We start from the raw sequence: 70,693 nt of genomic DNA on the forward strand, positions 1-70,693 counted from the left end.
GAAGATGAAATGATCTCTAAAAGGCCTAAAGTTAAAGATGGCACATTTCCTTGTATTTTAGGCAAAAAAATACATACACTGCTCAAAAAAATAAAGGGAAAACTAAAATCCCACATCCTAGATATCACTGAATGAAATATTCCAGTTGTAAATCTTTATTCATTACATAGTGGAATGTGTTGAGAACAATAAAACATAAAAATTATCAATGTAAATCACAACTAATATCCCACGGAGGTCTGGATTTGGAATGATGCTCAAAATCGAAGTGGAAAATGAAGTTACAGGCAGATCCAACTTCAGTGGAAATGCCTCTAGACAAGGAAATGATGTTCAGTTGCGTGTGTTGCCTCCATGTGCCTGTATGACCTCCCTACAATGCCTGGGCATGCTCCTGATGAGGCGGTGGATGTTCTCCTGATGTGTTCAATCGGATTCAGGTCTGGGGAATGAGCCGGCCTGTCCATAGCTTCTATGCCTTTATCTTGCAGGAACTGCTGACACACTCCAGCCACATGAGGTCTGGCATTGTCCTGCATTAGGAGGAACCCAGGGCCAACCGCACCAGCATATGGTCTCACAAGGGGTCTGAGGATCTCATCTTGGTACCTAATGGCAGTCAGGCTACCTCTGGTGAGCACATGGAGGGCTGTGCGGCCCTCAAAAGAAATGCCACCCCACCCCACCATGTTGCAGGCAGAAGATTGCTATCCACGGCGTCTCCAGACTCTGTCACGTCTGTCACATGTGCTCAGTGTGAACCTGCTTTCATCTGTGAAGAGTACAGGGCACCAGTGGCGAATTTGCCAATCCTGGTGTTCTGTGGCAAATGCCAAGCATCCTGCACGGTGTTGGGCTGTGAGCACAATCCCCAGCTGTGGACATCAGGCACTCAGACCATCCTAATGGAGTCAGTTTCTAACCGTTTGTGCAGACACATGCACATTTGTGGCCTGGTGCAGGTCATTTATCAGGGCTCTGGCAGTGCTCCTCCTGTTTCTGCTTGCACAAAGGCTGAAGTAGCGGTCCTGCTGCTGGGTTGTTGCCCTCCTACGGCCCCCTCCATGTCTCCTGGTAGCGCCTCCAGGGTCTGGACACTACTCTGACAGACACAGCAAATCTTCTTGCCACAGCCCGCAATGATGTGCCATCCTGGATGAGCTGCACTACCTGAGCCACTTGTGTGGGTTGTAGAGTCCGTCTCATACTACCACAAGTGTGAAAGCACAACCAACATTCAAAAGTGACCAACACATCAGCCAGAAAGCATTGATACTGAGAAGTGGTCTGTGGTCCCCACCTGCAGAACCACTCCTTTATTGAGGGTGTCTTGATAATTGCCAATAATTTCCATCTGTTGTCTATTCCATTTGCACAACAGCATGTGAAATTGTCAAACAGTGTTGCTTCCTAAGTGGACAATTTAATTTCACAGAAGTTTGTTTACTTGGAGTTAGATTCTGTTGTTTAAGTGTTCCCTTTATTTTTTTGAGCAGTGTATTTTTATCTTTTACATTTTAAAAATTACAAAAAGAAAAATAGGCCGATGCAAACGTTTAGACACCCTGAATGGATAGTACCTAGAAGCACCCCTTTTTTAAAGTATCTCAGCCTGTAAACACTTTTTGTAAGCAGCTAAGAGTCATTCAATTCTTGTTTGATGAATTTTCACCCATTCTTCCTTGGAAAACTTTACCAGTTCTAGGAGATTCCTGGGACGTCCTGCATGCACTGCTATTTTGAGGTCTAGCCACAGATTTTCAATGATGTTCAGATCAGGGGACTGTGAGGGCCATTGTAAAACCTTCAGCGTGCTCCTTTTTGAAGTAGTCTATTGTAGATTTTGACATGTGTTTAGGCTCATTTGTAGAAGCCATCTTCTTTTCAACTTCAGCTTTTTTACAGATGGTGTTTGCATCAAGAATGTTGGAATTTCATTTAATCCATTCTTCTCACTACCCGTGAAATGTTCCCAGTGCCATTGGCTGCAATACAACCCCAGATAGATCCACCCCCATGTTTAATGGTTGACAAGATGTTCTTTTCCTGAAATTCTGTGCCCTTTTCTCCACACCTATCTTTGATCATAATGGCCAAAGAGTTCTATTTTAACCTCATTGATCCTTAGGACTTTTTTGTTCTTTTGCAAACTTCTGAAGCTGAATTTTATGTTGGAAGATGTGGGAGAGGTTTTCTTCTGATGACTTTTCCATAAAAGCCATGTGTGCAGCTGTCTCTGAACAGTAGAGCAATGTACCACAATGCCAGAGACAGCTAAATCTTTCATTTCTTTTGTAGTCAACTGTGGGTTCTGATTTGCCTCTTGAGCAATCTTATGAGTAACTCTCACTGAAAACTTTGCTTGGTCTTCCAGGCCTGATCTTGAACTTTTCTGTTCTTGTTAACTGCCATTTCTTAATTATATTTAGAACTGGGGAAAGTGAAACTTGAAAACACTTTGCTATCTTCTTATAGCCGCCTTTTGCTTTGGGGGCCTCCACCATTTTCAGAGAGCTAAGCAGCTGCTTAGCAGCACCCCTGGCTGGGTTTTTTTGGTACAAGGTAAGAGTTTACTGGGTTCTTATAAAGCTGGAAAATTTCCATCACCTCACCTTTCCTAACTATGATAGTGAACAAGCCACAACCCTAACAGGCTAATTAAGGTGTGAAACCATGGTCAAAAGGTGCCTGAGCACACAAATCTCCAAGGGTGCCCAAGGTTTTGCATTGGCCCTTTTCTTTTTTTGTAATTTTAAAATATAAAAGATTTTTTTTCGTGCCTAAAAAATACAATCTAGAAAATGTGTCATCTTTAAATGTAGGCCTTTCAGAAATCATTTAATCTTCAACTTGCTTAACTGTTCACAAAATCAGTAATTTTGACAGGGAAGCCCAAACTATTACATGCCACTGTAATGATTTTTAATAATATATTCTTAAATCTTGCAACTGCTCTGACCATATTATTATCTAACTCACATGAGCAGAGGATTAGATAGGGAAATGATCAGGATAAAGTTTAATATATGCTTTACAATACATTAATCATTCACATGGTAGGTTGTAGTTATGAAATAGAACCGCCTCTGACAACTGCAGATAATCGAAATGAAATCATGGAATTTCCAGATCTCAAACATTGGTCTTATAATTGATTCATCCAATCCCAAATCGATCATACTTTGTGGTGCTAGAGGTGTTGTAAAAGGTTGAAAAAAAAATTCAATAACTTAAAGGGACTGTCAACACAGAATGACTGTTCAAGCTATAGTTCAAAGTACAGGCACTTGGCAGGGCCAAACATTCCAGCGTACCTTCCTGCCTTCTTGGTTTTCATCTATCTCTGCCCTTCCCTGGCTCTAAGAAGCCAGAGCCATCACTCAAAGAAGAAAAGGATGGAGATGGAGTGAAAACAAGTAGGTGAGAAATTGTAGTTAAAGTTGTCTGTCAGTGTTTTTTTTTTTGCAAAGCTGCTCAGTTTTTTTTTCTAAATCAAGTTGGAAAGTTGGTCAAGCCGCCATACACATTAGATAACGGTCAGCCATCTCCCCCCCCCCCCCCCAAGTTAGCCAAACACTTCTGTGCACTCTATCGGAGCCACTTCCAGACTTCTCTGGTATCGGATTATCTGGGGAGAAACAAAGTATCGGCCTTTGAAATCCCAACAGGCCGAATCCTTCTCTCGACCAACATCTATTGCGGAAGAGTCGAAAGGCCTCCATACATATTAGACTTTTCGCCAATCCCACCGATATTAGGAGACTTTAGTCAAATGTGTATAGGGCCCTTAACTGTACCCAGAAGATCCTTGTTTTACAGCATAATCCGTTCGCATAAGTGATCCAAGGCAACACATTCTCTTAATTTATGAGCGTGATCTCCAACCTGTGGCTTTTGGTCAGAGTATGAAGGGAGTTGTAGATTTTCAAGAACTGGGGAGCAACGGGTTGAAGACCGCAAATGGTTTGAGATAATGGATCCCTGGAAATGGCAATCACCAACAGGTCTTAAATGGGTTGTCCAGGGTTAGGAGTATCATCTCTAGGATAGGTAATCAATATCAAGTAGGTGAGGGTCCAACGCCCAGTACTCCCATGGTTCATCCGTTTTCAGCTTTAGCGGCGGTTGGTAGTAAGTAATGAATGGAGCCGGAACAGCACAGCTCCGAATACTGTGTATAGGAAGCTCAGCTCCTAAGTGTCAACCAGAAAGAAAAGTGGGCCTACATTTTAATCTTCGGTATGTACACCACTGAACTGAGCTTCGCAGAAAATATGTGACCGACTACAAAAAAAATATTTTTCTACAATTGTTTTTACGAATGCAGCCACATGGCTTTTTCAGCGATAAATACTTAAATAGTGATGAGCAAATGTGCTCGGATAAGGTGTTATCCATGCTCGTGTGCTAACCGAGTGACTTCGGCGTGCTCGAATAATATGCTGGAGTCCCCGCACTTGCATGTCTCACGGATATCCGACAGCCACAACACATGCATGGATTGCCTGTTAGCAACTTTTTTGCCAATGGATTACTGCATGATTCATTCTATGGAAGATTACTGGACATGTGAACATAGATGTAGGAGTCTAGTATTGTGCTCACTGTTCAGTGACTTTATAGCATTCACAATTATTATATACAGTGGGTTAAATAAGTATGTAATACACTACCGATTTTGCAAGAATAAAGGTCAGTAATTTTCATCATAGTCACACTTCAACTGAGACAGAATCTAAAAAAAAAAAGAAAATCCAGAAAAATCACATTGTATGATTTTTATATAGTTTGCATTTTATTGCATGAACTATTTGATACAACAGAAAAATAGAACTTAATATTGGGTACAGAAACCTTTGTTTGCAACCAGACGCTTCCTGTAGTTCTCAACCAAATTTGCACACTGCAGTAGGAATTTTGGCCCACTCCTCCACACAGATCTTTCAGGTTTCAGAGCTATCGCTGGGCAACATTTCAGTTCAGTGTCAGGTCCCTCCAAAGATTTTCTATTGGGTTCAGGTCTAGAGACTAGCTACGACACTCCAGGACCTTGAAATGCTTCTTATGGACCCACATCTGGCTGTGTGTTTTGGCTCATTGTCATGCTGGAAGACCCAGCCACGACCCATCTTCCATTCTCTTACTGAGGGAAGGCGGTTGATGGCTAATATCTCACGATACAGGACCCCATCCATCCTCCCTTTAAAACAGTGCAGTCGTCCGGTCTCCTTTGCAGAAAAGCACCCCAAAAGTATGATGTTTCTCCCACCATGCTTCACAGGTGGGACAGTGTTCTTGGGGTTGTACTCGTCCTTCAAACACGGCAAGTGGAATTGATACCAAAAAGTTCTATTTTGATCTCATCTGCCCACGTGACCTTCTCCCATGCCTCTTCTGGATCATCCAAATGGTCATCATTGGTGAAATTCAAACGGGCCTGAATATCTGCTGGGGTGAGCAGGGGGACCTTGTGTGCTCTGCAGGATTTTAATCCATGACAGCATAGTGTGTTACTATTGGAATGTTTGAGACTGTGGTCCCAGCATTGACCAGATCATTCTGTGCAGTTCTGGGAGGATTCCGGACCTTCCTCAGAATCATCCTTACCCCACGAGGCAAGATCTTGCATGGAGCCCCAGACTGCGGAAAACTGACAGTCATCTTGTGTTTCTTCTATCTTTAATAATTGTGCCAACAGATGTTGACTTCTCACCAAGCTGCTTGCTTATTGTCCTGTTTTCCAGCCCTGTGCAGGTCTACAATTTTGTCCCTGGTATCCTTAGGCAGCTCTTTGGTCTTGGCCATGGTAGAGAGGTTGGAGCATGACTGATTATGTGGACAAGTAACCAGTTAAAACAGATGCAAAACAGGTAATGAGTGTTGCGTAGGAGGGCTTCTTGAAGAAAAACTAACAGGTCTGTGAGACAATTCGTGCTGGTTGGTAGGTGATCACATAATTAAATTGCATTTTATTGCATGAAATATGTAAGTGTATATACAATGTGATTTCCTATATTATTTTAGGTTGTCTCAGGTGAAATGACGATAAAAATGACAGACCTTTATTCTTCGTAGGTGGAAAAACTTGCAAAATCAGCAGTGTATCAAATACTAATTTTGCCCACTAATAAATAAAATGGAAAATTAAGTAACAAATATTTTTTCTTTTTAGAAAATTTAATGATCTGATGTAGGTAGGTCACCTTCTGAGAACACATTATCTTCAAGCTGGCCATACATTTTAGATTAACCTTTGCTGAACCTGCCTGCAGGCTCGGGGGACCATCTAATGTTTATGGGAGCCTCCAGATTTGCCTCCATTGGCAGATGTCAGAAGAAAAGGATTGAGCAGTTGGTTTCAGACATGACCAATCTTTTTGCACCTGTGGGAAATATGGTAACCTATTTAGTGGCTTATACATGTATAAGTATAGGAAGGAGGGGGTGGAATTTTCACACTGACCGCTAGGCCTTAACATAGACTCCTACATCCTGTTGGGCACATGGACACTCGCAGGGAGGAAGATCGTAGGTCCACCAACCCAGTTACTCAACGTGTATGGGTTCTCTTATTAGAGCAGTTCCTAGGAGTCAGCATGCTTAAACACTAAGAAAACTGGACGCTTAAAAGTAGAATGTCAAGTTTCACATAATTCATTTAATATGCAAAGATACTTAAGGTTTCTCAGTAACTGCCCCATAGATATTTTCGATGTAGGTTTCATACACAGTATGCTCGTCTGCACAAAGGGCACCAATTATGGCTTAGCTCTAAAACAGAGTTCTTGTAGAAGGAATGCTTTATAAATGAGTGAAATAAAAATGCTCCACCTAATACAGAAGATATTCCGGATATCTCTTTAAGTGTGGATACACATTCACCAATGTACAGGCTGCAGGTGTAAACTGGAAACAAAAGGCATACTAATAATGCTGACCAGAAATTGCATAATTTAACATTCATATCCAAATATGTCGCCACGGCCGCCACAAAAAGCAAGAGAAAAATGACTTCATAGACAACTACAATCACAATCTTTTTTATGCAGTAAGTTAATGCATAGTAAGACATTTTTATCTTTTTTTCTTTTTTTAAATAAAGTTTTTGTAAAATCATGGATGGTTCCCATTGACCCGTTCCAACCCCAATGCCCATAAAAACTTGCTTATAACTTCTGCTAGTAAAAGCCGGATCTCCTTGTCAAAGAAAATAAATTATGCTGTAAATGAAATAAAACTCAATCTTACAGTATGGACTCTTTACACACACACACATATATTTATATATATAAAATAATTGAAAGTTATTTACATTTGTGAATACAAAGTAGCTCTCGGGTGCGGTAGAAAGCTTAAAGTGTATTTCAGAACAGAGATGCCAACCGTTTTTTTTTCTTGCAATATGCAAAAGAAAGGCTTCCCATAGATACCGTATTGGCTTTAAGAAGACCTATCGGTAGATGAACGGCAACCAGTTTTTGCTCTTATTTTATTCCAATCACTCGGAGTATTTTCTTTTTTTTAATCTGCCATATGGTTCCAGAGATATAGGCCTGTTTACTGAGAAATTTCATGGTCTTTAGAAGAGGATGGTGCTTGTAGGGTAATAATGCAGAGCAGCCTAAAAACACGCCCCAGAAGATCTGCGAGCCACGCCCCAGAAGATCTGCGAGCCACGCCCCAGAAGATCTGCGAGCCACGCCCCAGAAGATCTGCGAGCCACGCCCTCTTGTAAAGACCATAAAAATTAGCGCTACATAAAAAGGTCATATCTGGAACCGTATGGTGGATTTTAAGGAAACAAACAATGAATGCTCATGGGAACAGTGTGAATAAAAATAAGAACAAAACTGGTCACTTTCGACATGGTAACAGATCCGCTTTAAAGTCAGCTTCCACCTTTTAAAACAGCTATTCGCGGTGCAAAATTCTGTGCTAATTTCTTAAGACCATTAATTATACAGAGTAATTTGAGCCTTTAATGGGTAGTCCAATTAAAAAAAGGTTCTCCCTGTGTTCATACATATATAAAACAATACATGTTTCTATGTCCACCCAACTTCTGGGCCTCCTGGCCCAAGCTAACTGCATCATGTAAGCCAAAGAGGCAGTTAGTTCAGGTCAGTATTGAAGGTGGTCAGGCAGGGTCTTGTGATCAGCGCATGCAAAGGGTTTCATGGACATTGACAGCTCAATTTATAATGCAGGCATGTGACCATTTCTGAATGTGAAGGGAGCTGGCTAACCGCTCATATTAATTAAGGCATTAACCATACGCCTATTTTCGATTTTGTACCTGCAAACAGATCTGTGAAAAACATAAAATTGACCACAGCGAGAATGTGCTAATTTTTACCTCAATCTCTTTCAAGTTATAACGTTTTTATTTTTGTGTCTACATAGCAATGAGTTTGTTTTTTTTTTTAAATCGCTTTGTAGAGTATAATGTTTTAATGATATAATATACACATATAATGTTTTGGTTGATTTTTATAAAAAATTTTGGAGGAATTGCAGTGTCGGGAAAAATGACAATTCTGGCGTTTTAATTTTTACTTTACGATGTATGCTGTATTAGATTAAATAATTTTAGATTTTGTTATAAGGAAGATTTATTGACTTGGCATTACCAAGTGTTTATTTTACATTTTTATGGCTTTATCTTTAATAGGAGAAAAAGGGAAAGTTCAATTGAAAAAAAAATAATTTTTTAGTCCTCATAAGGGGCTTGAACCAGCAAGTTTGATAGCTTGTTCTATACATTACATACCTAAACACTAGTGATGAGCGAATATACTCGTTACTCGAGATTTCTCGAGCACGCTCGGGGGTCCTCCGAGTATTTTTTAGTGCTCGGAGGTTTCGTTTTTCTTGCCGCAGCTGAATTATTTACATCTGTTAACCAGCATAAGTACATGTGGGGGTTGCCTGGTTGCTAGGGAATCCCCACATGTAGTTATGCTGGCTAACAGATGTAAATCATTCAGCTGCGGCAAGAAAAACTAAATCTCCGAGCACTAAAATAAAATACTTGGAGGACCCCCGAGCATGCTCGAGAAACCTCGAGTAATGAGTATATTCGCTCATCACTACTAAACATGCGTTTGACTTTTTTTTTTCTTCTTGATATCACTGTGGGCAGGGTTATGGGGTTTACCTAAGTTTTTGTCCGATTCGTAATGTGTGACATTTTGAAAAGTTGTAAAAATATTTACACAATTGTAACTCCAAGTCCCACCGTGGAATAATTTTATGTAGACCAGCAATTTTTTATATGACTTTTTGAGTTAAAATGCCGCATAAACTAGCCACTACTTTTTTTTTTGGGCAAGAGTCACCCGTGAAAGTCATTTTGAAAAATTTGGTGCGAAAAAGAGCAACAAGTACCATCAGCCAGGTAACTGAAACCCTAACAAATGATTCAATCAGGGCCAAAGTTGCTGAATAATGCCACTATGTGGCGGAGATCCACAGGAATTTCAACCCATCCACATCCCGCCGTGATCGGAATAGTGCTCCTCCGAGAGCGCACCCCTTAAATGTTACCATCAGACATTTAAGGGATTAATGACCGCGATCTCCGATCACTGCCAGCTGTGTAACACATCTGGCATCCGTCAGGTATGATGCCGGCTCGGCTCAGCCCGAGTGTTCCATACACCCACACCTGGCGTGTGAAGTAAATGTATGGCGGGAAGGGGGTGAAAACCATATGTATGACCAGCCCTAATTACTAAAGCCAGACCCTTTTTCCATGTATAGGCAGAGACAAAAATGCTGGAAGTAAAGCTGCCGGGACCAAGATTGTCATCAGAGCAATGGGAGACATGAAAAAAAGTTTTATATATCATTTTTTTTTTTCCTTAAGAGCCCTTGTAAGGCACAGGCTTTTTTGTTTTTTTATCTCCTCTTTTTGATAAGCTATAACGTTTTCTATTTTTCCATTGACAGCCATACAAGGGCTGTTCTTTTACAAAGTTGTTTTTGTAGTCAAAAGGTTCGGTCTTCAATCTAGGATTATAAGGAATATTTAGAGCTTTGTTAAAGGGGTATTCCCATCTCCAAGATTCTGTCCCACTATTTAGTAGGTGTAATAACAACAACCAACAATAATAATAGCAAATACCTCCAATTAGAAATGTAGTATAGTTCCTCCAATTCACTATGTTGCTTACCCCATGTTCAGGGCATTGCACTAGCTTCGATAAGCACGTTTACGTCAGCTAAGTGTCACCGAGTGGTTGTAACCGTGGATAGGCAAGCTACTGCAATGCCTGCACATGGTGTAAGTAACAAAGCAAATCAGAAGAACTATACTACATTTCTAAAATTGGAGGTATTTGGGAATATTATTACTACTACATATTGGGATAAGATTTTGGAGATGGCAATACACTTTTAAGCTGCAATTATCATAATGATATATTAAAAGGTTTGTCCTAAGAAAAAAATCACGTATCCCACCAAGTAATTTGATTTAACAGTGATCCAGTGTTCAGAATCCTCATCTCTTGGCCAGATGCCCTTACTGCCAGGGATCCCCAGATTACCACCGATTGTTGGGGTTCTTAGCACAAGAACGTCTTTAAGAAGTGAATCAGCACAGAATATTGAACCAATTGAAATCACAAAAAAGGTACTTGAGGGTGTTCATTTACTTTAAGATCGGCTATGCTCATCACACACACCCAAGCGCCTCCTAGTGGATCGATAGGCTACATTTCCAAAAAGAAACAAAATGGCTGTTGTCCCATCCTGTAAATGTTGGGCATAAGGAGTCCATAATCAGAGGAGAACAATCAGCTATGGAATTCTATAACCAACATGCACGTTCGGCTCAGCCAAACATGTCCGCCTATTCATATGGAGAAAGTTTGGGACAACCCAGTCATTCTATCGAGAGAGGACCCCAGTAAGGATCGGGTAGCCCCCCACATATTGCCTGATCTGCCTATACTCATCAGTATGGTCAGTTTAAGACAAGATTTCAGGTTCTGGCTTCTCAAAACCGTCAGACACCAAACTAAAACTGAACACCCACTTGCTCCTTACTAGATTATGAAAATATTGTAGCTACCGATGTAGTTTTTTTCCTGAGCGTGTGCAAAAAAAAAAACCAAACAAATCCAAGAAACAAAATAATAAAAAAAAAAAGACAAAAACCTACGTCAGCGAATTAAAAAACAATTTGCTTCTGTCTATTTTCCCCCCAAGATCACAAATTCTTCACCAATAATTTTTTTTTTCACCTCTCCAGCCGAGAACAGTTAATGCTATGCCACAATCATCGAACCAAGCGGAAAATAAAAATAAATTCTACTCTACGATCTGCTGCAGCAACACAGAAATCATGGGATTTAAACCGCAAGAGGAAGTAGGCCCTGGCAAAAAAAAAAAAAAAAAAAAAAAGAATTAAAGTCCCTCCATGAAGATCTGAGCGTACAATGGTACAAAGGTTCTCACTTGCTCAAAACTAATAATCCCAAAATGGCTCAAAAAAGAACAAACACGTAATGTCACAAGTACTTCAGGAATCAAAATCTGGATAAAAGTTACTAACGATAAATAAAACCCTGAAATGTTGCAAACAGACTAGCATCTGATCAGACTAAACGCAGAGGACATCAATGAGCTGCGTATTTACAGATCCCTCAGACTCCGACGTTACGTGATTCAATGGTAACATGTGCCCGTCCCATCCCGAGAAACAAACTAAATAACCAAACTGTCCGGTTGTGATGACTTGTCCTTGGGCCACTTTACGCATTGGACTTGTCCCTGGGCTACGGTACTTTACGCATTGGACTTGTCCCTGGGCTACGGTACTTTACGCATTGGACTTGTCCCTGGGTTACTTCACACATCCAAAGTACACAGGTCAAAAATGTAGGACGATTCGATCGAGTCGCTGGGAATTTTTCCGTACTAAAGTTAGGTACAAAAGTTGTCCTATGCTATATCTTACACTGTGTGTTGAACTGTAAACTAATGTAGTTTGAGCTGACTGTATTCTCCCCAGTTTCCACAAAATAATTTAATACTGAGGTGGGTCATTCAGAAAGAGTAATGAAGGCAATTAAATCAGATCTGCATAATCCCGTTTTTTGAAATGTCTGGTTTCACAGAGACAAGTTTTTCTATTTCCTCTCATGGTCCTCCATGATTTAGTAGTTTCCTTCCTTTCCGATAAAAACTTGCTTAAAGGTCCTAGTAACTCGGAACAGTCCACCGGAAAGCAAACTAAACCCATCTTAGCTTGTGTGTTCAGTGCAAGTCCTGACAAAAAGGAAAGAAAAGCCACTTAGTCTAGAGGTCCTTGGAAAATAAGTCTGATGTAACCTTGTTCCCCTGAAAGCTGGTGTGCGCAGAATGGACACGCCGCGTGGAAAGTGTGAGTACCATGAGGAAGAGGAATCTGGGACCAGTAGGAAGTTGTTTTTTCTGAGCATACGTGTCCACAGGGGCTAAAGGCATGAGTCGGAGGGCCAGCATCCACATAAAATCCAGCTTCACATCCCAGCCATAGAGGAACGTATGGTCCCACAGAACGACACATTGGACATTCTCGGTCTTTCCCATCCCGTTCCTCTTTATTACCCCAGTTGTGATAGCCATGCACATGTCCACAGGTTAGATAAACCCAAGGCTGTTTCTCATCAACAACATCCTTTCTCTTCATGCTGGGGAAAGCTAGGGTGTTAAAGCCGACAGGACACTGAGGCCTCGCTGCGTTGATTTCCTGTCTCAGGGCTTCCAAGTGTTTCACAGTTGGAGTTCTGGAAAGGCCTTCAGCCGTGCGCCATAACAAAGTGGCTCCACATAAATCGATGAGGGACCCGTCCTGAAGTTCGTTGCTTTCATTTTCCACCTGCAAAATTTTAAGGATTATGGTTATTATTGTTATTTAGGAGGAAATATAAATATATTTTATACAACCCTTTATGATGTACAATAACAAATTGTATTGTGGGACTTCAAACAACTGCGTCTAAACTATGTTGATAAAGGTTTAACTAGTGGGTGCCAAGAGCTCCTTAAAGAAGCACAATCATTAACATTCTTATTGTTTAGCTGCATGTATATGTGCATGTAATGTAGTGTGAGTGTATAACATACTCGCCTACTGCCGCTCTCTCCAGTGTCCGGCACCATTCTGCTCCTCTTCTAAGTGACGTCACCATAGGGGACACCTGCCGGCTCATTCTACACTATGCGTGAGACGGACGTCGCTGTTACAATGAAAGCCTTTGTTTCCTCGTCCTGACGCTTTATAGACTTACATTGTAATAGTCACTTACGGGTCACGCAGAACAAGGAAGAGTCTGCAAAGCAGTGACGTCATTCAGAAGAGGAGTAGAACGGCGCTGAGCAACGGTAGGAGAGTATATTAATACATACACAACATTGCATACACTTATTTAAACAATAAAAATGCTTCTTTAACAAAGTTGAAAAGAACATCATTGTTCTGTGTGCGGCCCTGTGCCAGTCTTCCATTCATGCACAATGGATGGGTTGGCTGAGAGCAGCATGCAGTTTGTAATGCCATTTTACAAGTGTCCTTTCCAGCTAGATGCCAGACACCATTTACAGTCCCCATCCCAAGCTCTAATTCTGCAGACGTACAGTCTGATCTATCAACAGATTTAACCCACTATGGTCATTGTAGAAAAAGGTCTTCTAATTCATGGTAGAAATCAACTGTAAGTGAACTCTGGGCTGAGATTACACAATGTTAGATTGCAATAATTGCCCTGTGTTACTGGTTATATAGGAGTTTCTTGAATAAAATCAGCAGGATTACAGCTACTGTAGTTTGGCTGGCAGGGAATTCCCAGTCCGAACTTTGCAGAGCATCACCATATAAATACCTAGCTCTCCTCAACATAGGGGTCATTAATTATCTGGACGTGTGCCTGATAAACAGGGTGATTTCAAGTTGGCCTTTGTAAACCTCGCCTTTCCCAAAGACCATGAATCATCCAAATCTAAGGCTACGTTCACATTAGCGGCGCCCGCCGCAGCGGCGGGCGCCGCAGCGGCGCCGCATGCATCATGCGCCCCTATATTTAACATGGGGGCGCATGGACATGCGGTGCACTTGCTTTTTGCGCCGCATGCGTCCCTGCGGCGCCCGCGTCGGGTCGCGGAGGACGCAGCAAGTTGCATTTTTGCTGCGTCCAAAATCAATGAAAAAAAGGACGCATGCGGCGCAAAAAGCTGCGTTGTGCATGTGTTCACATTTGCGCTGTGCGTTGCGGCGGCGACGCTGCGGCGCACACCGCAAATGTGAACGTAGCCTTAGTCATATGTCAGGTGTACCACGCGGCATACCAGAAATGATCCTGTCTGGAACAATTAGAGGCGGAGTACATAAAGCGCTCACCTATATGTGAAACGTAACAACTACTATATAGGCATATGATGCCAGGAGTCCCTCATACACAACAGATGGCTGCACAGGCCCATCAGAGTTAGTAGTTTCGGATGGCATGAGCATGCTCGGGTTTTACCGGGGTATCTTCAGCGTGCTTGGATAATATTTTCGAGTCCCTGCTGCTGTATGTTTTGCGGCTGAAGATAGCTGCAACACATGCAGAGATTGTCTATTTGTTAGGCAATGCCCGCATGTTTTGCGGTTGTCTATATTATCCGAGCACCCCGAAGATACTGGGATAGCCCCCAAGCATGATCAGATAACACGTTATCCAAGCACGTTCACTCATGACTAATGACTACGTACAGGAACTTTAAAGGGCTATTCAAAAAAATAAATAAAATAACCCCCCATGAATGTGATAGGGATTAAAAGGCTGATTGCTGGGAGTCCGATCGCTGGGAACACCCACAATCCCAACAACAGGAATGTTTAACCTTATCCTGAGCAGAGGTGCACATGCACGGGATGAGCGGACCCGTGGAAGTTCGGGTTCTGGTACACGACCTGAACTTTAGTCCAAAGTTTGATTAGGGTACCAGAACCGCATCGAAAACAACTTTGGCTTTGGAAAATCTCTCAAAGAACTCCATACAGTAAAACCGACTTTAGGGAGAAGTCAGCGTTCGGAGTTTAGCAGGGGACATTATCCGGTACGAATCCCCAACTCTTCAGCTCGGGTTCGCTCGTCTCTATGCACGGCCCTGTACTTTATGGATCATCTATGGGGCTGCAGAGCACTGTACTTCGTCCCATAGACTAGTAGCACATGCCATGCATGCACATGTCAACTGCATTCTGTAAGTGGGGTGCAGAGCCCCGTTTTCAAGATCGCGATGGGTCCTAGTTTTCAGACCTTCAGTGATTAGAAAATTAGCTCCTATTCTACGTTTATGGGATAACTTCATTTTTTTGGGGAAAAAAACCTTTAAGTCACTTTTACAGCATATGACACCACTTAGATAAATGGAAGCCATGGAGATCTAGTACAGATTATTCATTGGGCCAAGAAGCGAGGAGTTACGCCGATGAAGGCAAAAAGAAGAGACGCATACAACTTTTGGAATGGGAGCTATGTCTACAGTGGGCTATAATCCCACACTTTCAGTACAAGCGCCACATCAGAGCAGTGCCATGCTCGCCTAAGAGCCGTGGATGTTAAAAGCAGCAGCCTAGTGGTTAATAGAAATGACTTGAAATGCCAGGCCTTTGCAACTCAATCTGTCAAAGAACAGCCCAGTTATATAAAAGAAAACATGTTACGATGAATCATCATCCAGTATTCCCATTTTTTTTTTTTCAAAGAGGAACAGCGTGTTCTGAGCTTGACAAGATGAAATTCGCCTGAAAAGTGCTATAAATATATTCATGGCGTGAGAAAATAGACCCTTTTTGTTCCCCTGCAAGAAATCCCATCAAGTAAACATTTGTGTATTTTACAGTAGTATATGCCGGCCTACCGGGAGACCGCTCAAGTGCCTACCGGGCCGCACGTACCATTTTTCCTCTCTGTTGGGCAGAGCGGGTTTCTCTCAAACTGAACACATTGCCGCACACAGATATCTCTCTCCAGACACCCGGCTTCGAGTCCTCGGTGAAACCATTGCGTGGATGCATAACAAGGACACCATTTGTCGTTAGCCCATCCATCTGTCCATCTACAGTCTTCCACTTGGCAGCTTTTTCCTATTAAAAGGGGAGAAAAGCCAAAAGCAATCAAGCATTATTCAACATGTAAAGGGGAAAAAAAAAAAAATAGATTAACATGCTTTGATTTTTTTTTTTATCTGTACCCCAAGAAAAATATTCTTTGAGGAATCGAAGCCCGCAGCGTATATTCTTGCAGTGAAGGGGGGATTTCTTTCGCATATTATTCTGCACGCAAATCTGGAGATGGTGCTTTGAACGGACTGCGTATCTGTGTTGCTCTGACTTCCAGGAACGGTGTCTGTTACCACGAAATCAATAGGGCCTTCTGTCGACCTTCCAATCTAGAAATACATTACGACAGAAGAATCAGGAGAAGCTGCAGATATGAGCGCAATGCCATTCATCAGGATAGATAGGGGATTATTAGCAATTCCGATCAAGAAATATCTGTAGAGAATAAACTTCACCCCAGCATGAAGCTTTTGTTTACTGATGTACTTAATTAAAGAGGGAAATCTAAATCTAAATATCTATCTACAGTACAGACCAAAAGTTTGGACACACCTCATTTAAAGATTTTTCTTTATTTTCATGACTATGAAAATTGTGCATTTACACTGAAGGCATCAAAACTATGAATTAACACATGTGGAATTATATACTTAACAAAAAAGTGTGAAACAACTGAAAATATGTCTTATATTCTAGGTTCTTCAAAGTAGCCACCTTTTGCTTTGATGACTACTTTGCACACTCTTGGCATTCTCTTGATGAGCTTCAAAGAGGTAGTCACCAGAAATGGTCTTCCAACAACCTTGAAGGAGTTCCCAGAGATGCTTAGCACTTGTTGGCCCTTTTGCCTTCACTCTGCGGTCCAGCTCACCCCAAACCATCTTGATTGGGTTCAGGTTTGGTGACTGGGGAGGCCAGGTCATCTGGCGTAGCACCCTATCACTCTCCTTCTTGGTCAAATAGCCCTTACACAGCCTGGAGGTGTGTTTGGGGTCATTGTCCTGTTGAAAAATAAATGATGGTCCAACTAAACGCAAACCGGATGGAATAGCATGCCGCTGCAAGATGCTGTGGTAGGCATACTGGTTCAGTATGCCTTCAATTTTGAATAAATCCCCAACAGTGTCACCAGCAAAGCACCCCCACACCATCACACCTCCTCCTCCATGCTTCACGGTGGGAACCAGGCATGTAGAGTCCATCCGTTCACCTTTTCTGCGTCGCACAAAGACACGGTGGTTGGAACCAAAGATCTCAAATTTGGACTCATCAGACCAAAGCACAGATTTCCACTGGTCTAATGTCCATTCCTTGTGTTCTTTAGCCGAAACAAGTCTCTTCTGCTTGTTGCCTGTCCTTAACAGTGGTTTCCTAGCAGCTATTTTACTATGAAGGCCTGCTGCACAAAGTCTCCTCTTAACAGTTGTTGTAGAGATGTGTCTGCTGCTAGAACTCTGTGTGGCATTGACCTGGTCTCTAATCTGAGCTGCTGTTAACCTGCGATTTCTGAAGCTGGTGACTCGGATAAACTTATCCTCAGAAGCAGAGGTGACTCTTTGTCTTCCTTTCCTGGGGCGGTCTTTCATGCGAGCCTGTTTCTTTGTAGCGCTTGATGGTTTTTGCCACTGCACTTAGGGACAGTTTCAAAGTTTTCCTAATTTTTCGGACTGACTGACCTTCATTTCTTAAAGTAATGACGGCCACTCGTTTCTCTTTACTTATCTGCTTTTTTCTTGCCATAATACAAATTCTAACAGTCTATTCAGTAGGACTATCAGCTGTGTATCCACCAGACTTCTGCACAACACAACTGATGGTCCCAACACCATTTATAAGGCAAGAAATCCCACTTATTAAACCTGACAGGGCACACCTGTGAAGTGAAAACCATTCCCGGTGACTACCTCTTGAAGCTCATCAAGAGAATGCCAAGAGTGTGCAGAGCAGTCATCAAACAAAAGGTGGCTACTTTGAAGAACCTAGAATATAAGACATTTTCAATTGTTTCACACTTTTTTGTTAAGTATATAATTCCACATGTGCTAATTCATAGTTTTGATGCCTTCAGTGTGAATGTACAATTTTCATAGTCATGAAAATACAGAACAATCTTTAAAATGAGAAGGTATGTCCAAACTTTTGGTCTGTACTGTATCTATCTATCTATCTAGTTTTGACATCTTGTTAAGAATAAAGTTATACTTGGGCTGTTATATAAAATGTGCTGGAATCGGGACCTTCTATACAGCTGTAAACAGAAAACGGATGATGGGTGACTACTAACAGCAACCAGCGCATTCACCGGACACTTCACTTACCTGGAACATGTCTGTGTTGATGTCATGTGTGTACTCTACCACCACAGTTTGTGCCCGTGACAAAGTATAAGATATGCTGTGCTGGTCCTTGTTACTTATTGCCTAAAAGAAAGGAGTATCACATATTAGAAATCCATATATTTTACCTAGCGAAAAAACCACCCAGCATCAGGGGCACAACCCCTACCACCCCAGCGGCAGGGCCCCAACCCCCCTACCACCCCAGCAGCAGGCGCCCAACTCCCCTACCACCCCAGCAGCAGGGGCCCAACTCCCCTACCACCCCAGCAGCAGGGGCCCAACTCCCCTACCACCCCAGCAGCAGGGGCCCAACTCCCCTACCACCCCAGCAGCAGGGGCCCAACTCCCCTACCACCCCAGCAGCAGGGGCCCAACTCCCCTACCACCCCAGCAGCAGGAGTCCAACTCCCCTACCACCCCAGCAGAAGGGGCACAGCCCCTACCACCCCAGCAGAAGGGGCACAGCCCCTACCACCCCAGCAGCAGGGGCACATCCCCTCCACCACCCCAGCAGCAGGGGCACATCCCCTCCACCACCCCAGCAGCAGGGGCACATCCCCTCCACCACCCCAGCAGCAGTACCCGGTCACCACAAGCTATGCACCTGATGTACTCCATTGCCAATACTGTAGTTACCAGTGAAGAAACTACAGCCAGTAACTTTGTCTGGATCAGAGTATTCGGACTTCCAATATATAATACTGTAAAGGACAAATATGTGAAGACTCTAGTAATATGACTGGGGTAAAAGTGTATTTTCTTAAGAAAGGGTTTACCAAGGTTTAGAAGTTATGCCCTATATATAGGATATGAGGAGAAGTTCCCGACCACTAAGGGTTTGACCGCTGTGACCCCCATGGATTTTGACAACCGGGGCTCTTCTGATGGTCGACCATGCGCACCTCATGTGACTACCAGAGACAGCCAAGCGCAGCATTTTGGTCTTCGGCACTCCTATTAAGAATGATTGGAATTCATGTGAACATAATAGACTACTGCTCCGGTCAGACATTCTCGAGATCGGCTGGGGTCACAGTGACCAGATCCTAGCCATCATATACCATTGATAGGAGATAACTTCCAAACTTGGTACGACTCTTCTAAGTTTGCAGTAACCACGAGTTTGATGTCGGCCACACAAGATCAATTGATCCAACCAAACACTCATGAATTTACAACAGGGAGAGAGGAAAAACCTCTTACCAGACTCCTTTATCATTGGCTAGTTTTCCCTAAAAACAAAAGGATTAGGCGATAAAATCCAAACAGCCGGATCCTTCCCTCCTGACTGAAGGCCCTCGAATACTTCAGATGGCCAGAGCTGTCAAAACTGGAGGGTTTGGCTGACTCATTTTAGGTGTGTGGGAGGCTGTAAATGCTTAGGAGGAAGCACATGACAGGTAGATATCTAGTCGTGCTTAAAACCAGTTCGCCGGGCACGTGTACCTGTGATGTCTACAGACAGTGGAGGATCAGGTGCCGACAGACCTCTCCATTGCTCCTTCTCCAAGGGATGAACAATACAGATTAGTCTGCGTAAATCCAACATCACTAATTGTTGCTACCTGACCAGTGCTGTAGAGCCAGCACCAGTACATGTCATTGGGAACATGCATGCAGAAACATAATATACAGTATATACCCTGGCATTGAGAGGAAGGTGCATATATAACTGCATTACCGGACACCGCTGCTTGTACCGGGTAAGTAAGAGTAGTCACCTTTGCTGCCTGCGGCGTACAGGCAATGTGAACAGTACTTGGCTTCACACCATTCGCTTTCAGTCTTTTCAGTAAAGCAAACCTGCTTTTCCGTCTCCCCCTGTCTCCATTTGGTAGAGAGCCATTGTACCTACAGAATATCAAGAAGAAACCCACCGCAAGATAAAGTTACACAAAAAGGCACATTCCTACTTTATACAGTGCGGACTTCCTTCATCGATTCAAGACGTGTTGTGCATTATTAAGCCAATATCCCAAACGTTGTCCGGAAACCTGACTGCGTTGTCTGGACCATGTCTAACTAACGAGCAATACCGGTTAGAGGCATTCTGGTGTAAAGGGGTCAGCTCTCCTCATCAGACTGAGCCACTTATGCCCCATTTAGAGGGAGTCTTTTGCCCCCAAAATAGGATGTTAATTGGTCATTGCACCCACCCGCCGGCTGACTTCAGGCAGTGATCATTCGGGGGGGGGGGGGGGGGGGAAGTGGGGAAAGCTCACAACATGCAAAATGAGGGGGTGTAACGGTGCACTGAAGCCCCCTAATTTGCACACAAAATTATATTGTCAGGCACTGTAACAGTAACATGTACAGCACTTGCATGATTTTTTTTTTTACAGGTATATAAAAGTCCCCTACATCATCATTTAGCTCTTTTACAATCCACTTTGAAGGGGGAAGGAGATACTCCCTTTAACTCCTAATGGCTGTGGTCTTACAGCCGGGGAAGGGAGGTGGACACAAGTCTGGTGATTGGAGCAGATCTATCAGAGCCACTGCGATCTAATAGTGATCTCCTGGATTTCCCTATAATCTACCGTACTACATATATAATATAAGGAGACTCACCCCAGTACAATGAGCTCCCCATACTTCACAGGTGCTTTAGCAGGGTGGTTTTCTTGATCAGGAGAAAACATGAGAGTGGCTGTTACTTATACTCCAGTATTATCAAGAGGTTTGGTGCACTTTTTTCATTATTCAGTCTGCAAGGAGATAAAAAGAAAATGTTAAGTACAAATTATTAAACATGCAGCCCCTCCATGCAAATCACAGCATGTAAAACACTGTCACACAGTCTAAAGACAAAAACAAAGAGCATCAGACATTGCCAAATAAGACTAAAACATTAATGGGCACGTGTGCCGTCAGAAAATGACATGGGGGAAAAAAATAAAAAAATCAAATACCGTATATACTCGAGTATAAGCCGACCCCCCTAATTTTGCAACAAAAAACTTGGAAAACTTATTGACTCGAGTATAAGCCTAGGGTGGAAAATGCAGCAGCTACAGGTAAATTTAAAAAAAAAAAAAAAAAGATACCAATAAAAGTAAAATTGAGACATCAGTAGGTTAAGTGTTTTTGAATATCCATATTGAATCAGGAGCCCCATATAATGCTGGGATTCACAGGCAGGGCGGCCGCGCAGGCGCAGTCAGCTGGGCTGCATATGAGGAAAGACGGGCAGCGCTCACTGCGCCTGCACCAGGCAGGGGATAAGAGGGCAGGCGTCGGCTACTTTTGAAAACAGCGGTGAGGAGGAGGCAGCGCCCGGCGCCAAGGAGATGTGAGTGACAGCAGTGTGCTGTCTGAAGCAGGGGGGAAACGCCGGCCCACTTGACTGAGGAGCAGGTATTTCAGACAAATTATAAAACCGATTATTTCTCAAGTTACAGCACCCAGAACTAAAGGAGCCACCTTGTCAGAATGCAGCATTACTGCTCCACAAGATGGCTCTTTTAGTTTGAAACGACTGGGGAGGGGGGGGGGGTTGACAGGTTCCCTTTAAATGAGAAGGTGTGTCCAAACTTTTGGTCGTGTGTGTGTGTGTGTGTGTGTGTGTGTGTGTGTGTGTGTGTGTGTGTGTGTGTGTGTGTGTGTGTGTGTGTGTGTGTGTGTGTGTGTGTGTGTGTGTGTGTGTGTGTGTGTGTGTATATATATATATATATATATATATATATATATATATATATATATATATATATATATATATATATATATATATATATATATATATATATATGTATATATACATATATACATACACTCACCGGCCACTTTATTAGGTACACCTGTCCAACTTCTTGTTAACACTTAATTTCTAATCAGCCAATCACATGGCGGCAACTCAGTGCATTTAGGCATGTAGACATGGTCAAGACAATCTCCTGCAGTTCAAACCGAGCATCAGTATGGGGAAGAAAGGTGATTTGAGTGCCTTTGAACGTGGCATGGTTGTTGGTGCCAGAAGGGCTGGTCTGAGTATTTCAGAAACTGCTGATCTACTGGGATTTTCACGCACAACCATCTCTAGGGTTTACAGAGAATGGTCCGAAAAAGAAAAAAAATCCAGTGAGCGGCAGTTCTGTGGGCGGAAATGCCTTGTTGATGCCAGAGGTCAGAGGAGAATGGGCAGACTGGTTCGAGCTGATAGAAAGGCAACAGTGACTCAAATCGCCACCCGTTACAACCAAGGTAGGCCTAAGAGCATCTCTGAACGCACAGTGCGTCGAACTTTGAGGCAGATGGGCTACAGCAGCAGAAGACCACACCGGGTACCACTCCTTTCAGCTAAGAACAGGAAACTGAGGCTACAATTTGTACAAGCTCATCGAAATTGGACAGTAGAAGATTGGAAAAACGTTGCTTGGTCTGATGAGTCTCGATTTCTGCTGCGACATTCGGATGGTAGGGTCAGAATTTGGCGTAAACAACATGAAAGCATGGATCCATCCTGCCTTGTATGGAGCATCTTTGGGATGTGCAGCCGACAAATCTGCGGCAACTGTGTGATGCCATCATGTCAATATGGACCAAAATCTCTGAGGAATGCTTCCAGCACCTTGTTGAATCTATGCCACGAAGAATTGAGGCAGTTCTGAAGGCAAAAGGGGGTCCAACCCATTACTAGCATGGTGTACCTAATAAAGTGGCCGGTGAGTGTGTATATATATATATATATATATATATATATATATATATATATATATATATATATATATATATATATATATATATATATATATATATATATATATATATATATATATATATACATACATATATACATACATACATACATACACACACACATATATACATACACACACACACACACACACACACACACACACGCATGAATTGAAAAAAAAAATAAAGAAAAAAAAGCATATACACCTTGCAATCTCCACACTGGCCACTAGGCCTAATATTAGCCGCAGACTGATTCAGACCCTATTGAACTGTATTGAAGTATGTAATGAACAAGCTCTGATCCAGGCCAAGGTCAGTGAAGAGAGGGGGAAGAAGCAAGCTGTGACCATCACTTAAAGGGAACCTGTCACCCCCAAAATGTAAGGTGAGCTAAGCCCACGGGCGTCAGGGGCTTATCTACAGCATTCCCCCCAATAGGGCAGATATAGTACGCCTGCACCGGAGCCGCAGTGTGACTACAAGAAGAGGACGTCATCGTAAGAAGATGGGAGGCCTCAGACCGGACTGCGATGCCCATCGGATCAGAACCGCAGCAGGACCGCCCCTGGGTGAGTATAATCTAATCTCTTTTTCTCATCTTTCAGGTTACATCGGGGCCTTATCTACAGCATTCCAGAATGCTGTAGATAAGCCCCTGATGCTGGTGTGCTTAGCTCACCTTGCATTTTGGGGGTGACAGGTTCCCTTTAATATGAATGGTGGATCCTGTGTTTTCCACTGTACTTTTCACTGTAATCCTGTTTATGATGATAAAGAGACTTCTGAAAAGTCATCTGTACAGAACAAGAAGTGTGAGTCTATTATCCCTATTGACCAATTGTGATAAATGCAATTTTTTTATGAACGCAAAAAAAGTTTATAATAAAACCCAATTTAAACATGTCATTTTCTCACAACACATTCCCCTGAAGCGAAAGCACTCCTTCCTTATGTGTTTCACAAAGGACAGTAATAAACAGGTGCTTAAAGGGGTATTCCCATCTCCAAGATCTTATCCCAATATGTACTAGGTGTATTATTATTATTAATAGCAAATGCCTCCAATTAGAAATATAGTGTAGATTTTCTGATTCGCTAGGTCTCTTTCCTCATGTGCAGGCCTTGCAGGACCTTAGGTATCCATGTTTATGACCACTGATATAGTGACAGTTAGCTAGATGCTAGTGGTCGTAACCATGGATACCCAATGTCCTGTAATGCCTGCACATGAGGAAAGACATCGCAAATCAGAAAAACTATATATTTCTAATTTGCTAATACTAGTATTATTACACCTACTACATATTGGGATAGGATCGTGGAGACAGGAAAACCCCTTTAAGTGCTAGCATCTGTAAATTTGAGGGGGGGGGGGGGAAGAGGGACCAACTATAATGACTTGGATCCATTTAGGAGATCAGACCAGATCTTATATCACAAGCATAATGACAGAAACTTGTTATATGCAGTGCTTAAATAAAAGGGCGATTACTAATGGGCGATTTGTGAGTTCTGATTACTGTGCCCTTAAATAAAGGTACAGAACAAACATAAATGAGGAGTTTAACTGTTATTTCATTAAATCCATCACTGATTAAGTGAATTGTTGGCTGGCCAGGATGAAATGCATCTCATAGTAATGAAATATGAATTATACATGGAGGCATGAAAATTACATTTTGGATTGTGTCAGATCTTAAAATAGTAACCGAGACAGTAATCGAGCCTGATGTGCCATCTTTAATCTCTGCAGACATCCTAAAGACCCTGCACTACAGTTTTCAAGGAATAGACATGTTAAATTGAGGTATCGCAGGTCGCATACAGCCAAAGGAAATAAAAAGCAGCACAGGGATGAAGAGCGGAACCCAGAAGAGCGGAACCCAGAAGAGCGGAACCCAGAAGAGCGGAACCCAGAAGAGCGGAACCCAGAAGAGCGGAACCCAGAAGAGCGGAACCCAGAAGACCATGTATACAGTATAGTTCTCGCTTTCCACATGGACCTTATCTAAATTACTACCTGCAACATCACAAATATCTACAGGAGGGTCTCGCGCTCCTTAAAATATTTTAGAAGGGCTGGTTATGTGAATAAAGGAGGGGGGTTTCTCCGCTTACACATCAGGCAATGACACATTATTCCGGGTATTTCCCGAAATGGAGAGACCTCACCAAGCATTGTGCAAGCACAGTGTCGGGAAAATTGCTCATAATGTATACACCATTATTACTACTAACCTCATGTTACTGGGGGAGGGATGACGACAATCGATGGGCAGAATTATAGGCAGAGCCATGGCTGCACTAAAGTCACCAGAGTCTTAGACAGACATTACCATGGACAAAAGTATTGGGACACACCTTAATCATTGAATGTCTCATACTGTCTTTGCCCCCGATGTAGAACATCCAGCCCCTCACAGTGCTGTCTGCCTCAATATTTGTGACAGAATGGCTTATTCTAAAAGATCACCGATACCAGCGCGGTCCTGCAATAGGTGCTGAGGAGCAGAGGACATAAAAGTCACCAACCCTTGTCTGAACCCAAACTCCCTCTGGAGATTATTTTTATTTTTTTTAAGGACTTTCTATGGCTGAGCAGCTGTATGCAAGCATTACATCACCAAGCACAATGCCAAGCTCCGGAATGAGTGGTAAAAAGCACACCAACATTGGAGCAGAGCAGTGAACGCAACGAGTTCTGTGGGGTGACGAACTTAAATAACTGCACAGAGCCTAGAACAAAAGACTGCAAGCCTGGCCGGCTCCTCCAACACCACCATCTGAACTCACAAATGCTCTTCTAGAAAAGTGGGTAAAAACTGGAAAGTAGAAGCCGTTATAATTGTGAAGAAACTGACTCCATATTAATGCCTATGGATATAGAAAAAGAGGTGAAAAGCTCCTGCAGGTGTAATGTGGCAGTTTCCCAATACTTTTGTCCATATAGTGTGTGACTATGGCATTATGGAGTCATAGGAATGTTTGCTGCCATGGTCAATTTATTGCTTTATTTGGAAGATTCTCTCCCTTAAATGCAATGTTATGGGTGCAAAAAGCCCTCTAATATCATGCGTCTCCCACTATATCCAATAGATGCACAGTCCGGCCTCGATGCTTCTCAGCAGGGTCTGTATTACAGCTTTGGAAGTCATGGCATCTGGCAATGGCTTTCTCCCTTCTCTTTGCTGTAGACATGCCCATGGTGTGGGGAGGATCAGAAGTACTTGCTGTCTTCTTATGAAGCCAGCAAAATCACATATGCTCTTGTTCATATATGCAATGACTCCTTCTGTCCCGAGACCAACAACATTTAAGGATGTAACCTTGACATTCGTCCTCATCTACTTATACAAAGGGTTAATTAGAAAGGCAGGATAGCCTTGCACTGATCTGGCAAGGGAACTCTGGGCTCACATTTCCTCAGTGCGGTGTCAAACCAACTTCCAGAACATAGCAACTGTAACTACAGGCAGCGACACGGGAGATAGAAACTTAGTTGGTTGCAATAAATCAAAAGCCGTCTGTGGCACAAAGCGCGATGGAGAAGTGGGAGTTATTGCACCATCATTACAGGCTCCCGTGAACCACGATTCAGACCTGACTTTGCACCCCGCTGCTTCATTACAAGCGACATGTTCGTAAAAATGAACGGAGGATGTGATGTGTGGTTCAATTATATACCTGTGCCATTAATTCAGTACGGGAAGGAACATAAAGCTCTTGAGGACATTATCCGGGATAATATTGTACAAAGAACTCGCCAACATCCCGACAGCGAAAAGGACCTGCAATTAACAGAAAGAGGCCATGCAGATATATCCGGTAGCAGCGCTGGTCAGCGACTGCTTAATAGCGGATTACAGTAGCTGGGACCAAGATTTCAAGTCACGGATCGCGGAGTTTTATTTAGTCAATATGTCTTGAATAATTTTCTCTGTGGGAGGCTTTGGTGTCTCGGCTATACGGAGGCTAGTAATAAAAAAAATAATACAACACAGCTGTGACCCCTGAAGATATTCAAATGTGGCGAAACAGTCTCAAATAATGAAAGCATATTTGACTCATGTGTCGGGTATGTCTAAACGGCTCTAGTGTGCATAAAGAAAAAGAGCACTTGTTCTGCCCACGATATGACATGTATCCTACATTCTGCATCAGTTTCTCCCCTTGGCACACTCGCTCTATAATTTTCAGTTGACTCTGAGCTAGTGAGTGGACAGGGCAGATAAGTACGCCTGCGCAGGAGCGCGATGTCGGTAAGTGATGAAGCAACAGGAGGGTGGCATCAAAAGAAGATGGGAGGAGCCGGACCCAGACCTGTGACACCCATCGGACCTACCCCCCCCCCCCCCCCCACCGGGTGAGTATAATAAAACTTATTTTTCTTATCTTGCAGGTCGGACCTGGGGCTTATCTAAAGCATTATAGAATGCTGTAGATAAGCCCTGAAATGCAGTGGCCGTATCTTATATCAAGATACGGCCAAAACTGCTGACAGGTTCCCTTTAAGTCTAGTTAGAAGGTATGGGCAAAGGACCAGGAAGCGGCTCTGCAGATCTGCTAGATGGAAGTGCTTTTTTTTCTTTCAGGGGAGACAGATTATGGTTTTGATATGCTTCACAAATTACTCTTAATCTAGTTGCCAATGGTCCTCTCTGACATCTTCCCTTTGTTTTGACAATAGAGATGAACAAAGATTCTGATCCTTCCTCCAGGATTCTGATCGCTGATCGTAGATCTAAGGCGCGAAACTCCTTTTCTCTATCGTTTTCTGTATTTTTGCAAAAGGAACGAAGGTCAATCTCCTGAGACCTGTGGAACTCCAGGGACACTTTGGGTAAAAAAGATGGGCCCATTTGGAAAATAACTGTCTTCTAGTTCCTTCAGATAGAGTTGACTGATCGAGAGGGCCTGAAGTTCACCAACTCTCATGCCTGTTGTAATTGCTACTAGGAAGAATGTTTTCCAGGATAGTTTATCTAGGTCTATTGATTCAAATGGAGACAGTATTAAGGTACCGTTACACTAAACGACTTACCAACGATCACGACCAGCGATACGATCGTTGGTAAGTCGTTGTGTGGTCGCTGGGGAGCTGTCACACAGACAGCTCTCTCCAGCGACCATTGATCAGGGGAACGACTTCGGCATCGTTGAAACTGTCTTCAACGATGCCGAAGTCCCCCTGCAGCACCCAGGTAACCAGGGTAAACATCGGGTTACTAAGTGCAGGGCCGCGCTTAGTAACCCGATATTTACCCTGGTTACCATTGTAAAAGTGAAAAAAAAAAAAAAACACTACATACTCACCTTCTGATGTCTGTCACGTCCCCTGCCGGCGGCTTCCCTGCACTGAATGTATCAGCGCCAGCCGGCCGTAAAGCAGAGCACAGCGGTGACGTCACAGACATCAGAAGGTGAGTATGTAGTGTTTTTTTTTTTTACTTTTACAATGGTAACCAGGGTAAATATCGGGTTACTAAGCGCGCCCTGCGCTTAGTAACCCGATGTTTACCCTGGTTACTTGAGTGAACACATCGCTGGATCGGTGTCACACACACCGATCCAGCGATGACAGCGGGTGATCAGCGACGAAATAAGGTGCTGGCCTTCTAGCTCCGACCAACCATATCAAAGCGGGATCCAGATCGCTGCTGCGTGTCAAACACAACGATATCGCTATCCAGGACGCTGCAACGTCACGGATCGTTGTCGTTCTCGTTGGAAAGTTGTTCAGTGTGAAGGTACCCTTAGCCTTTTAGGACAGTTTTGAGCTCAGATGATGGGATTAGGCTGGTCAATCTCGTGCGTACACGAGAGGCTGCATTCATGAATCTCCTTATCAAATGATGATCCACCAAGCTTGATCAAAGAATGATCTTAAGGCTGAAGCCTGGACCTGGAGCGTAGTAGATTTCAGGCCTTTTTCCAGATTATATAGAAAGAAATGTAGGATCTGGGCGATGTCCAGATGAAGCGATGTCCGGAGGACTAGAGCCACAGCACGATATAGGTCTTCCACATCTTGTCAGAAATGGATTTGCTATCCATTTCATACTTTTTTGAAGGGTATGTATGACTGAGAGGCCCCCAACTTTTAGGATCGCAAACTCAAAAGCCAAGCAGTCAGACACACTTTTCCAGGGTCTGGGAGGTAGATCAGACTCTGGTGAAGAAGGTTGGCAATTGGTGGATCCCTTCTAAATTTAGGTAGTTCAAAGTCCCGAACCAGCTTCTCTTCGGGCCAGAGAGGTTCTACCAAGATTGTTCTGAACCTCTCCTTCCTTATCTTTAGTATTCTTGGCAAAACTGGAATCTGGAAATGCATATGCCAGGTCGAAACCCCAGGGGTGGCCAAAAGCATCCACCGCTATACAGGCACTGTCTGGTTCAGGGAGAAGTATTTATCTACCTTTGCATTCTGATGGCCTGCAAATAGGTCTACTCCTAAATGGCCCCATCTTCTGGTTACGGTACTTGGAAAGTCTCCATATCTAGACTCCATTTACCTGGATGTACATCCTTCCTGCTCAGAAAGTCAGCTTTGACGCTGGAGGAGCCTTTTATGTTGAGTGCGGATAGAGGAAAAGCTCCTCTGCCCAAGAGAAAATTCTTGTGGAGACTGACTTTAGATCTTTATACTTCATGCTCCCCCAATAGAAAGTGCAGCAATTGTCCTCCGCTGCACGGCCCAAATTCCAGGTATACAGCAAGCTCTGCCATCGGCCACAGAGCACAGCAGGATGACCTCTTCATGTGCTATAGGGACAGGAAAAACACTTGAGAGATTATGGGGGGGGGGGGGGTGTTGACCTTTGTGTTTCCTGTCCCCATTAGTGTGGGGAGTGATCCTTCTGTGGTGCAGTCATGGAGGGCGATTAGAGAAAAAGCATATTCAAACCATACACCAACACTATACAGTATATTGCTTTTTATTTTTTAACCAGAGTGCAAGCGATTCTTAGGATCCAGGTGTAGGACGCATGTACAGCTCTTTCTGAATAATGACGTTCATGAATAAGGAAGCCCCAGATGTGCCGGATTCTACACAACCTTACACAATGCTCTGATTAAGTCTAGTCCACAAAGCACAGTAAAGTCTCTATATTGAAGCCAATAGCTGGCACGCATAAAAGGCGGCATTTGTTAGGTTTTATCCATCGTAATAGCAGTGAAGACCAACTAAGGTAAAAGACGCGGCAGCCATTCCTAGAAGGTAAACTCATTAGTTCTGAAAGACATACAGAGCGCGCTGCTTTCCAGCAGGAGTTCCGACTCTACGTAGAAGCTCACAGAGTCAGCACTGTGTATGGACATCTGCACCTGACCCTTATTACGCCAACATATACACAGTCCCTGCTCTTAATATTCATGAGTGGCAACATCCAGGTCTTCAAGGGCCATTAAAGTCCAAAAATAAACAAAAACTACCAACAGTCACCCGGACAGCATCCTCCAATTGTACAATACAGTCCCTGTAGTGTGTGAACATCATTGACTAGGTAAAAGGGGTTGATTCAATGCTTTGTCTGCAATGGGGACCAGCCGAGTCATTATCTGAGACCGGCCCATTCAGTTAATACCAGGAAAAGATCGGCTCCAGCCAATTCTGTGTGTAAGACATGTGGATCAGTGCTTTAAAGGGAAGCTGACACCAAGGTGTTGGCTGCTAGAGATGAGCGAACATAGTGGGCTCCCTCCTTATTTGGCAAGCTATAGCGCTTACCGAGGAAGCTGCATAGGGTTCCTGGACACCTCCGATAATCCGCCGATTACACTGACGTGTCACTGGGCTGCTTGCTGTAGTTTTCATAACATCAGTTTGAATAAATGTTAGATTTTCACTAGAGGACTGGTAAACCTGATGCAGGTAGTCCTCCAGATTCATGAGCTCTGTATAACCCCGCCCCCACCACTGATTGGCAGAAAGATGCCAATCAGTGGTGTGGGCGGGGTTATACAGAGCTCAGCATTCAGAGAACTGCTAGATCTGCATCAGAGGATTTTTATCAAGACTGCAACAAGCATCTCCGTACACGATCTCTCTCTACAATCAGGATCTCTGTCCCTAAATCATGCTGCGCTCAGATAGGGTTAACAAACCTGGTGACAGATTCCTTTTAAAGACATTTAACCTAGACCGATGCAAACTGCATGGGGACAGTCAATGTGCTCATTCGGTCTCCAGTTTGCCTATTGTTTGCACGGGGAGATGTATGTCAAACAACGATCAATACAGAATCAACATCAATTATCTATTCTTTAGGCCGGCGTCACACTAGCGTGTTTTACGGACGTGCACGTGAGAGGTGCAGAAAATACGGATTGCATACGATACCATGATTCTCTATGGGTCATTCCATGTCAAGTGAACCAATGATTTTTACCACTATATTTTTAATTCTTTTGAGATTTTGTTATTTGGTAATAGTGTGTCAGAGAATGCAAAATGTGAAGAAGAAAAAAATTCTAGATTTTTTTTTAAATTTTTTATTGATTTTCAAAGTTCGGAAAAAGTGCGAATTTCGGTGTTGCCTGCCTTTACATTTCTCCCCATAACTCAGGCTAGAAAAGAGATAGAGAAACAAAATAAACACCATTCTACTCAGAATTGTACAGGCTTTCACCAGATATGTCACAAGAGTATCTTTGATAATATTTTACCTATGCGAACGCAAAACTTTAAAACGCATTTCCGAAAAAAACGTTTAATTTAAAAATTTCAAAAACTGCACATGTACCTGCTATGCTCCTATTCACATCTGTACCAAAATACAAGCTGGGATCGTGATGGGATCATATTTTAAAAAATAAAACTATTACAGTGTCAGTTCAAAAATCTTGATTTCAGATCTGCTCAGCTTGTGGTCTAACAGTGCGAGGTCTATATTTACCAAATAATCCATGATTGCTAGATATTACGGTATTATTTATTATGTTACAGAGTATTAGAAGCAGGAGAGGACAGAGGAGAAGCTTTGTTAGGGCTGAGAATGACCAGGGGTAGACGGTGACTGCAGAGCAGATGACCGGCCGGCAGCTCGGGTCTCCAGAGGCCGTATTCACACCAAATCTGAACACCCAGGCAACTCCTCAAATGGAGGGAGAAAAATATTCTTAACATCCAGTTCATGTATTGTACAAACCAGGACTACAAAGAGCAGGAGGAGGAGAGTTTGTTATATCGGTTACAGGAAGCAGAACCCATCACAGGGACTCAGCAATACCGGACTGTCATGCTATGTAGTGGAAATAAAGACCGTGACGTCCATGACGTGGTAGAAGGCGGCACAAGATCGGCAATGGATGACACAACTGGTGATGTGACCTGTGAATATGATCGGCGCTGGCGGCTACTGACTCTCCAAAGATTGTGAAAATGAAGACGTAGAAGTGACTTTTCTGCACTGTCTGGTCCAGCGCCGTCCTTTGTGTATCCAAGAAAACCAGACATTGTAAAAGTGAACAAAAATCAGATATAACTCAGGTGGAGCCGAGCACCATGACAGCCGCACATACTCTGACACAGAAGGAAACGGCCATTGCTAGTGAGCGCTGATGGACAAGATGACATTTCACCCACTAGAAGGGACACATTGATGATAGAAGGCCAGTGTAAAAGCCTACTACTAATTGTTTGATTAGTTCATATTTTATAGTACGAGGATTTAACTGCTGGACTATTCTTCTTAAACACTTCAGAAATGACATGTTTAGTGATATAGTAGAAAAAAAATTGTTCCATGTATAAATAGGTGGTAGAAATATTGGTTCTTTTAATCTTGTTTTTAACATATAATTAGGATCAGACTGTATTTAGAAAACCACACTTGAGGATGTGATCACCTTTTATCTTTTGGCTTGTTCAATGAATTCAGGTTGAAAATGCTGAGCAAGTAGTTATGATGATTAAGGGTACTTTCACACTGGCGTTTTTTGTCCTCCGTCGCAATGCGTCGTTTTGGTCAAAAAACGCATCCTGCAAAAGTGCTTGCAGGATGCGTTTTTTCTCCATAGACTAACATTGGCGACGCATTGACACACGTCGCAACCGTCGTGCGACGGTTGCGTCGTGTTGTGGCGGACCGTCGGCAGCAAAAAACGTTGCTTGCAACGTTTTTTGGTACGTCGGGAACGTCTTTTCCGACCGCGCATGTGCGGCCGGAACTCCGCCCCCTCCTCCCCGCACCTCACAATGGGGCAGCGGATGCGCTGAAAATCTGCATCCGCTGCACCCGTTGTGCAGCGCAAACAACGCTAGCGTCGGTACGTCGGCCCGACGCACTGCAACGGGCCGAGTACGATGCTAGTGTTAAAGTAGCCTAAGATGCATTTATTCTGGCACTTTGTTTTTTGTGTTTCTTTATTGTTACATATAAATGTTGAATGCAGTAAGTTGTAATTTGAAAAGAAAAAAGGAAGAAACTCACACAAACATAAAATCAGATGATTCAAGGCTTAAAAAAAAAAATACAAATGTGATAGATCCCAAGTTGAATCCCTGTACAAATGTAAACAAGGACACAAGTAACACACATGCATGTTTTCACAATTTTAAAACATACGTTTTTTTCAGAATTGCGCATCAAAATTTTTTATTTGATTTCTCCAAAACAAAATATAAAGAAACATAGTCTTGTGGCATATCAAATGAAAGCCGGTACCGTTCTGAGAAAAATGATGCCTCTCCCACCTCTATATCTTAATTCTAGCCCGAGATATGATACAAAATGTAAAGCCATACCAGGCCAAAATCCATGCTTTTTCAAAACTTTAAAAATCTGTAAAAAATTAACTGATGAAGAAAAAAATTCTAAACTTTTAATTTATAATTAACTAAAGTTGTACTTCATAAAGAAATGGGAGGGACTTCTTTCCGATACATTGGGAGAGGAATGGGAAGATATTCTAGAGTCTCCAACTAAAGTTTCTCCCTCGGTTAATAACAGGATGACCCAGCTGTATATTGTACATCAGACCTATTTAACTCCAACGCGACTCTTTAAAATGGGTCGCCTCCATTCGTCAGATTGCTTGCGATGTCATACACGGGATGCAGATTTTATTCATATGATTTGGAGGTGCCCGGTAATTTCTCATTATTGGAAAGAGGTCACAACATTATTAACATCCTTATTGTCAATCCCTGTGCCACTTGAGCCATTGACCTGCTTATTCGGAGTGTGGGATGCAGAAGCCTGGGATCACTATACTGGGATCTTTCTTCGAGAGACGCTCTTCCTAGCGCGGAAGGTGATGGCGTTAAGATGGATGGGTGGTTCCTCCCCGTCTCTCAGAGTTTGGATTGACTTGGTGAACTCGGTTATCCCATATGAGAGAACACTATACCAAAACAGGGGGTGCCCAGGTAAATTCGAGAAAATCTGGGGTAGATGGAACTCCTCTCATCATACTCTGTAATCTGCGCTGATTAGATGCGTACATGGGGGAATGGGCTTGTGGTTTTGGAGCATCGCTTGTGGAGTAGGATTCAAATCTGTTTTTCCTTTTGGCGACTTATTGTTTACTGTTTACGGTTAAAAGTTGTAAAGTAGATATTTATGTATTTTATAGGTGCTAATGATTTAGCATGCACAGTTTATTACCCCTGTAAGTTCTGAATATGATGATATTCTGTAACCATTGTATTCGGTGGTATAATTAATGATGATAAATGCTAATGTATGCATTATTTGTTTATTCTGGAATCAATAAACGAATTTAAAAAAAAAAAGTTGTACTTCATAAAAACAAAAAATTAAAAAAATCTAAAGACGTAAGGTAAAAAAAATATTCATATTTGGATCACTTGATATGGAATGACCCCTATGGCCCTGCTCCTATCTGCCGTATTTTACTGATCCGTATTATACGGTCTTGTACGGCCATAGAAAATCGCAGCATGCTGCGTTTGTCACCGTATTGTGCAAAAAAAAAAAATCGCCAATGAAAGTCTATGGGGGCGAGAAAAATACGGATTACACACGGACCATGCGTGTGACCTGCGAGAAATATGCAGCGGTGTTATAGAGAAAAGCCGGCAATTCAGTGCCGTGTACAGTAAAATCACACTGACAGAATAGAATAGAATAAATGTCTACACATAGAATAGGCATATATAGTGACATCAGTGTGATCCCGGATTACATAGTCTCACAAGTGAACAGGTCACTAGAACAGCACATGAGGTGACTATGCCAATTGTGTGGTTAGATTAAAGTACCACTCTGGGGTTTTTTATTTCACCACCAGATGGGTATCAGTAATATTCCCTGTGTGTAGTAAAAATACTTACTGGTGGCCGTCTTCTACTGTTTCCAGCACCGCTCCAGTATCTGTCCACCATCTTGTGACCACAGCTCTGACTGGTTGAAAGTCATTGCTACTGGTTATTATCTCTTAATGTAGGTCGTTATGGGTCTTCTAGCCTTACATTGAGAACAAACTTCCGGTCGTCCCAGCAAACACTGGTGTAATCCAGCCAGTCACACATCCTGGTGCAGAATAGTACTATAGTACTGGAGCGGCACTGGGAACAGCAGAAGACTTTGTCTGGTATGTTACTACACACTGGGAACATACATTACTGATACTTATCGGGTGGTGAAATTAAACCGGATGGTACTTAATGCGCACTGTCTCAGGCCTGCAGTGCGGAGAGACAGAAACTCCATTTTCGCTATTCATGTACTGGTGAATGCAGTTAAAGTGGATGTCTGGACTTTTAAAACTCTGGCATATAAAACGGCTAATAACGTTCACACATGTCAGTAATCCCACTGACGACCACTGCCGTCAGTCTGACGTGGCTGCTACCAGGAAACATAGGATGCATTCAGCCACGCAGATTGCTGCTGTTTATTTACTGCTATGTACTTTGCTCTGCATTAGTCACCGATGGCCCTGGTAATGGCTGTTGTCAGCACTGATAGGTTAGTTTAGGTGTCGTGTTTTTTTTGTTTGTTATTTTAATGGCCCTGTACAGGTCAAGAAATTCTGGAGAATCACATTTATGCACAACATATCACAGGAAGAAAAAAAAAAACATGGATAAGGCAGGTGACATGAAGCAGAATTACCATGAGTGATAAACAGATGAACTGTTTATCACCCATTGTAATTCTGCTTCATGTCACCTGTCTTATCCATGGTTTTTTTTTCTTTTTTTTTTCTGTGATGTGTTGTGCATAAATATGTGATTCTCCAGAATTTCTTTTAGTCTATGCCTGATGAAGAGGCCTGAGTAGTCTCGAAAGCTTGAAATTTGTTACCAACTTTTCAGCTCGCCATTAAAAGGTATCAACCACTGAGGACTCTCAACTCTAAATATTTTTCTATCTATTGGCTAACACGGTACCAAGATATACATCTTTCCTGTTGGCAGGCCCAAGCATTCATGTGTATTGGGTGCTTTAACACAAAGCTAAAAAAAAAAAAGTGAAAAAAAAAAACAACCAATAATTGGCCAACGTTGTCTTTAATGCATTTTGGGCCTCTTAGAAACAATCGTTCATTGGCCCATTTTCATATTTTGTGTATTGGGACCATAAGACGCTGATAATACTCTATAGCAGCTGTCCGTGAAGGATGGTCAGTGTTAATCTTCCATCTTGAGACCTGCATACTTTCTGTCCTAGCTAGTCAGATGATGTGTAACAAGCACCAGTTTGGTGCCCATAGCAGTACCCAATGATTTTCTATCTCACCGCAGAAATGACCTCATAGGGCCCAACAGCATCAGTATTGTAATCAGGGACATGAGTCAGACACGTGTGAACCAGAATTTATAGCAAGTTAAAAGAGGCAGCAGCAGCAGAGCTTCTAATGTACCCCAACGTATGAAATCCCCCAAACACCACCTGCTGTAAAACGTATCACCCCCTGAATGATGGCTGGAGCGAACAGCTGACGCACTGTCATGAAGCCACGCTGTCATCCTCCACATTACGTTGCCGTATCTCAGAACCATGTGTGGGCTGCCAGGAACATTGAACATATTAATAAGATGGATATTTAAAGCAGCTTGCACCAGAACCAAAGAGATAAACCCACACATAAGTAGAAGAGAGCCCACATTACCAAGCTGAGCCTGCATCGCACATTTTACATCATTGTCCCACCACAGACAGAGCTGAACACATGCAACAAAACCATCTGATCTGTGTGTCCGTGCCTCCGTATAACCAGCTGCCATCAGCCTGACCACCAGGGGAACCCAAAAGGCACGAGGAAGCAATGCCCCGTTCAGATCTTGGGATATGAAGAATCAGACAGGTGGCTCTCCGACCTGTGAATGGGGTAAAGTCATAAACGTCTCGCCTGTCGTGGTAATGTGGACGGAGCAACAAGCAGGACCCCATCTACCATTAGTGGAGAATTGGCTGTGTATGCACCAATTATGGAGACCACCAAGTGCTGCCTCTTCTCCAGTCATGCTCAGGAATAAAAAATGGACTGATTAGCACCAATTCGCAATTGCTTTTCATCATATTTTGGGGCCAATCTAAGTTATCTAGCAAGGCCATGTTATTGTCATATGCAACATGTAATTTTTTTCATAGTAGCCTTTCTATAGTTTAATATTATTTTAGAGCGTGTCCCCCAATAGGGTCAGAATAAGGTCCAGTCTGGCTTAAATTCCAGAGTATCTGACCCAAAAAGGAACCGTATTAGACTTTTACTGGATGTGGATACGGTTCTTTATTCGGTGTGGTTTTAAGGCGCTACATGGTTTATTCTAGCTAATATGTTGTGGCTTTTCTGCTTCAGATTTGCAGACAGAAAATTCGCAGCATACAGCCGAAAACCTCATACACACTGTGTAAAAAAAAAAATAAAACAAAAAACAAACAAACCAAAAAAAATCAACAGCGTTCACCTACAATACAGATTTTCAATCCATGGCATGTGAATTTATTCTTTTCACCGCAGATTTCAGCTTTCGCAATGCTGAGAGTGAAAGCAAATCCGCAGCAGTTCTGCAATGAAATCAGCAAGTAGAAATTCTGTAGTTTATCTGTCCTGTGTGGACATACCTCAAACTGCATTAACAAAAAATAAATAAAATAAATAAATGAAAACCCAAATCGTGCCCCACTTAAACCTTTCCACTACAGACCTAGATGTAAAATCTGGCTGCAACATTTTTTACTGAAAAAGCAAAACGCAAGAAAAAAAATCCACAAAAATGCATTATTCTGATTGTTGGAGAGACTGATGTACCACAATTGGATTGAGGACCGCACATCAGTAAATCCGACAAGTTCCTGGTTTAAGCACAATCTGACATGCGCAATAGTCTGGGATTTCAGCTATAGATGTGAGAGCGGCTGGACGTCACCGGGAGGAATGTAAACCTCTAGAAGAGAAACAGCGCTCCGCTCAAGATTATCTCCACTGCCAGAATTTATACCTTGGAAAACCAGTGATAGGTGGTAAAATGCAGGAGGACCTCCACAATGAAGCCATCTGTCCCCCCCACCGCTCAGACCATGCAGCTGTTTGCTGAACCCGGTTACACGCTACCAAGAGGGACATTTCCACGTCGTACTTTGGAAACTTTGCCTGCAGATTTGCATGGCAGGTAGTAATAGCAGTGTACAACATGAAATACGTGCGCAAACTATCAGGCAAGTCATTGTGCAGGCTGGAAATAAAAAAACAAACACAAGACTGTATAAATCATTGCTTTGTCCTTGTCTCTTGGTAAAAGGCCATCGTTCCTGGGAAAGCTGGGTGACAACTAGTATGATCAGATCTCACCCAGGAGTTGTCACCCAACTTTCCTAAAGTAACGTCAAGTCAAGTATAGACACATACCGTATATATACACACATACCGTGTATATATACACATACATACACACAGTATATACACATACACACACATACCGTATACACACACTTGGCAGAGGTGAGCAAAGTATGAGACAATAGGTATAACTAATATTGACAGGTGTACCCCCATTTATACCCAGATCTGATCAATACTCATACTATACCCTTATGGTAAGTGTCCGATATGTCGCCCCATCCGTCGCGGACAACACTAGGGCCACACAATAAAAAGAAAACATATTTCCTAAGTCACAATCAGAACAGCCAGAGCCCAGAAGATATACGCACACCTTCCCCCCAATCCTCAGGTGGCTGATAAAGAAATAGATCGGATGTACAGAAAGTCAGAGGGAGACAGACTTCACTTTCAGATGATCAGATCTTTCAGGAAGGCAGTGAAGACCCCAATATTTCTACATCTGACATATCGTCAAGCCTATGTGCGACGCCAGGCCTCACAAAGCCTATAGAAATGGTAGGCGAACGCCTTCACTTACCTCTGTAAGCACTCGGAAAGGAAGTGAGCAGTACAATCCAGAGCGGAGTGTGGCAATCCTCCTGCAAGCCTGCTGGCACGCACAATACCCTGATTGCCTGCTTTCTTTTACTTATGTGTTTGGTGAGGGTGCTGACTCAGACGGGTGGGTAGGTGCTATGCAAAACAGGTAAACAGCATCCCGCAACCAATAGGACAGCCCGCAATCTGACTCATCGGAGCTGCCACACATTCATCTGTGGCTTCAAAAGGAAGAAAAGGAAGTGAAAGGATGGATGCACGACTTCGGCAGCAGCTCCTCGCACACACACACCTCCTACATAGCACAGACAGCCGGCGGAGAGCGCGAGGAACACAAGCCTGTCGCCGTCATGTGATACTCCTCGCCATCATCAGGTGCAAGAGTGTTCACGTGTCCTCAATGGGGGATTCATTTCAAGTCTAAATCAGATAACGACAAGTGGCTTGTATCCTAAACATGACAAGTAATGGAGAGAGGTTGAACTTGATGGACATAGGTCTTGTTCTATGACAACGGTCACCTGCTTGATTTCATGCACCATAGGAGTATGGACCATAGGCCACTATTCACTGAGTATTGCCATATGGTATGCTACCGCGTTGAGGCATACCCCCTGTATAGGAACACGTAATCTACCATGCTTTCCCAAAACAGTACAAAGATATGTACACAGTGCAGTATGACCTTTTTCTTTTTACCGTAAGAGCCTTTGGTCGACATTCATACAAAGCCTACAGAGTGGGATATGACAACTTTTCATCACAGGCCCACACTGAGATATCCCTCATTATACCTCTGACGTAGGCTAAAAAGCAAGATATCATCATTGTATAAAAATGCCTTGGAGCCCTGTCCATATAATAAAATAAGGGATCAATTTTAAGATCGTTCTTCAGGAGCAAAAAGGCTCCCCAGCCACCCTACTCGACACACTCACTGACAGTGGCATGGTTTGCTCTTCCATGCTCCATACAGAGGCACCAAAGATGGGCAGATCAATGCTTATGACCAGCTTCACAGCATAGTCTTGCTATAGAGCTTGAATATTTAGTTTCACAGAGGAGCATTGCATGGCCTGCAAGTCTCCTTATGTTGGCATGTCACTCTCCACAAGAAATGTTACCCCTCCAAACCCACCCAGAAGCCTCTCATACAGCCAAATCAGGTCCCATGCTTTGCACTGAGGGGTAACACCCTGAAACAACGTGTCTGCAAACTGAGATCCTGATTTGGTTTTTATTCCAAGTCATGCGGCAAAGTTTGTAAAAGGGTCAATATTGACTTTTAGGATTGTTGCTTCTAAAGGTACCGTCACACTATGCGACGCTGCAGCGATACAGACAACGATGCCGATCGCTGCAGCGTCGCTGATTGGTCGCTGGAGAGCTGTCACACAGACCGCTCTCCAGCGACCAACGATGCCGAGGTCCCTGGGTAACCAGGGTAAAAATCGGGTTGCTAAGCGCAGGGTCGCGCTTAATAACCCGATGTTTACACTGGTTACCAGTGTAAAATGTAAAAAAACAAACACTACATACTCACCTTCGCGTCCCCTTCCTGCACTGACTGAGTGCCGGCCCTAACAGCAGAGCGGTGTGCTGTGCTTTCACTTTACGGCCAGCGCTCAGTCAGTGCAGGAAGCGGACGGCGGGGGACGCGAAGGTGAGTATGTACTGTTTGTTTTTTTACATTTTACACTGGTAACCAGGGTAAACATCGGGTTACTAAGCGTGGCCCTGCGCTTAGTAACCCGATATTTACCCTGGTTACCATTGTAAAACATCGCTGGTATCGTTGCTTTTGCTGTCAAACAACGATACACGGCGATCTGACGACCAAATAAAGTTCTGAACTTTAATCAACGACCAGCGATATCACAGCAGGATCCTGATCGCTGCTGCGTGTCAAACACAACGATATCGCTATCCAGGACGCTGCAACGTCACGGATTGCTAGCGATATTGTTTAGTGTGACGGTACCTTAATATGTAACACTAGACCTCAGTCCTCTTCCTCTCTGAAGAGGCAATTTGCATATTTGACTTTTTAGTGGTGCATGCATGGCCTATAAGTCTCCTTATCCTGGCATGTCACTCTCCACAAGGAGAAATGTTACACCCCTTAGACCCATGCTATAGAGCTTGAAGGGCAAAGTGCTGTACTCCTGGTCTAAAACTAGTAAACAGAATTATCACACCATCCATTCTTGAGAACAGAGAAGATTTTAAATAAAAGTTGATTTGCAAAGTTACTTACGGTATTTATACAAGCACTTTACAATGTTACCCATGTGCGATGATGAGAAAATCCCTTTAATTGGTTGTTCCCATCTTAAACATTTACGGCATAGCCAAAGGAAACACTTTAAGTGTCTGATAAGTGAGGGTCCCTCATCACTCTAAAATATATCTGGTGCCTATGAACGAAGGAGAGGCCACTCGTGCTCCTCTGATTTTGGAAATCCAACAGAAGTGGGCAAAGAGCCGCACATGAGATGGTGATTGGCGGACCCCACTCTAGTGTATATTTTTTCATTAATGTAAAAAGATTTTAAATGGATTGTTATTGGATGTTGCATGAATTTAAGTCTCTGCTTAAAAATGTCTGCATCCCCCCCAAGGGTTTTTATTGCCAAAGTAAGGAAACCCCATGTACAGTACTGTTTTCCATGGATTAAGCCGCTGTGACCCTAGAACAAATCTGTACATGGATTTGGAGAGCAGCCGTGTACACAAGCCAAGACAAATCATGCTAAGAATGCCTACCTAATCCTCAGATGTGAACAATCGATCTGAGAAGGGGGCCGCTTTCTGGTTCTGTGACCTAGTTACTGAGCCACACTGATCTGTACGGGACAAGAAACCCGAGCGCAGATACATTTATTTTGGAAGACACTGAGCCATTAGGAAGAGGGTGATCGTCTTGTGTTAAACTAAAGGAAGTCAAGAAAGAACTCCACAGACAGGAACTGCAAATCCTTGAGAAAGAAAACAGTCTGCAATGATCGGTTTGTTTAAAGGGAAACTCCTATAAAAACACTTTTCCATTGGACTTCTCCCTTTGTAATTCTTGCTTAATATGCTGACCTAGTATTTTGGCTCATAGGAGCGCTCAAAGAAAACACAAGGCTTAAAACTATAAGGGGAGCTACCCAGGCCTCTACGGGTATATGTGCCTACATGGCTGCTTGTCAATCAATTGAAGGAAGGAGGAGCGGAGGGTGCACTACCCTTACATGTGATATTTATAGGGCATGTCCCACCACTCAGGACAGTCTGTAAATGCATAGCAATCAGCACCAGAAGAAGCGAGGGGGAGCGCGTCTTAAAAATACACTGTAGCAGAATTGCAGCATTAAAGCGTCTCTTAAAGGACCTGGTGGGGTCACATGAATTGTGCTGCAGTCACAATAATGATTGTTCCGCTTTATAAGGGGCACACGGCGGTGACAATATTACCACGACTAGTCAGCCTGTCATCTGTCATCATTTTACAAACCAGCATTTTTTTTGCCTTACATCTTCACAACAACAAATGGCCAATGTCTTCCAGATCTTACACCTGAGGGAACTGTATGAGAAGTTGCTAAATTAAGCTGGGAACGCATTCTTCAGATTTTCCCTGGAGGTTAAAAAAAAAAAAAAAAAGCAGCAAAAATCCAGAAGCGGATCCAGAGGTTTCATATTACTGTCAGACAGGTTATGAGCCAAGTAAAGAGGTCAAACACCACAAGTGAACTAATCATTAGATTCTGGAGGTTTGTGCAATGGATCTGCCCAGCAGCCACCAATGACTATCTGTAACGTCCTCTGTGCACACAATCGTGGCCCTGGTCACATCACACAAGCTATATAGGCATGTGCACCGGGAAAAGCTTGTACGCCATCAGTATACCCACACGGCTTCATTCACAAGAATTGAGAGCACACAGAGCCTCAGTCAGACCAACATGTGCCACACACCACAAAAGCAAAGAAAACAGAAGGATATGGAAATCAAAATCGTGTTTTCATATGCCATCAGGGGGAGAGACACCCCGTATTAGATCCGTTATATCGAAATCAGCAATCATCTAATTTATATGGGCATAAGAGGCTACAACATTGGGCAAAGTATTGTGGACAGAACATCATCTTTATATCTGGTGGACTTTAAAGGGGTATTCACATCGCCAAGATTCTACCTTAAGATATAGTAGGTGTTAAAAAAAAAAAAAAAAAAAAGGAGCAAATACCACCAATTAGAAATTCAGTATAGTTCTCCTGACCCACTATGTCACTTAGCCCATGAGCAGGGCATTAGAGTAGCTTAGATATTCATGTTACGACCACTCATAGTGACAGTTGCTTCGTGGTTAGTGGTCATAACAATGGATTCCTAAGCTACTTCAATGCCCTGGACATGAGGTAAGTGACATAGCGAATCAGAAGAACTATACTACATTTCTAATTGGAGGTATTTGCTAATATTATTATTACACCTCCTACATATGGGGATCTTGGGAGATGGGAATACCCCTTTAATGAATCTGTAACGCAATATTAAACACAAGTGAGGAGTGACAATCTGAAGTAAATGGAGCGTAAATGGAGTGTAAAATATAAAACCTCTCAAATGTATATACGGTAGTTAGGAAAATTAAGAAAAACAGACTTGAGTTGGGCTCTCTGTTGTCTCACTATTTGATACCCAAAGGCGACACTCTCAAACTCACGCTGTAAGTCTATAGGGCCTTGTTCTGGCTCTCAGACTTATATTGAAAAGTTACTTAGGTAACAAACAGCTGAAGACCGTCAGGAGCGGTATTGGAAACAGAAGATGACGGTGGCTGTAGAGTATAACACGAGGGGCAGGAAACTTACATCAGTGACACCACTCCAGCGCTGCAACAAGAAAACAAAAAACACAACACTGGAGTGGTGCTTTCAGGCTCTGCACTAAAACTGGTGGCTGATCTATAAACTGCATTCAGGCACAGGAGCCTAAAATCTTTTCCTCATGAACAGGAAACACCTTTTCTCCAAGGAGGCAAAAAAAAGCGACTGCCAGACAGGAAGGAAACAGGTCACAGTTAACATATACGACCCAATACAAAAAGTGCGATCATGTACGTCAGTCATAAGTCAGGTCATTCTACGTTGTTTCCTTACATGATGTATCCGCTTTGAAAATGACTGTGCATGGATCACAATCACACCAACAGAACCAGACACTCATTCAGATCTGATCCATACCCTATCGTGGTACTGCCTTCAAGCAACCCAACTCGTATACCCTAAATACAAGTGTCAAACTCATAGTTAAGGCTACTTTCATGTTGCGTAGTTGCCGACTAGCAGTGGCTCCATTGGAGCTCACATCTGAAGCCTCTGGAAACTGTATTCGGACATATGCTCTGCTGGATATAATTTTCAGACTCATCCCCTATCTGAGGCGGGTAACCAAAAAGTGGTCGACGGCGTTATAGTGTTCACCTGAAATAAGCAGATACTGCTGAGAATGATGTCCGACAGAGCACAGCGTGACTCCATCTGCATCATTAGTCAGTGGCCCCATCAATGCAAAGGTCCAAATCCAGTTTTCCACGGCTTCAGATGTAAGCCCCAAAAGAGCCACTGACAAATGGAAACCAGGCCTAAGGCTTCCAACTCCTCAGCCTAACACATTAGCAAAAATAGTATAGTAATAATAAAATCTATACATCTACTATATAATTGTCTAAGGGTCACTTCCGTCTGTCTGTCACGGATATTCATTGGTCGCGGCCTCTGTCTGTCATGGAAATCCAAGTCGCTGACTGGTCGTGGCCGTTATGCCGTGACCAATCAGCGATGAGCACAGTCCGGCGGCAAAATGGCCGCTCCTTACTCCCCGCAGTCAGTGCCCGCTCCATAATCACCTCCAGTCAGCGCTCACACAGGGTTAATGGCAGCGTTAACGGACCGCGTTATGCCGCGGTGTAACGCACTCCATTAACACTGCTATTAACCCTGTGTGACCAACTTTTTACTATTGATGCTGCATATGCAGCATCAATAGTAAAAAGATCTAATGTTAAAAATAATAATAAAAAAAAATAAAAAATAGTTATATACTCACCGTCCTTCGGCACCTCAGATCCAACCGGCCTTTCATGCTCCTCGCGACGTTCCGGTGACCGCTTCATGCATTGCGATCTCGCGAGATGATAATGTGCGGTCTCACGAAACCGCTACGTCATTATCTCGCGAGACCGCAATGCACTCTTGGGACCGGAGTGCACGAGGAGCATCGGTAAACGCTGCGGATGGATCCGGGGCCAACGGAAGATGAGTAACGTATATAACTATTTGTGATTTTAATTCTTTTTTTAACAGGGATATGATGCCCACATTGCTATATACTACGTGGGCTGTGCTATATACTACGTGGGCTGTGCTATATACTACGTGGGCTGTGCTATATACTACGTGGGCTGTGCTATATACACTACGTGGCCGGCCGCGAACAATCAGCAACAGGCGCAGTCTGGCCGCGAATTGGCGCGGGATTTGAACCACGCTTCGCTAATTGGTCGCGGTTGGCCGAATCCTGTGTATTCAATGTATTATTCTAAAATCTTCATAAATAAACTACATACATATTCTAGAATACCCGATGCGTTAGAATCGGGCTACCATCTAGTACACATATATACACGCACACCAGCAGCTGGATTGTAAGCATTCCAAGGTTGTCCTGTGAAGCGAGGCTGTAATCTCAGAAGCCAAGCCAAGCACTGTTCATTACAGACCGAGGGCTGGGACAGCAAACAACAGCTCATAAATTAAAAGTTCACTGTAACCTGTGGAATGGAAAGCTATGGGTCTGCTGGTAAATTTGACTCCATTATGTAGAAATAAAAAAGGAGGGTGGGGGATAGTCATGTACAGAACTTATACACGAAAAAAAAAAGGGAGCAGCAACCACAAAGGAAGGCATAAGGGTTATTCCCATTTCAGTGAGGGGTGGCATGTTGCTAGGATACACCATTGATAAATGACTTCTGGGGGGGGTCCGACCTCCTATGGAAAAAAAAAAGGGAATCTGTGCCAATTTCGCACCATGTCCCCTTAACAGCAGTTCCTGCAGTGGAGCTCCCAGCCCCAAGTGTGTGAATGCCTCTGGGGGAAAAAGGGAAAAAAAATCAGAAAAGGGCACTGCACATAAAGGACGCAAGAGTGACCTATTTATTCTCAGGATCAAATCATGGTTCCAAAGATCAAATATAGTGGTACTGGTACATCCAATATTGTGTGCTTCTGGATAGTGCAGGCTCAGGAGCCGAACCTTCTTCATACCCGGCAGATGATGGCTGTGTTACAGTGCCAGCATCCGCCACTATCCGCTGCCATGCTCTGGTTGCTGATATTATCCACTTACTATTAATCTCGGAAATCAGCAATTAAGGAAGGCGGTATTGGGGTGTTCTTGTTGCCTCCCATTATGTGATTGCAGGTGCTGTTGGGTTCTTACTGCGGCTGGGGGTACGGTGGAAATCCTGTGAAGTCCAGCCATGGGTTGGGCTTCATTGGGAGACCGTAATCATAGCTATATTCGGCAATATTGTGGTATCGCAGTATACAAAACAATCGTCAAACAATTGCAGGTTTATCACCTCTCTTCCCCCTCCCCTCTAAAAATAAAAAGAAGAAATAAAAAGAAGAAATCGCATCTTGAACTTGTCTGGAGGTGCAGTGGGGCGTGACTATGCCCTTCCTGCCTCAGGCAGCATAAATTGGGTGGAAAAGCTTCTAAGACACACGTCCACCTGACCGGCAGCTGACTATGGTCAACTTCATTTAAGATTGCAACTGGATTATATAGTCTCCAAAGAAATGCAGGAGCAGCTATGTTACCAGTCAACGAGCAGGACTGATATCGCCTGAGCACAGAGCAAATAATGTCACAGGAAACTTCTGACATAAAAAGGACTTGTTGGGTCAATAAGAGCTTGAGATGAAAGGCAGGCATCCTGCTGATGTTCTTCCATAGTGAGGCCATTACTACTTTCATTTACCAAATTTAGCATAGACATAGATTGCTTGTGAAGACAAGTTGACTGGCTAAAACTACCACTAATGTACTAAAAACAATTCGCAGAGAAAGTCTCTGAAGACGGTCCAGCCATCTGCCAGTGAAAACCATCAGGGACATCTCGTCATGCAAGTCATGGAAAATGCTCCCTGGATTTAGCCATGAACTTGGGCTGTGCCTTGCAGGTGATCAGAAGGAGCAAAGTATTTTCACATACGGTTCTGCCACAATCTACAAGAAGATTTTTCTCAATGTGCTTAAAATGGTGCAGAGGTGAGTTGGGTAATTTAAAGGTTTATTTGCGGCAGATTCACAAGTTTTCACAATATAAAAATTTCACACTGGATTTTTATGCTGTATTTTTGCAGTGCAAAGGTCCTGTGTGAACGTATTAAATTGAAAATCTGCGACATGAGAACATAGCCTTAGAATTAGGCATGCATCATGTTCCCCTATGACAGCTCTTTATATCACTATAGAATATGCCAATAGTTATCGGCAGCACATGGTACAGGACACATGCTGCTGATCAAACAATGTTCTCTGAGCTTAAAGTGTTCATCAGCCTGTTAAAAACTGATAATTGACCGTAGATTGGGTTAAATGTAGCTGAACGTCCGTCCTGTAAGGACCGCGATGGGCACATGTAAACGTGCCCTTAATGGCATTTACATGGTTCTGCTTAAATTTGAGCAGGTCATATGCTCACCTCATATTCAGCTATCAGATTACAGACACAACCCAATCTTATATGGCAATGTTCGCCAAGCAATAATTACCTTCATATATACAATCAGCTGCTTTTTATGTGGCTACGACGACGGCACTGTGGTCTGATAATGTACGCCATTTATAACAGCGGCACATGTAGAAGATCACAGATAACGTAACCCAAACAATCACAATCAGTCTTCCTTAAGGCGGCATGCTCGTTGGATGGGCCAAGGACAGGGCAAGTTGGGTTCCACGACAATAAGGTGTCCCCGTGCTGGCAATCAGAGGTGATCTGTGGACAATCGTGGCAGTAAAGTTATAGCTATGCAGCGCCAGCACAGGGGAGAGTGAGGGGGTCCGCCGGTGACACTCAATTTTGCATCCGAAGGTGATCGGCACTAATGATGCTATATCATGGCAAGCATCTCCAGACGCAACGTCATACAAGTATGGAAGTGAGCAGCGATGAAGAACCCCTTTATGCATCACAGGTAGACGACCACTTCTACTGTAATAAGCATATATCCCATGCAATTATCAGGCTCTACTCACATTGCATTCACGGTATCTATTTGCTGCATATGTTGGAAAGCGCTCCCATGTATAACTTTGTTTGCCATTTACTTACAAGAAAATGCTCAGCCTTTTTTCTTTAAATAAGGGGAGGGAAGGGGACAACCCAAGTTGTCAACTTTTATGTTATGGCATCTATAAAGACCATAGAGGACCCCATACCCGCTCATCCACCCTTATCTGTATAGTGATCTTACACATAATCAAGGTTAACTACTACTATTAGCCAAACATTGAGTCTTTAAAGAGGTTTGTCTATTACTTTTTCCTTGATGACCCATCTTCAATGAAAAAGTAGTGGACAATCAATTTAATGCCACCTAGAACATGCACGGTAAAATGGTTTTCCACCTTTAGAGCTCGTGCAGACGACCATATTTTCGGTGCGAGTGAGATCTGACAAAGCATCAGATCGCACTTGTACCAATGCTATTCTATGCGACTGTGCACACGTCAGATTTTTTTCGGTAGACTGAGAATGTCCGAGGAAAGAGAAAAAAAAACAATTGTATGCATGGTTTGAACGCGTAAATCAGATCACACTTGGTCATGCAAGTCAATGGATCCATTAAAAAAAAAACAAAAAAAAACATCATACCGCACTTGGGTGACATCAAAGTGTAGTCTGATTTGTAAGGCTGCTTTCGCACATCAGGTTTTTTGTTTCAGGCACAATCCGGCAATTTTTGAAAAAAACGGATCCGTTTTTTTTTTTTTTACACGCCGTATCCGTTTTTTCCCATAGAGTTGTATTAGCGCCGGATTGTGCCTGAAGGACATGCGTTTCATCCGTTTTGTGCTGGACCCGTCCCTTCAAGTTTTTTTGCCGGACACAAAAAACGTCCCTAAGGACTGACAGAATGCAGAGGATGGGAGATCCCCCCCCCTTCATATTCTCCACATCCAAGAAAATCAGATCACACTGTGATTAGCACAATCAGACCAATTTTCGCGATGTGACCCTATCCTTAAAGGGAACCTGTCACCCCCGGCACCAGGGGCTTATCTACAGCGTCGCGGTCCGGGGCCTCCCATCTTCTTACGATGACGTCCTCTTCTTGTAGTCACGCTACGGCTCCGGCGCAGGCATACTTTGTCTGCCCTGTTGAGGGCAGAGCAAAGTACTGCAGTGCGCAGGAAAGGTCAGAGAGGCCCAGCGCCTGCGCATTGCAGTACTTTGCTCTGCCCTCAACAGGGCAGACAAAGTACGCCTGCGCCGGAGCCGCAGTTTGACTACAGAGGAGGACGCCATCGTAAGAAGATGGGAGGCCCCGGACCGCAACGCCCATCATACCGGGACCGCCCCAGGGGGAGTATAATTTAACCTTTTTCTCATCTTTCAGGATACATCGGGAGCTTATCTACAGCATTCCAGAATGCTGTAGATAAGCCCCTGATGCTGGTGGGCTTAGCTCACCTTCGATTTTGGGGGTGACGGGTTCCCTTTAAGGATAGGGTCACACCACGAAAATTGGTCTGATTGTGCTAATCACAGTGTGATTAGGGGGTGACAGGTTTCCTTTAAGCTTGCCAATCACTGGACTCAGTGTGACATTGTGCTATTTACATTAAACCCAATGATTGGCTGCAGTGGTCCTGATGACACTGGTGTAGCTATGTCACCAACAACTGGGAAAAATGGCAGAGGTAGTTGGTAAGAATGAATGATCTTATATTTACCCAAAGCAAGCTGAAGGAGTCAACGTCCACATTGTAAATACAATGCAACACCTGTAGACACCTATATAGCCCCAGAGCATCTTGATGCGTCTCAGATTTCATACAGAGGTATACAGAACCTTTGTTGATGAATTCTGATCCACTGGACATCACATGGCTACTCTGTAGCACATGATGTATCATACACCAAAATATGAAAAAAGCAAAATGAGTCATTGGACCCTGGTGTAATGGCGACGTCAGTAGTCTGTGGTCGCCTGACCAGAATCCTCGGTATCACTATTGGGCTTTGCATGGCCTTCTGTGCGTCACACCGCAGAAATGATGCTGCAATAGGCCTACTAATTAGAAGATGCACCAACAATGCCAGCAGGTAGGAGGAGGTTCGCAAGGCTCTGGTCCAGTGGTGGTGAACTACCAGCATGGCCACTATGCCAGGGCACGGCAAATTATTTTGCTCAACTCTACCCCTTAAACTAAAACCGGCAGAACCAACTGATATTGGTGGGATGGATTGACAATCTAATATGTATGGGGGGAGGGGGTTCTCCCATATCTCCTCTGACAGATCTTGCTGGGGAAGAAGGTTTCAGGCTGGGTTACCGAAGGCCGATCCTTTTGTTCTCCAGCAGATAAACCGGAGGCTTCGCTTTGTATAGGAATAGTCAGGGGAGAGAACTGTCAGCCATCTAATGTGTACGGGGAGCTTATATGCTAAGAACTTGGGAAAATTAATTAAAAAAAAAAAAAAGTGTGTATAATAAAATAAGCCCATAGTATCCAAAAAGATAAGTGTGATATTTATGTGTTTCTCCCAGTCAGATTATAGTATTTTGCTCATATTTCCTTATTGCCAATGTCAAGATAAGAAACAAACAAGAGGAGCAGGAAATGGAACCAAAATACATCTACAGACCAAAGAGAATAAAACTAAATTGTCATTAAAAATAAAAGCCCCCCCAACACCCCAGGAATGATAGGAAGGGGGATGCATCCAGGAACAATCTCCAAAAACTGAATCCCAAGACGGCAGCTTTCCTGACAAAGACTTGTGGTCCTGCCAAGGAAGACAGATGTAAGCCCCTAACTAAGGGGGCAGCGTGGGACACTCCGAATTAATCAACAAAGCAGAATTTAACCCCCTCCTCCCCGACACATTACACATAGCTTTCCTCCCAGCTTCCTGTAACACAAGGTAAACCAAAGACCAAATCATCAGCCTGAGCCAGCTTGGAAACACTGCTGAGGGCAGACATCATCATGCACACGATAACCCTTCGTGTGCCGAGACGCTGCCTGGGCTTACGGGCTGTGACTGGTTTATCCTAACTCGGATCACTCTGCATGTAAAGGACAAGAATGAGTCAGGGACGAGCTATGGGGATGATCACTGACCGGCCGACCATTGTCAGACTGATCGGTGCTACAGAGGAATCACACACATCCACAATCAGCGGAATAAGCAATGTTTGCGGATTCCCGGCGCCCTCCCCCTCCAACCAATGCAATAATAGTAAAACTCGTGCTTATATCAACTCAAGATCCCAAAAATGATGCATGACACCACCCACCCTGCCCCATTATGGGGGATCTCAGCGGTAACGGTCACGCTCTTACAGGTCACCAGTAGTGCGGCATGGAGACGATCACTGCATTTTGAGCATTTATTACACTGACCTCTTAAGAGCGCTTTTTAACAAAAAGTAAAAAATAGTAATTTACGGCTGGGGCTAAACGGTGACTGTCGGCGGCACAGATCACACGGCGGAAGATCGCAGCATAGTGCAAGTGACTGACGCCAAATCGTGAAAAATAAAAAATACAACCGCTCACGACTTTTTGTGACTTGCACATCGTGGTACTTTGCAGGAGACGATGCGACTGTTCACATCCGTTAGGACGCGGCGTGGCAGTGATTTGTGGCCTATGGTCAAACAACCACAAAAAAAAAAAAAAAAAAAATCACGTGGCTTATACTGAGGTGACACCGTGACATACGGCTGGGGTCGCGGTCACATCAGTATAAAGACATTAGAAAACATGACACGTGAATACGAGACGTCATGGCGGCCATCTGTACCCCAGAGCGCCATATCTGCTTCGATAACGCGACCACAGACGGGGCTGTAAGAGAATGTTAAATCTGCAGCTAAAATCCATCAGTCACGTTGGATTTTAGTCACACCACTGAAACGTAAAACATGGCACCATAAATGTGCAGAAAGGCAGAGAATATCGGGGGCAGGAGTGATAAATGGCCGCATTAGTGGGGGGACTGGGGTACAGACTGGGTGCCGTAAAGTGCGCCCTCCTCAGCAGCAGAACAAAGCCCTCAGTAACAATGGAGGCGGCAGCTGATGTGGCGGCTCCACGACTTACCGCGACAGAGTGCGGCGCTCCTCTCAGCGGACGGGAGCAGCAGTCACAGGCCCGGCGCTGTCACGATGACGGTGGTCTCTGGAGCAGCTCCCCCGGAATACGGTCAGCAATGGCAGATATTCGGGGCTCCGCCCTCCAGGGTTCCCAAGGCTGCAGCGGGGCCTCCCGGCAGAGCTCCGCGCCCACCACTCCCGGCTGCAAACAGGAACTGCTACACAGCGGCAGCGACAACGACGGAGACACTGCTGGAGGCGAAGCGAATGATCGCTAGGCGGTGACGTCAGCACGCAGGGCCATAAACACAGAGGAGAGAACCGTTACGTGAAACGTCATGACGCACGGCAGGATTAGGGCATCATGGGAGATGTAGTTTCAGGAGCAAAACATTTAAAGGGACAGTGAATCATTTTCATATTTATTTTTCTGCAAATTCAAGCTGGTGAGACGAATCTTAAACTCTTCTTCCTGGTTATAGTTGTATTCTGAGCTTTAACGACGTACAGTTTTCTGATTGTTTTTATTTTTTTTAGACATTCATCGCATTCATTATATTTTAATTATGTGTAAAAAGTACTAATACCGTTTTCTTCACAGTCAATTCAATTTCGTAATGTGGTTAGAAATATTGATATATGTCAAGCTATTACATCAGGGTTTTGTATATATTTAGTGGACATTTTAATTTATCAAAATTATTTTTTCCATTATTATTATTATTATATTATTATTTTTAGTATATTATTTTAATAATTTTATATTATTATTTAAATTATTCTTTTTATTTTTATTATTTTTAGTATATTATTTTTATTATTATATTATTTTTTGTATATTATTAGTTACATTATTTTATGTTATTATTTTAATTATTTTTATTTTATTATTTTTAGTATATTATTTTAATTACTAGATGGTGGCCCAATTCTAACGCATCGGGTATTCTAGAATATGTATGTGCACGTAGTATATTGCCCAGCGACGTAGTATATTGCCCAGTGATGTAGTATATTGCCCAGTCACGTAGTATATTGCCCAGTGACGTAGTATATTGCCCAGTGACGTAGTATATTGCCCAGTGACGTAGTATATTGCCCAGTGACGTAGTATATTGCCCAGTGACGTAGTATATTGCCCAGTGACGTAATATATTGCCCAGTGACGTAGTATATTGCCCAGTCACGTAGTATATTGCCCAGTGACGTAGTATATTGCCCAGTGACGTAGTATATTGCCCAGTGACGTAGTATATTGCCCAGTGACGTAGTATATTGCCCAGTCACGTAATATATTGCCCAGTGACGTAGTATATTGCCCAGTCACGTAGTATATTGCCCAGTGACGTAGTATATTGCCCAGTGATGTAGTATATTGCCCAGTCACGTATTATATTGCCCAGTGACGTAGTATATTGCCCAGCCACGTAGTATATTGCCCAGTGACGTAGTATATTGCCCAGTGATGTAGTATATTGCCCAGCCACGTAGTATATTGCCCAGTCACGTAGTATATTGCCCAGTGACGTAGTATATTGCCCAGCCACGTAGTATATTGCCCAGTCACGTAGTATATTGCCCAGTCACGTAGTATATTGCCCAGTGACGTAGTATATTGCCCAGCGACGTAGTATATTGCCCAGTGACGTAGTATATTGCCCAGTCACGTAGTATATTGCCCAGTGACGTAGTATATTGCCCAGTGATGTAGTATATTGCCCAGTCACGTATTATATTGCCCAGCGACGTAGTATATTGCCCAGTGACGTAGTATATTGCCCAGTCACGTAGTATATTGCCCAGTGACGTAGTATATTGCCCAGCCACGTAGTATATTGCCCAGCCACGTAGTATATTGCCCAGTGACGTAGTATGTTGCCCAGCCACATAGTATATTGCCCAGCCACGTAGTATATTGCCCAGTCACGTAGTATATTGCCCAGCGACGTAGTATATTGCCCAGTCACGTAGTATATTGCCCAGTGACGTAGTATATTGCCCAGTGACGTAGTATATTGCCCAGTGACGTAGTATATTGCCCAGTGACGTAGTATATTGCCCAGTGACGTAGTATATTGCCCAGTGACGTAGTATGTTGCCCAGTCACGTAGTATATTGCCCAGTGACATAGTATATTGCCCAGTCATGTAGTATATTGCCCAGCCACATAGTATATTGCCCAGTGACGTAGTATATTGCCCAGTGACGTAGTATATTGCCCAGCCACGTAGTATATTGCCCAGCGACGTAGTATATTGCCCAGCCATGTAGTATATTGCCCAGCCACGTAGTGTATTGCCCAGTTACGTAGCGTATTGCCCAGGTACCTAGTATACAGCACAGTGACGTAGGATATTGCGCAGCTACGTTGTATATTGCACAGAGCCACATAGTATATTGCACAGCTTTGTAGTATATTGCCCAGCCTTGTAGTATACAGCAGAGCCACGTAGGATATTGCCCAGTGACGTAGTATATTACCGAGGCACGTATGTGACAGGGCCAAAAAGTAAAAAATAAACATATACTCACCTAACGATCCGAGGGCCCCTTGTAGTGTATCATACTCACCATTCTTGTCGCTGCTCCTCCGCGTCCCGCCTCTCCTCTTCCTGGGATCCTGTGCAGATGGTAGTGCTCGGCTTCAGGAAAATGGCCGCGGGATGCCGTGCGTGCGCAGATTGAGATCGCGGCAGCCATTTTCCTGAAGCCGAGTTCCATTGCAAGTGCCAGGACTGGTGGGAGCAGGACCTATGAAGACGTCGCGGTCACATGACCGTGACGTCACGGCAGGTCCTTGCCGCACACCAGCCCTGGGACGGGACCTCACCGCAAGCTGACGCTTGTAATGGAGCGGTCCGGGGAGCGTGGCGAGGAGCGAGAAAGGCGGCGGAGGGTAAGTATAGCAGGTTTTTTTTTATTATTTATTATTTTTAACATTACATTTTGTACTATTGATGCCGCATAGGCAGCGTCAATAGTACAAAGTTGGGGACACACAGGGTTAATAGCGGCGGTAACGGAGTGCGTTACCCGCGGCATAACGCGGTCCGTTACCGCCGGCATTAACCCTGTGTGAGCGGTGTATGCGGGCGCCGGGCAGTGAGTGCGGGGAGTAAGGAGCGCCCATTTTTTTTCTGGACTGTGCGCGTCGCTGATTGGTCGCGGCAGCCATGACAGGCAGCTGCCGAGACTAATCAGCGAACGAATAACGGTGACAGAAAGACAGAAGGAAGTGACCCTTAGACAATTATATAGTAGATTGTATTATTATTATATTATTTTTAGTATATTATTATTTTTATTTGCATTATTTTTAGTTTTATTATATTATTAATTGTATTATTTTTACATTATTTTATTTATTATTTTTTCTGTGTATTATTATTATTAATATTATTTTTATATTATTATTTGTATTATTTTTATTATTATTATATCACTTGACCCTTAAAAAATCAGAAATGTTCTTATTGAGAACTTTCTTTGACTAATTTTCCCAATAACTGTAGATGCTAAAGCGAGACTATAAAAAGTCCAGTCACAGGGTGAACATGTGATTGCTGGGACCAGTGAGGCAGTGGCAACGCCGCTCCCTCCGTTACATATAGAAGCAATGGGTTTAGGAAAATTAGAAAGGCAGAAATGAGAAAATAAGGCTTCTCGACATTAAAACCTGTTTTTATTTCCCCAGACATATCATATAGCTGTCCTGCCCCTGGAATAGGTCATCAATATCTGATAAATGGGGCCCTGAAGAAAGCAGATTAGAACACCCCTTTAAGAGACAGAAAGAGCCTTTAAATACAATGGTCATTTTTATGTAAAATATCACAAGAGGTTAAAATTGGACCTTCAGATTTAGTTATCTTTGATTCTCAGTTATTTGCACAATAATGGCTTTTCATCCACAAATTGTTATTTTTCTCTACTTTGTTAGAAATGTATCAATGGGAAACAAGAGGACGCAGTGTTATTCTATGTTCCCACAATGAGCTTTTGATGAGTATTTTACACTGTAGACTTTACAAAAAAAAAAGGAACCTATTTTACTTAATGGGTGTAGAAAATTTACAAGATCAGAACCCCACCAGAAGCATATCGCGGGAACGTGGCCTTAGTGCTATTACTGTTAGAGGGACCATTCAGTTACAGGTTCTACCACCTCCTTTACAAAGATGCAAGAACAAATCTATTTTTTTCCCATAACATTTTCAATTGTGGTACTTTGCTTATAACAAAAAAAAAAAAGGGTTCTTAAGAGAAAAAAAAGAAAATAAAGAGGATGTCCAGTACTTTTTCATTGATGACCCATCCTTAGGATAGATCATCAATGTCTGATTGGTCGGGGGTAACCCCCAGGACCCTCTCTGATCAGCTGCCCTCGGAGGCGGATGTGCAGTACCTGCTGCGGCCACTATCAGAAGATGGAGCAGTTCTGCCAGTGAGTATTCCCTGCCAACAGGAAGAACAACTGATGGGCGGGGGTGCAGGGTGTCGGACCCCGACCGATCAGACATTGATGACCTATGCTAAGGATTCGTCATCAATACTAAAGCAGTGGACAACATCTAAGTGTGTATCAGTCTGAAACTCCAAAAGATGGTGGTCCAGAGGAATGCAATAATCCCCAAATCTAATGTTTCTTTGCTTAGAATGTCTCTCGTGTGAATCGCATGCCGGGTATGAAGTGGAGACGTTACTGCAGATGTCTCTGCCATGAATAAAGAGTATTGGTAAAGCGATACATTAACCCCAGATTGTATCTCGTCATCTCCAGTTGGATGTTGCTGCTTAATTAATTAACTAATTAATTAAGATTTCACCTTAAAACTTTATTAAGGTGAAATTTTTCTTTTCGATCTGTCCAGTATGATTTCTAGAATTCCCATTATTTTTTCGGATAATGGGTAAGATGAGGCGGGCATGCTGTGCTGCACCAGGGCTATTCTGGGTCTTTGCTCTGTACATACAGAGATTTCTTATGGTTTCCTGTGTCATTTCCTTTACCAGAATGCAGGAAATCTCTCCTCCATTGTACTTTTCCAGCTTTTTCTATTTAGTTTAATTCTGTGTGACTAATGAGGATGTGCAGTGAGTTTTCACCCTCAGCACAATTGCAAAGACACAGTATTCAACCCCCATGCTTGTCCCTTAAGCCGAACTTTCCTTGTCTTGTCCCGCACATTCTAAAGACTCATAGTCATGACTTACATCTCCACTCTGTTTGAGAAAAGTTCCACATCGGAGACATTTATGGCGGATACATATCCACAGGATGTCATAGTTGTGTGATGGATGAGGGTCCCGTTTGTGGTACGCACATCTAGCTCATGAATGGGGCCCGGTGGTGCTCTGGTGGTAAGAAAGTGCCGAAGATTGCTGAGCCATCTTGCTTGTCAATTTTTCTAAATCCCATACAAGTAGCTGGAGAGAGTGGCGCTTACAAAACCAACAATACACTCCTGGTGGTGGCCGATGGGCTCCATTTTTTAGATACATGTGGGTCCCAGTTATGGGAGTCTCATCTATTGTTCCAGATTCTTCAAGTCTCTTAAAGGAGGTGTACCAAGTTAGCAAAACATGACCGATCCACAGAGGAGAGCCAACAGATCATTTATACTGCACTACGCAGGGGACCTGGCACTTGCTGGAATTAAGGGGTCTTCATAATTTAGCAAGAGTGGTGTCACTGATGTCTGTTCCCTGCCCCTAGTAATATACTCACCATCCACCATCTTCATTCATTCTTGGTGACACTCCAGTTGGTCTCTGACCTGCCGGATCTCTCCAGTGTTTGCTGAGCGATCCAGAAGTCACTTCTCCATGTAAGTCTATGAGAACCAGAATGGGGCCACAATGAGAGTCTCATGGACACTGAGAGCTTGTGACAGTGACCTCTGACTTATGTTGAGTCAGGACCTGCAGTCACAAGATGGCAGAGAGAGACCGAGGAGGCAGCGGGAAGAGCAGAAGATTGTGGCTTGTCAGTATTTTACTATGGGCAAGGAACAGGAAAAAAAACAACACAGCAGTGGTGCTTTAAAGGGAATCTGTTATCAGGTCTTTGCCACCTAATAAGAGTTCATCAGAATGTAGAGACAGAGACCCCGATGCCAGCAATGTGTCAATTACTGGGTTGCCTGCTGTAGTTTTGATAAAATTATTGTTTTATCAGCAGGAGATTATCACTATAGGGCTAGAAACCTGCTTCCATGTAGTCCTCCATATTCATGAGTTCTGCCTATGCACAGTGTACACAGAAAGCTGCCAATCAGTGATGTGGGTGGGATTACACAGGGCTCAGCATTCAGAGAACTGCTAGATCTGCAGGGGAAAAAAAAGTAATTTTATCAAAGCTGCAGCAAGCAGCAAAGTGTCAGGACTCTGAACATTTTTTATTACCTTTTTGTGCATTACTGCCCTTTTCCAAGATGGCGTCTTTGGCCTCATGTGCACTGTGTCTTCCTGCTATAAAACTCCACCACAGCCTTCAGTCTGTGATAGAGTATTCTGCCTTGCATCCAGCTCCTGACCTGTGGTGACTCCCTGGCTATATACCTGCTCCTGTGAACCTGTGTGGTGATCCTGCTACTCAGCTCTGAGTTCCTGCTGCATACACAAGGTTCCAGTAATCCTCCTTCATCTGCTGCTCCTGTTTACTTCCATCTGCATTTGCTGGACATATAAGCTGTTTCTGCTCTGCAAGAACCTGAGACTATTACCCAGACCTCCCTGGTTGAGCTAAAATATTATTTGAACTGCCTTATAAGCATATCTATCTGTGTTTTGGACTAAGCAAGGACTTATTCGTGTCAAGTATCCTCAAGAATAATTGTGCTTCATAGACTTTCTGCTTGATTGCATTTTCCTCTGAAGTTTCCTATAGACTGCTGAGCTGCATTTGATATTTGCACCAAGTGTTGTGGACTTGAGTTTCTCTCTGCACCTGCTTGAATCACCGTGTGATAATATAGACTTTACCACTTATAAAACTGTGTCCTGTAGTTTTCTTGTTCCACGCAAAGAGTCTCCTGATTTATCCCCTATAATTATTACAGGATAATCTAGCCTAAAAAAAAAAAAAGGAGACTGCTGGAACAATGACTGCAGAGAGCAGACTAGAGCAGGTGTTTTCCATAATTAGATCACTGCAGAAAGATGTGGAAGGTCTGCAAAAGAAGTTTGGAAGCTTTGAACACAATCAACAAGTGTTTGGACAAACTTTGCAGGACTTAAACAACCGCATGGCAGCCCAGGAAAATAAACTTGCTGGCATAGAGTTCCAGTATGGACGAGCTTTTCAGGACATAAGCACGCAAATAGCTGCACAAGGGACTTTACCCTCTGGCCACCGCCACCAGCTAGCCCACCTAAGTTGCCCCCATTCAGATTTAATGGTGATCGCGACAAATTTCGTGGCTTTGTGAATCAATGTATGCTATATTTTGATGTGCATGCTGACCGTTTTCCTAATGATAGATCCAAAGTATTGTGTGTAATAATGCTGCTGACCGCACGAGTGCTCGCCTGGGTGAATCCGATGATTGAGTCTCGTGACCCACGGTTAAATAACTTGGATGATTTCTTGGCCGCTATGGCATTAATGTTTGATGATCTTAATCGCCGTACAACCGCTGAATCTGCGTCACCACAAGAGCTAGAGACATTTATACAGCATTGTGTGCGCATTGACATTCGCCTTACTGAGCGTAGGCAGGAGAAGTTTGCTGCATATAACCGTATTTCTAACTTTTCCCTTCCTTCCAAAGAGCCTGCAGGTAAAACATTTCGGGAGGTGGAGGAGGTGCCCATGCAAATTGATTCCGTTCAGAGGCGCGAGATCAATGAGCGCCGGGAGCATCGCCTTCGTGAAAGTCTATGTTTCTACTGCGGCCAGTCTGACCACTTCTTGATCAATTGTCCTAAGTGTCCTAGACGGCCTAACAAGGTGCTTGCAGCAGTAGGGGAGTATGACAACTGTGATGATGAATCTGACATCTCTGAATGTAGCCTGCCTTTAAACGCTGTATTCCATTCACTTTCTGTGACTTCACCCCCCAAGGAGCTTAAGGAAAAGAACTCTCACTGTTCTCTCCCTATTAAGATCCTGTGTTCAGGACAGTGGATTTCCAGTGCAGCTATGATTGACTCTGGTGCAGGTGGCAATTTCATGGATATCGCATTTGCCAAGGAACATGGTATTGAAATTCAGCAAAGACCCTCCCCAATTACCATGGAAACAGTAGAGGGGTCACCTTTAATCTCTGGGCCTGTGGATCAGGAGACCGTACCCCTTGAAATTTTGTTGGAGCCTAATCATCAGGAGCAACTTTCTTTCTTGCTAATTTCTTCTCCTCATTTTCCTGTAATTTTAGGCATTCCTTGGTTGCATTCTCAGAACCCAATTATAAACTGGGAGACCAAGGAGATTATCTTTCCAACAAGGAGCAATTCAGCGTTAACAGAAGCTGTCCCCGAGTCCACGGCTACGGAAACACATGTACAGGTATTTTCTTTACCTCCAGCATATAAAGAGTTCTCTGACATCTGTGACAAGAAGAATGCAGATCAGCTTCCTCCACACAGGCATTATGACTGTCCCATTGAGTTGCTTCCTGGGGCAGCTATTCCTTTTGGTAACGTATACCCTTTGGCGGCACCTGAGCTTCAAGCCTTAAAGGAGTACATTGATGAAAATCTGGCCAAAGGCTTCATACGTCCTTCTTCCTCACCAGCAGGGGCACCTATCTTTTTTGTAAAGAAGAAGGATGGGACCCTGAGACCCTGTGATGACTATCGGGAACTCAATAAGGTAACCGTACGAAACCGTTACCCTTTGCCTCTGATTCCCAAATTACTGGAAAGAGTCCACCATGCTAAGGTGTTCTCTAAACTGGATCTTCGTGGGGCTTATAATTTGGTGCGTATTCGTCCAGGGGATGAGTGGAAGACAGCATTCAGATGCCGGTATGGACACTTTTAATCTCTTGTGATGCCCTTCGGGCTTTGTAATGCCCCTGCAACGTTTCAACACCTTGCTAATGACATTTTCAGAGATTTGTCAGACCAGTTTGTAGTGATCTATTTGGACGATATACTAATCTTTTCTGACTTTCTACAGGAACATGAAGACCATGTCAAAACTGTTTTAAGACGTCTGAAAGAGAACCATCTGTATTTTAAGCTGGAGAAATGCAAGTTCCATCATTCTGAGATACAGTTCTTAGGTTATATCATCTCTCCCCAGGGGCTGAACATGGAGTCTGGTAAGATTCAGGCTATCCTTGACTGGCCGGTACCCAAGAACGTTAAGGAGGTCCAATGTTTTATTGGTTTTGCAAATTTCTACAGACGCTTCATTCGAAATTTTTCTGATATTGTCCGTCCCATTACTTCCTTGACAAAGAAGGAAAAGCCCTTTAAGTGGTCATCACAGGCTCAAGAAGCTTTTGATCGGCTTATGATCTGTTTCACATCAGCACCGCTGTTGATACACCCAGATCCAACACTTTCTTTCATTGTGGAGGTGGACGCTTCTGATAATGCTTTGGGGGCTATTCTCTCCCAAAGAACTGGAGAGAAGGGTCTGCTACATCCTTGTGCTTTCTTTTCCCGTAGACTAACCTCAGCAGAGAAGAATTACGACGTGGGAGACAAGGAATTGCTGGCTATTATTGTGGCTTTCAAAGAATGGAGGCATCATCAGCTGCACAACAGATCATAGTGCTAACTGACCATCGCAAGTTAGAGTTCCTTAGATCCGCTAGATATCTTTCTCCTTGTCAGGCTCGTTGGAACTTATTTTTAAATCAATTTAACTTTGTTATCTTGTACCATCCAGGTTCTCGTAATGGGAAGGCTGATGCTTTATCCCGAATCCATGCTGCGGATTCCATACCTGGAGCCCCGTCCAAGACCATTCTATCTGATGCCAATTTCATCGGAGTTATCCACGATCAGGACTTGTGGAAGGAGTGCAGGGAGGCCTATGACGGTGATGTATTTCTGGCCAACCCACCTGTGGATACTAATCTTGTCTTTAAGGGTGGCATGTGGTTCAGAGATCAACGTATCTACGTCCCTGAGGTCGTCCGTCTGCAGATCCTCAAGTTGGTACATGACTCCAAGTTGGCTGGTCACAGGGGGGTACAGAAGACACAAGAGTTCCTGAGCTGATTCTTCTGCTGGCCAACTTGCCTGAAGGATACCAAGGACTATGTTCTCTCTTGCGAGGTATGTGCTCGTTACAAGACTCCTCATGTGGCACCTACGGGTCTTCTACAACCATTACCTGTTCCGTCCCGCCCTTGGGGGTCTATATCAATGGACTTTATTGTGGAGCTGCCTACATCGGGGGGCATGAATACAATCATGGTAGTAGTTGATCGCCTGACTAAAGCTGCTCATTTTGTTCCGTGCACCGGCCTCCCCTCAGTTAAAGATACAGTGAACTTGGTTATACAGAATGTCTTTCGGTTGCATGGGGTTCCGGATGAGATCATCTCTAATCGTGGAGTGCAGTTCACTTCTGGAAGGGGTTTTGCTCTGCACTCAATATTAATGTCTGTCTCTCTTCCGCTTATCCCCAGACAAATGGTCAGACTGAGCGTACCAACCAGACGCTGGAACAATATCTAAGATGCTATGTCAGCCATCTCCAGGATGATTGGTTGGAGTTGCTGTCGTTAGCCGAATTTTCATATAACAATTCTCAGAGCGCCTCCACTAAATTTACACCTTTCTTTGCCAATCTGGGTTATCATCCGTGTATCTTACCTAGGTCTCCAATTAATTCTCCGGTTCCGTCAGTGGAGGAAAGGCTGACTGCGATGAGACAAAATCTGGAGGCTCTGAAGGAATCCCTGACCACAGCTCAAGAACGTTATAAGAGATCGGCTGAAAGATTCCGTAAACCTGCACCCATGTTCAAGGTAGGGGAGTCCGTGTGGTTAGCAACTAAGAATCTAAAGTTAAACGTTCCTTCACAAAAACTTAGACAGAAATTCATTGGCCCTTTCAAGATCAACGGTATTGTGAGCTCTGTGGCCTGCCGGCTGAAGCTGACTAGGACTATGAAGGTACACCCAGTTTTTCATGTATCTTCACTAAAGCCTGTTTCTCCTAATACCTTCCAGGGACGTGTTGTGCCACCTCCGCAGCCTGTGGTGATTGATGGGCAAGAACAATTTGTGGTGGAGGAAATTGTTGATTCCAGGATTTGCAGGAATCGGCTCCAATATCTGATAAGATGGCAGGGATATCCCCCTGAGGAAGACTCTTGGGAACCTGTGGAAAACATCAATGCCCAACAGAAGATTTCTCATTTTCATCAGAGATTCCCTGAGAAACCAGGTCCAGGATCGTCCTTTGGCCGCTTCTAAGGAGGGAATAATGTCAGGACTCTGAACATTTTTTATTACCTTTTTGTGCATTACTGCCCATTTCCAAGATGGCATCTTTGGTCTCATGTGCACTGTGTCTTCCTGCTATAAAACTCCACCCCAGCCTTCAGTCTGTGCTTGAGTATTCTGCCTTGCATCCAGCTCCTGACCTCTGGTGACTCCCTGGCTATATACCTGCTCCTGTGAACCTGTGGGGTTATCCTACTACTCTGCTCTGAGTTCCTGCTGCATACACCAGTTCCAGTAATCCTCCTTCATCTGCTGCTCGTGTTTACTTCCATCTGCATTTGCTGGACATGAAAGATGTTGCTGCTCTGCAAGAACCTGAGACTATTAACCAGGCCTCCCTGGTTGAGCTAAGATATTATTTGAACTGCCTTATAAGCATATCTATCTGTGTTTGGACTAAAACAAGGACTTATTCGTGTCAAGTATCCTCAAGAATAATTGTGCTTCATAGACTTTCTGCTTGATTGCATTTTCCTCTGAAGTTTCCTATAGACTGCTGAGCTGCATTTGATATTTGCACCAAGTGTTGTGGACTTGAGTTTCTCTCTGCACCTGTTTGAATCACCGTGTGATAGTATAGACTTTACCACTTATAAAACTGTGTCGTGTAGTTGTCTTGTTCCACGCAAAGAGTCTCCTGAGTTATCCCCTATAATTATTACACAAAGTAAGTGATACATTACTGGAATCAGGGTCTCTGTCCCTACATCATGCTGATCTCAGATAATACAAACCTGGTGACAGAGTCTCTTTAAAATCTGCACAGTGCCACCCAATGCATATAACTAAGTGGCATAAAGTGCCCATATAACTAAAGAGCCTCTTTAAAACAGTAACCCCAGCCATTGGGCCTTTGGCCCAATTCTTTCCATGAAGCATTTCTGCTGTTATTATATGTATGTACTGTATAATAGATTGGTTCCCGCTAGTCCCAGACAGCTGCCGCCTGTATGAAGAATCCCTCAGATCCCACTGTGGGAGAATTATCTCACTTCCAGGAACAGAGTACAGTAGTTTAGCAGCCGCAGATGTCACCCAGCGATCTGATGTCACAAAGGGACACACATCACCACCGAGGGATCAGAATGGTAACATCCCCCATCACTTTCTGAATCATCTCTTTTCACATTTGTTCTGCACAGTGCTTTATTCCACAAGTCATGTCTCCCTTTATTAGACAGCGTTGCCTGCTGACTCACAAGTCCCGAAGGCTGGTATAGTAGCACTTGTAGTTCTACAGAGGATGGTGGGTCCCACGTGTCCATGAAATAAGGACCGAGTCTGATAGCGATACCCTGCCGGACCGCCGTGTCTCCTGACCTGGGGTATCTGCTCCACATTGTGTCTATGATGCAGTTAGCTCAGGTCATGAAACTTGTTGGTTGGGACAAGTTTTGGGATCTGAGCACGGTGCTGATTTCACAGACACCGTCCTCATCCCTCTTAGAGATGGTTGTATTGTACTCAGTACAGATCTCACTTCCGCACTTCAAAGAAACCATATTTAGAACATTTTTATGGGTCTATTTAACAAAAAAAAGGAATTAAAGGGGTTGTCCACTTTTTCTTTATTGTAATAAATGTGTTATAGGCATGATCATATAATAGTTACTAGTGATGAGCGAACGTACTTGGATAAAGTGTTATCTGAGCATACTCTGGAGGTAACCAAGAGACTGTGGCGTGCTCGAATAACAAGGGATATTATTACTAGAAGGGGCTCAGGATGGGGGACATTATACTACGATGGAGCCCAGGATGGAGGGGGGGCATTAAATTGTTTCTTTTTAAAATGTGCTTGAGAAGAACAAGGGACATTATTACTAGAAAGGGATCAGGATGGGGGACATTATACTAGGAAGGGGCTCAGGATGGAGGGGGAATTATTAAAGGAAGGGCCTAGGATGGGGACATTATTACAGGAAGGGACCAGGATGGGGGAAATTGCTATAGGATGAAGCACAGGATGGAGGGGGGAAATTATTACAAGAAAGGGGCCAGGATTGGGACATTATTACTGGAAGGAACCAGGATGGGGAACATTATGTCAGAAAGGGGACAAGGATGTAAGACTTTATATCAGGAAGGTGCCCAGGATGTGGGTGTCATGCGCCTGGGTTCAATCCCGTGACCCTTTATTTTGTGGTTGGCTTCTCTGTCCGCCAAACCACAGTAGGCACACCTCTTCTCTGGGTGTTTTAGTTCTGCTGTTCTGGTTGCAGTCTGTTTAGCTTAACACGGGTGTTTTCATTTTTCTGCTCTATCACCTTTTGGGTGCGGCTTTATATTCCTTCCCCCTGCTGGAGTTTTTGTCTTCGCTGTTTATGTTCTTTGCATCTTACCTACCTTCTGTTTCTTTTTAGGAAGTAGGCAGCATATAATCTAACGATACGTACTTTTTACTTTATTTTGTGGTTTGTTTCCTTTCTATTTCAGCAAGTTCCCTTCTGTAGGTAATTTGCACTCTGTTCTGCCCTCCGATTCTTTAGAAAGAACGTGAAGCACTCGATGGCCTTTCAGGCAGTTTAGATCCCAGCTGCCATCTTCTAGTCTGTGATTAGGGCTATCTCTGCTCATACAGGAACCATTAGGGACTGCGGGGTCAGGATCTCTAGTCTATACAGGAACTGGCAGGGTCAGTTGTAGTTTTTTTTACTTTGTTACCTACTACCCAAGTGAGTTGCTGCACAAGCATAACAGTGGGACATTATACCAGGAAGGGGCCCAGGATGGGAAACATTATTACAGGAAGTGGCTAGGAAGCGGGACATTATTACAGGAAAGAGATAGGACGGGGGGCATTATTATTATCGTGGGCAAATATGCATGTTTCTATAGGTTCTAGAATGCTCTAAGGGCCCATATATCTGACCAACATGCATGTGGGAATTTGTACACCGAGGCCCATCGGACTCTAGTTATGCCACTGTTGGTGAGAGTAATTCTGAGGTTAATTGACAACCTGTGCAGTGACTGGCACAGCATAGAGGTTTACAGGTTGGACTTAATGAGGACAGTTCTTGCTCTTAATTATATTCCCCCTGCTGCCCTTAGTATTCTGTTTTTTTGTTTGGATCCAGAGATATTGGCCTTTTTATTTAGGGCTAATCTTTATGGTCTTTACAAGGGGGGCCTGGTTGACTGGATTCTTTCTGGCATGTCTTTAGGTTGCTCTGCATTACTACCTCGTGAACCCAGCCATCTTGTAAAGAAGTTGGAGCGGCCCCCAGACGCAGGACGGCGGGGTACTCGGTACCGAGTCTATCGGTTCTGAGGATGTCACGGTGGCCCGACCCGGTCCGTGGTCCTGCTAAGGGGCACCCAATAAAAGGTGTAGGTGGTGGTGTAGGTCGCAGTAAATAATGAGGACACAGGGTTGCAGTCTCTTTACTGTTGTGAATTCTGCTCTTGGGCTCCCTCCGGTGGTTGTAAGTGGTAGCGCTGCTGTCTCTGAATCACAGCATTTATCAGGTGTTTTCACCTTTTGCAATTTGGACGGGGCTATTTAGTCTTGCTTCACCCTTTAGTCAGTGCCAGTTGTCCATTGTTCCTGGAGGATTCACATCCCTGCCTGGTTCCTTCTGCTTTGCAGTTCTTTTCATCAAAGATAAGTTCTGGCCTTGATTTGCTGTCCACATGTTGTGGTCTTATTGCTCAGTTCCTTTCTATGTTTTGTCTTGTCCAGCTTGGTCTGTATTAGGATTTTTTTAGCCAAGCTGGTATCTCTGGAGATGCAGATATACCCTCCATATCTTTAGTTAGCTGTGGAGTTTTTGTATTGTCTGTGGTGGATATTTTCTAGTTTTTAATACTGACCACATAGTACTCTGTCCTGTCCTTTCTATTTAGCTAGAAGTGGCCTCCTTTGCTAAATTCTCATTTCAGTCTGTGTATGTTTTTTCCCTCTCCTCTCACAGTCAATATTTGTGGGGGGCTGCCTGTTCTTTGGGGATTTTCTCTGAGGCAAGATAGTTTTCCCTTTTCTATCTCTAGGGGTAATTAGTCCTCCGGCTGTGTCGAGATGTCTAGGGAGCGCTAGGTACATTCCACGGCTACTTCTAGTTGCGGTGTTAGGTTCAGGGTCTGCGGTCAGTACAGGTACCACCTTCTCCAGAGTACGTCCCATGCTGCTCTTAGGCCACCAGATCATAACACTTTACCTCTTTACTGAAGGCTTCGGCATCCGCAATCCAGAACACTGTTAACTGGGCTGGCTGAGACTGGCCGGTCCGAAGGCACATCCAGAGTTCCCTTTGCAGGTGGAAATCAGTGCCTACCTACTAGCGCCTGGGTGTTGTAGTACTTCCCTGCTGAGCACCACGGGATAGTCCTCACAACTGTCGTGTATGTTTCTGTTCTTTCTCTCCGTCCCCCAGATGATATGGATAGGACGCACCCGTATGACGGGGTAGGCCTGGAGTTATTTTATAGGGACCCTAGAGACGCCCCTCTCCCACAATTGCCTCCGTTGTCTTCATTAGGTGATTTAGGTGAGGCAGCCAACCTAGAGTTAACTGCCCTGCCGTAGTTCAAAGTAATGCGTGGAGCCCAATACTTCCTCGGCGTTCCGGCCACCGGCTACGTGCCTCAGTAGAATGTTGCCGATCTCGGGGCACGACTCCTACTGGTTCTTTCGCCTTTGTGCTGTGATCTCGTTTCTCACTTCTCCACAATAAACCTCGCTTCTTATCCTTTCTTAAGATACCGCCGCAATGAAGTGCAGGCGTGGCTCCGTAACGATCTGTCCTTTTCGCTAGGCCTCTGTCAGGATCCCACCCCTGACAGGGACCCCCCTGAATCTTCCCAAGCAACCTCTTCTCTCACTAGGTGTTGCCTGGGCAAAACCCAGTCAGCTTCTCTCTAACTTCCTATCCAGCCCCCAGTTTTACCAGAGTGTGAGGAGTGGCCTAATCATAGAACCCTTTGCTCCCCCTGGTGGCCAGAGTGTGAAGTGTAATGTGTGACTGTGATACCTTGTCAGGTGAACTCCTATAGTGCCATCAGACGTACCATCACTCCCCTTAGTGGCGGAGCGTCAGTACTGCAACGACCAGGACTCTGGGACGCTGCAAACACACTCAGGAGTGTATTGGGAATAGAATAAGAGCAAAAAATGGTCACTTTTGATCTGGTGAATGATCCTTTTTAAAATGGTCTGTCTGCTGCCATCAGAACAGGTTGGAGAAGGGAAGACTGATTAGTAATTACAGTAATCCACCACAGAATTTATATGGTTTGCCCCTATAGGACAAACTGCCATAGGTAGCCTCAGTTACCTTTATCAGACAAAAATATATTTGTACATTCTCTTCTTTAGTGAAAACCAAAGTCTAATAAAGGTCTAAAAGGGATTGATCCGACAATCTGACCTGCTGCTGTGGGATTGGTTAATCTGTCAATGAGTTTGTGTGAAAAGGAAAATATCCAGCCCGCGATAAACTTTTTAAAACTTTTTTTTAACTCACTTTGGAGTAATAAGCAATACCGAAAAAAGCCCCCCAAAAAATCAGATATGTTTTTTTTCTGGGTGTCGGCTCTTTTTCTTTCCATTAGATGAAGTACAATTATTTGGCCATAATTTATGTCAAGGAGAAGCACAGCACAGGCTTGTAAATCTTTTGTTCCAATTACTCCTGGGGTAGTTTGTGACGTCTCCAGTTCTGGTATTTCCAGATCCTGTAAACTAGTAGGACCCAGGATGCTGCCGGCTTACCCAACCTGTTTCCAATAATATGAAGTCATCAGTGAAACATTCACCATGGGCAGGGCAGGACGGAGCGTTAATAATATGATTATATAATGTTTGCACACTGTAAAACATCACATCTCAGCTATTCGGATTTTGATGAGTCTGCAGTTTACGTGACTTATCTGGAATACGTGATTAATAATTTCTTATTGAAAAGAAAAGCACGTGATATGATCAAAAATGTATGTGAAATAGTTTACAGTGCTCGGTACATTCCTGGACAAGTGATAACACATGTAGCCTGTGGGCTCGGTGCTTCTTAGGAAAGTGCTTAACTGCTCCATACTGTATATATCTATGAATTACTTGTTAACGTTTACTGTGTTTAATTTTCGATATCCTAAGGCCATAGATACGAATTGGGGCTGATTTACTAATCCTGTCCAGTATTTACACAGTGCAAATTTAGGTCAGGCGGTCTGAAATTGCACCAAATTTATCTTATTGGCCTATGCTGAATGATAAATTTGTTGCATCTTTATACTTTTTTGTCTAATTTTACGTCACATCTTGGATGGCTTACTTTGCATTACTTCTTTGCAGCTACATTTTGGTGGAATTTTTTGCAAATTTAACTCTTCATTCATTTCAAAGCCCCGATGTCGAATGAGCCTCTAAAACACATCATGAATTGATTTTAAGC

At 43.5% G+C, this 70,693-nt stretch overlaps 1 protein-coding gene across 3 annotated transcripts; it reads right to left on the bottom strand.

Moving 5' to 3' along the window:
- Positions 1-6,638: 6,638 nt before the first annotated feature.
- On the bottom strand, positions 6,639-53,232 carry PELI1 (pellino E3 ubiquitin protein ligase 1). 3 transcript variants are annotated; one of them, XM_077282511.1, is made up of 7 exons: positions 52,895-53,232; positions 21,010-21,146; positions 20,160-20,289; positions 18,418-18,519; positions 16,231-16,428; positions 15,935-16,123; positions 6,639-12,868 (listed from the first exon to the last, which is right to left on the bottom strand). In XM_077282511.1, the coding sequence occupies exons 2-7, from the start codon at positions 21,078-21,080 to the stop codon at positions 12,302-12,304; spliced, it is 1,257 nt and encodes a 418-aa protein (XP_077138626.1). In that variant the 5' UTR covers positions 21,081-21,146; positions 52,895-53,232; the 3' UTR covers positions 6,639-12,301. The 3 variants fall into 3 exon arrangements, with proteins under 3 accessions (XP_077138626.1, XP_077138623.1, XP_077138625.1); XM_077282508.1 differs by having other exon boundaries at positions 20,160-20,292; positions 52,895-53,176; XM_077282510.1 differs by lacking the exon at positions 52,895-53,232 and adding an exon at positions 39,473-39,599 and having other exon boundaries at positions 20,160-20,292.
- Between the last annotated feature and the right edge of the window lie 17,461 nt (positions 53,233-70,693).

The sequence above is a fragment of the Ranitomeya variabilis genome, chromosome 2, assembly GCF_051348905.1.
Source record: "Ranitomeya variabilis isolate aRanVar5 chromosome 2, aRanVar5.hap1, whole genome shotgun sequence".
NCBI classification, from domain to species: domain Eukaryota; kingdom Metazoa; phylum Chordata; class Amphibia; order Anura; family Dendrobatidae; genus Ranitomeya; species Ranitomeya variabilis.

Bases quoted from the DNA above. Each gene is read 5' to 3' on its own strand.
- PELI1 (XM_077282508.1), bottom strand. From the start codon at position 21,080: ATGTTTTCTCCTGATCAAGAAAACCACCCTGCTAAAGCACCTGTGAAG. The intron at 18,520-20,159 runs GTGACTACTCTT...CCTTTCTTTTAG, and splicing joins GTACGCCGCAGGCAGCAAAG to GCAATAAGTAACAAGGACCA. The intron at 12,869-15,934 runs GTACGTGCGGCC...AAAATTTTGCAG, and splicing joins CCCAACAGAGAGGAAAAATG to GTGGAAAATGAAAGCAACGA.